General features: G+C 39.0%; 1 long non-coding RNA gene across 1 annotated transcript; it reads right to left on the reverse strand.

Moving 5' to 3' along the window:
- Positions 1-3648: 3648 nt before the first annotated feature.
- LOC141574751 (uncharacterized) lies at positions 3649-57812 on the reverse strand. The gene is made up of 3 exons (XR_012501799.1): positions 57675-57812; positions 5306-5411; positions 3649-5109 (listed from the first exon to the last, which is right to left on the reverse strand). It is a non-coding gene; the product is annotated as an uncharacterized LOC141574751 (long non-coding RNA).
- Between the last annotated feature and the right edge of the window lie 14277 nt (positions 57813-72089).

Here is a 72089-nt window from a genome sequence, read left to right on the forward strand (position 1 = left end):
TCTTTCTCATCAGTTTTCAGGAATTGTATTACAATGTGCCCCTTTGTAGTTTTCTCTGTGTTTCTCCTGTTTGGAGTTCATTAGGCTTCTTGGACCTGTGTGTTTATACTTTTCTCAAGTTGGGAAATTTTCTGAACATCATTTCTTCAAATATTTTCTTTTCCTGGGACCCCAGCTTGCACATTTGTTAGACCTTTTAGATGATCGGGGGTGACTGGGATATTCGATTTGATTCGATTCTGAACAGCATGAATGTTATAAAGTCGATATTCTTTGATTCGATTCTGAACAGCATGAATGTTACAAAGTCGATATTCTCCATTTTGTTGTCTTCCTTTGAAAAGTGTTGAATTTCTGTTCCAGCAGCAGCTAAATTGTGTGTGGATTAGCTTGATTCTTTGGAATCTTGTTATTAAGCTTTATTAGGTCAACAAGCCTCGAGTAACCAGTTTGGCCCTCCTCGCAGGGCATGGCTTTCCTGGGGCATCTCCTAAATGCTCCAGATGTTTAATGATGTCCTTCCACTCTGACGGATCAGATTCAAACTCTTCTCAGCCTGTAGGTGCTCTAGGATCTGCTCACCTTATTGCTTCCAGGCACTTGTCTTTCCCTAGTGGTTATTTTTCTCCAGCCTCATGGAGTTCCACCCTCAATTTTGAGGACTTTTATGCAGATTTTCTGGAGACTTCTCTGCAATTCTCCTTCCCCTCTGGTTCTCTGCCCTGCAAATTCTAGCTCTCTCAGCCTCCCTGGGCTCTGATCTCAGTCCCAGGCTTAGCAAGACTGCTGTGCTGCATGTAGGCTGTGCCTCCCAGACCTGTGGTCCAGAACCCAGCTCTGGACCCCAAACCAGAGGTAACAGATGACACACTTTCCTTGTTTTCCATCTCTTGGGAATCACTATCTTGCACTGGCTCTTATTCATCACAGAACACGTTTGTTTCTTATACTTTGTACCGATCTGTGTTGTTTATGGTGGGAAGGCTATTCCAGTACCAGTCCTTCATATGTGTCTGGAAGCAGAAGTGAGTTGCCTATCAATTTTGATTTTCCTGTTATACTTCCCCCAGAAACATATCATAAAACAGTTTTCTACAGACTCCTGTATGGATTACTCTTTTTTTTTTATCTTAATCCACCTTCTTCTCCCTACCACCTGCCAAAATATTTGGCCTTCAAAGTCTTAATAAATAGCAGAAACTGAAATTATTGTCTAACAGGTGGCAGGAATTTAAAATAGAAGATATGTTTTCTGTGCTCCCCTGTCATGACTCTGCCCTCAGTCATTCTGTATGAATTCTTTCGATCCTCCCCTTACAAGTGAGGTATGGCTCATTTGTCAGACTGTCACACTTCCTCAGGTCTCCATTTTATTGCTCTGCAATTTTCTTTGGCATATGATTCCCAACTTCAATGAAGGCAGTTTCTCTTTTTGCCTTATTATACACTAATGAATCTAGGTTGCTACAACCTATCCAAACACTCATTTTCATTTGAGTGTCACACCTCTGCTGTTTCATTTTCCTGCTTTTTATATGCAGCATGGTTTCTTACCTTCTTGCTTGTTGAGAATCCAAACATACTCATCTGACTACTTCACTGCATCTTCTAAGTAGTCCTGTTCCAGGCATTTACACAGTGAAATGCATATTGTTCTAAATTGCTTTTCTCTTCATTGTTCTTTTTGAGGGTATTGTGTTTACATGGAGAGACATTAATGTTTTCAGAATTATGTGTGTAGATAGATGATATCATTTATTGCTTTTCTTCCAGCATGGTAAAAACTACATGGCATTATATTGGCAAGAGGGCATTGGGTCTTATAGGGTTGGAGATGACTGATTTACTTAGTTAATACAAATTAGTAATTACTTTCCATGTTCAAAGCATTGTCTCATGTGAAATATAAAGGTGAAGTGGATGGCCTCAAGGAGTTCAATTTCATAAAACAGATACCCCAGAGCTCCATGAAAATAGGGCTTACATCTATTTTATTTGCTACAGTATCTCCTGCTCCTAGAACAGCTATCGACACAGAGAAGATGGATACATGCGTCCTGAATTAATGAAGGTAGGTCTTCAAAAAGCCTAATCAAGGGCAATATGTAAAGAATGACCTGATCGTGGTATGAATGGGAAACTGTAGGGGTTTGGGAGAGGAAAATACCAAACCTGCACTGACCATAACAGGCCTCTTACAGGAAGAGACTTTTCATTTAGACCATGATGTGTAAGCCAGATTGACACACAGGAAATTGACAAGGGCATTCCAAAGTGAGGGGACCAGCAAAGGAGTGCAAATGCAGAATGACATGGAATGTTGGAAGAATGATCAGTAACCAAGTTTGTCTGGACCTCAGTAGCCAAGTTCAAGTAGAAGAGTAAGGAGAGAAGAGACTTGAAAGTTGGGGCAGGTCAGATGGTAGAAGGAACTACACCACAGACAGGAGAAAGCAGAGCTCATTTATGACACAATGAAAAGAACACCCAAAGAGGGTTACTTTAGCTTCAGCATGTAAGGAAATTATGATGCCAGGAGACAGGACTTCACTTAGGGGTCCTTCTCCTGATCAAATGTCTACCAAATATGTGAGCAGCAGGAAAACCTCTTTTTTGAAACCAGTAAACCTCAGAAAACCATTATTATTTTTAATATCCTGTACCTGCAATGAAGAGATAAAGAGAAATTAGATGGATTTCAAGTCATATATAGGTTTAGGGAAAAAACAGACTGTGTTTGAAATTAGAGAATAATGTGATGAGATTAAGAGGTCTTCCCGGGAATGTGGGTGTTTTGCCCCTCTTCATTCTTCACAGTGGATAATTTTAATATCATCCTGGGCCCAAGGCACTGGGAGCAATGCAAAGTCACAGTAGTTCAAGCTTCCAGAAAGGTGTCCCCTTTCAATAAGAAACATTTGAAAATAATGATTGACACAAGGAGAATGTCACGTACTGAAGTTCACTGTTTTTAACCTTTCCTGGATGCTTTATCATTTCTTCTCAGTAACTGAGACTCTGACATCCTATGTATACGTCCCTGAGAGCCATGGATTCATTCAACCTCTAAGACAATGGCTAATAATACTTTATTTATTCCAAAGCCCAGGCAGCAAGATGAAGCCCCTCTCTGCGGACTGCAGCTGAGATGACACAAGGAGGCTGGAGTGCGGATTCAAATCGGCACTGGTCAGAAGGGATGAGGAGCCCTGTAATCTTGTGGTATAACATTCGGTTCTCAGTGAACACCGCAGAGTCCATTATGGGCCCCAGAAATCCCCTGGTTACTTCCACTCCCACACCCTATGAAAATAATTACTAGTTCATACCCAAAGATTAAAACAGCCACAGCATGAAACGGCTTCAGTGTTCCTCTTAGCTTACTTATTTGCTTAAGCCTTCTTCCAGAATATCCCATCAGTCAGAATTCCAGGCAGTGCTTAAAATGTGCAAAGTTGCTAAGCTTTCATCTCTGACTATTTTGACTCGGTCCCAGTCTCTTCCTCTAAGTGGGGTGTGATTTTTATTTTCATTCTTTCTCGTGTAAATCATACCTTTCTTCCATTTGATGCCTCCTGGTTTAGCTATGGTAACCAGGAATGAGGCCTCTTCCAAACTGAGTAGAGAAGTGGGGGGAAAAACAAAAAAGGTTATGAATGGTTTTTTTCTTAATCTGAAACTGCACAAATAAAATCTTTGAACTTTGAGCAAGAGGAATAACCAGCGTTCTCCAAATGGATGGGGTGATTCAAATTAACTTTAGTAACTGAGATATTCATTCTATTCATTCTAATTAATTCTAGTAATTAATTTTAATTCTAATTAATTCTAATAGCCTAACTCTAATGGACCTTTAGTCCTTGTGACAAATGGTGATTATAATAGAGGTACAGTAATAATAGCACGGTAAACCAACACAGGAATGGTATCTCCCAATCTTCCTGTGCTGTCCTTTCTTGTCTCTTTTGAAGAGCATAGTAAGTAGAAATGAGTTTATTTGTTGATGTGAAACTGAAGCAGGAGAGTATGGGATCCAGAAGGTTGAACTATGGTGAATTTGTAAAGAAGAACCTCAGTAAAGCATAATGGATCCCAGGAACTCGGTTATTTAGCACGACTTCTTCTGTTAAATTACAAATAACAAAAATACCTCATCTTTATTGAGCACTTACTATGTGCCAAGTAAATGTTTTCATGCATTTTCATTATTTAATACTAATAGTCTTTTTATTACATAGTTCTGTCCAATTTACAGACACAGAGACTAAGCCTGAGAAATGGGAACTTACTTGCCTAAGTGAACTAGTGGGTGATGAGGCTAGGGCTTAAAACTGACTCCTTGTTCTTAAGCTCTTTGTTATTTTACTTTATATATATATACATACATATATATGTGTATATATATATATTATATTACAGTATGATTTTTTCATTTTTTAAAATTTATTTTTTTAAACATTTTTTATTGAGTTATAGTCATTTTACAATGCTGTGTCAAATTCCAGCATAGAGCACAGTTTTTCAGTTATACATGAACATACATATATTCATTGTCACATTTTTTTTGCTGTGAGCTACCACAAGATCTTGTATATATTTCCCCGTGCTATACAGTATAATCTTGTTTATCTATCCTGCATATGCCTGTTACAGTATGATTTTTAATTATATCTTTAACATAGCATTTTAAAAGAATCTTACTGATTTTTTCATCATCTATTGAACAGATAGGACTATATTTAGTAGCATTAGATACAGTTAAATGACCTAAACAAATTGAGGGAGGTTCATTGTCTGGCATAACGTGAAGTCTGGGGTAACTGGCTGCAGAAGTAGGTTCAGTAGTCAGCAGTGTCATCAAGGACCCATGCTCTTTCTGTCCATTCATCACCTTTAATGCAGAGGAGCGTCATCTTAGAAGTGTGATAGTCACTAGGGCTCCAAGCATTAGGTCCATATTCAAGCCAGGAAGGAGGGGAAAGCCTGGATCAGCTGGACCATCTATTGCTTTTATTGGAAAATCAGAAGCTTTCTCAGCAGTCCAAGTAGACTCCTCTTACATTCTGCTGCCCAGATCCGTCACACGGCTACACCTAGCTGCAAAGGAGCCTGCAAAGGCAAGTAATATTGTTAGCAAATCCTGTGGAAGCAGGCAATGGAGAAGGGGATTGGGATTGGGCACTAAGCCAACCAACAGTATCTGCCAAAAGTAAATGTCCAATACGGACAGTCTTAATCAGTTCAAGCTGCTATAACAAAAATACCTTAGAGTAGTGGGCTTAAACAACAAACACTTATTTCTCACAGTTTTGGAGGCTGGGGTGTCCAAGGTTAAGGTGCTGGCAGAGTCAGTTCCTGCTGACAGTCCTCTTCCTGGTTTGCAAATGGATGTCTTCTTGTTATATTCTCACCTAGTGGAAAGAGAAAGATCTTATCTTCTTTTATAAGGACATTAATCCCATCATGAGGGCTCTGCCCCCACAACATAATGTAACCCTAATTACCTTCCAAGAGCCCCTCCTTCGGATATCAGGGATTAAGGTTTCAACATATACATTTTAGGAGGGGGACACGAGCATTCAGTCCACAGCAGAAAAGATTATTTGATCAATATGTTATAGCTTTTATTAACTGGTAATAGAATTCTCATGAAGCATATTTTTAAGAGGCAAAGTCTTGTGGAAAACATAGTTTTCAGAGTGATAACAGTCCTGAGAAATTCCTGCTTGCGAGTGCATGTCTGAGGCACACAGAGAATTAAGTGTGCACAGTCGGTACCTCCATACTCTTGACAAGGATGTAGAGTGGATGAGGAAGCAATTCAGGTTAACATGCAAATTACCAGAAGGTCTATATGACACAAACAATGAAACAGTGGCAAGCAAAATGCAGACTTCAGGGGAAGGAGAAATTATTTTTCCCTAGGGGGAAAGTTTTGCAACAGAAAGGAGTTATTTGCCTATTTGGTAGAGAGTGGAAAGAGAATTTTCAAATAAATGGCTCTCTAATGGTAAAACTTCAAATAGGATGGCAAGTATGTGCAAGAGGTAATGCTCCTAAACTGCTGGTGGGGATGTAGTTTGGTGCAGCCGTTACGGAAAAGAGTATGGAGAGTCCTTGAAAAACTAAAAGTAAACTTACCATATGATCCAGCAATCCCACTCCTGGGCATATATCCAGAGGGAACTCTAATTTGAAAAGATACATGCACCCCAATGTTCATACCAGCACTATGTACAATAGCCAAGACATGGAAGCAACCTAAATGTCCATCGACAGATGACTGGATAAAGAAGATGTGGTATATTTATACAATGAAATACTACTCAGCTATAAAAAACAATAAAACAATGCCATTTGCAGCAACACGGATGGACCTAGAGATCGTCATTCTAAGTGAAGCAAGCCAGAAAGAGAAAGAAAAATACCGTATGGTATCACTTATACAGAATCTAAAAAAGTAAAACAAATGAACTTATTTACAAAAGCATAGAAAATAAACTTGAGGTTACCAAGAGGGGAAGGGGTGGTGGAGGGATAAATTGGGAGTCCCAGATTTGCAGATACTCTATATAAAATAGATAAACAGCAAAATCCTACTGCACAGCCCAGGGAAGTATATTCAATATATTGTAATAGCCTATAATGAAAAGGAATATAAAAAAGGAATATTTATATGTATATAACTGAATCACTGTGCTGTACACCAGGAATTAACACAACATTGTAAACCAACTATACTTCAATATGAAAAAATAAAATTAAAAAAAAGAGGTAAAAATGCACAGTGTAAGTAAAAACACCAAAAACTGCTGGATGAATCAGAATCTGCCTGACAGTGTTTAAGCAGTGTGGCATCGTCCGCCACTGACTGGCGCACCAGATTTCCCGTGTGACAACACGAGTGTGACCATTTTTGATCACCTCTGATGTTTCGATATCCCCATTTGGGCACCTCTGGGGTTTTCCTCTTTCTTAATTGTTTCATCAACTTGAGATTCTAGGGTGCTTGGGGACAGAAAATAATTTGGAGTGTTAAAGAAACACATAACATTTTAATTGTGCTTGGAGACAGAGAGACTCAATGAGGGAGGCTAATTAAGAAACAAATAAATGAGGAGTTCTGCTTTGCCTCACATCATATCACTATGGTTCAGAATGAACTGCTAAGCTTTATTATGAGTCAAAGAAATGGTCAGAGTCACTGCCTTACTGAACAAGACTAAGGGCTGTATGTAACATATAAAGCAAAGAGTGGAAGCAACTAGTATACTACTATAATTACTACCTTTTATTGTACATTTACTTGGGTCTTCATAAAAAACACTAATTACATACAGGGCAGACATCATGTGCTCCAGCATAATCGGTGAATACATTAATACATTATAACATTTTTTATTTAATCTTCACATCCAACAAACAAGATGGATATTCTTATTACCCTCATTTATTAAATGAAGAAATAAGAATAAGAGCACTCAGGTGTCACACACTCAGTTATATATTCCTCTCTTGGTACAACAGCCACTAAGTGACACATCTTGTTTTGAAGCATGACGTATTAGCCACACACACCCCCAGCCCTGTTTGTAACCATCGTGTACACTTTGACATTTCTGTAACCCAAAGAAAAGACAAAAGAACTTTGAATTCAAGGAGAGTCTGGCAGATTCCAGGTCTAGAGAGGGTTGTCTTGGAAACAGCAACTAAATGTAAACATGTTTGACATGGAATATTAAAAAGCACATAGAAACTATGCCATGATTGGATGCACTTAATACAGTTAGCAACACTATATGTGAATGCTTGTTTCCATAGCAGCATAATTAATGATGCTAGATGTGCGGGGCTGGCAAGCTTTTCCTACAAAGGCGATATAGTAACTATGCTCAGCTTTGTGGGTCACAGTTTGTCACAATTACTCAACTCTGCTGTCATAGTGCAAAAGCAGTCACAGACATGAATGAATGAATGTGACTGTTTCCAACAAAACTCTATTTACAAAAATGGGCAATGGTGGACTGGAATTATTGTCCATAGTTTGCACATCTTGGTGTCAGAGGGATAAAATCATTCCATTTCACTGAGGAACTTCTAAAGGAGTGGTACAATTGCAAGCAAGAAAAAACAACAGATATATTTGGAATTAAGCAATACTTGAATCTCATGTTTATGAAGGGAAGAAGGCAACATGATTTTTGTTTATACTTTCAATTGTATTAAATGATGAGTAAGAGGAAATGGACTTACGTTAAATGATAAAATAATTCAGTAATTCATAAGGAAGACTTCCTTAGCTGTTAGGTTAACTAAACATTGGACAATACTTCAGAGGCAATATTAGCACAAAAAATAATGTTTACAAGAGCTGGAATAAGACTCAATATCAATCAATCTACACATACTTAATGCTGCAAGTCCTGTTGGAGAAATACAAAGATTTTAAAAAAAGTAAAACAGAAGAAATGAATATTAGAGAATTAAATATATTTAGTTTATGAGCACTTATGTGATTAGTTATTAAAATTATTTATTTGGTGAAGTGGAAAACAATTCCGTAGTTAAGAGTGCCTAAATTACTTCTATAATTAAAAGTCTGTAAGGCAGCCCTCTTGAGAGATAGCAAAGGAGAAAACAGATCCACCTTAACACATTTAGACTTTTTAATCATCTGAAATAATGGAATGGATCCATATAACCTCTTGAAATTAGTTATAGCTCTAATAATGCCACAGTTTTATAAAGCAAGCACCAAAATGACTACATATAGACATACACACAGACATATGCATACACATAGATAGTGTGTGCACATACACAATTTATATATAAATGTTATATATATGTGTACATTACTTATTCCCTATTCTGTCTAGTATATATATTATACATAACATAATATATACTATATATACTTTGTATATATAGTATACAATGTGTATATGATGTATTTGCTACATATTATATATAGTATACAAAATGTAAATCTACATGTGTATAGTGTACACATAGTATATGCAGAGGATATATACACATATACTGCATTCTACACATATAGAAAACAGGCTAATAAGTGATGTACAGATTACCAACATTTCCACATCATTTATCTCATTGGATCTTCACATCAACAGATGATACCAAAAAAGGCAAAGTAACTTAAAAAAAAGATAATAGAGAATAGATTTTAAGGAGACCAATTTAACTTTGCCTGCACGTAATAATTGGATGGTTTGAAGCTTCCATCCACTTCTTCCCCCACAGATGACACAGAAGGAGGAAAATGGACTCGCATCAAGTTATGCTCCAAATCATATATCTTCTATAAAATGCAGGAAAGCCCTTGAATTGGTAAACATGACTTTTGTAAGCATGCCTAAAACATATTCAATATTTGGTGGCAAGGGATTTCCATTAAGCTTTCATGGGAGTCAATAAATCAACAGAAACCACTTACTGAAACATTTTCATGGGTCCTGTGGAATTCTAAGCAAATATCAGGTTTAAGAATGAAAAGTCAGTTATATTTTCAACATAATCTAACGTTCAAAGAAGTGTAAAAGATGCTTAAGTGTTAATATTTTATGTTTCCCTGCTCTCAGCAGTAATTGCAGCCCATTAAAAAGAATGCTAAGCCATAGCTGTTAGCACTGGCACGGGCCCAAGGAAACACTGAACCTTCACAGAAGGGGGTTAATTGCTACACGAAGAGGTAATTTATTAAGGAACAGTGAAGCCCTGTGTGCTCCCCAACGTGAGGCTGAACGGTACGATCCTACGTGAATATTACATTTGATAATCGAGGCCTTTTCTGTGCTAGACTCCAGAATGAGCTAAGCTAAACTACGGAGCGATGGAGGGGAGACAGGGAGAAAGGAAAAAAAAAACTCCAACGCCATTTTTCTGCCATAAACTTGTCCTTGGTGCCCTTCAGTCTGTCGCCCCCACCACCGGGAAAGTTGGCTGCTTCCTAAATTCTTGGTGGCTGATGAGAAAGGCTCATATGACCATCAAGTGGAGGGGCGGCTTCTACTGTTCTTTATTTGTCCCAACCTGGTGCTTCGGTCCTCTTCTGAGCGTTAAACTTAATTTTCACCATTTGTCACAAGTGGTGTTTTCAGGACTTTATCACACTGAACGAGCCCTTCATTTTGATCACAGTTTAGACCAACATCATGTTAACACGTAACATGAGAAAACAGTGGCCCCCAGCATCCCTTGCTTATGGTCTCCCTTCTGGCAGAGATTCATCTCAATCCTACGGGCTCCTGGTTGTGTCCCAAGCTTATGATTTTTGTCATGAAGCAAGAGTCCAAAAGCAATTGGGAAGACAAGGTGTCTCTGAGGAATCATTTCACCTAAAGTGCTGATGGTATTCTTGGCTGCACTGACAACAAATTCTGAAGCCTTGGAGTATTAGAGAAAAAATTAGTTTTACCTCCTTGTCTCTCTTTTTAACATCTCCAAAGGCAAATTGACATTGAAGAAAAAAATCCTTTGAAAAACAGGGGAAAGGCGAAACAGTGGTTTCTCTAAAATGCATCACTGATGTGTTCCAGCTTTTTCCACTTTGTAGCTTGGTCTTTTAGCCATCCCTGGTCAAACCCTCAATAAATGAGTGTTTATGGAGTACTCATTTTGCTCCTGGCACTGGGCTGAGAGAGATGTTTAGCAGAATACAAAAGGCATAGAGCACATGGCCCTACCCTTACAGAGTGTTCAATATCGTAGGAAAGATTTAAAAAAAAAAAAAGAATTAATGTGGAACAGAGAACAAGTTTATAGTAACTATATTGGGAATGATAGCAGAGAAATACCAGCAGATTCTGATGAGTCTTTATGAGTTAAGTCCTTTGTTGAACTTCTCTCCTGCTTCACTTTTTCTCCTCCTCTGCCACTTTTTCTGTCACTCAATAGCCTCTTCTGTTCTCTCATCTCCAGATGCTCAAAGCCATTATCTAGACCTTTCACTGTCCACTTAACACCATCCAAACTTGAAGGGCTCTGTGATCAAAATTATATCTTACACTTGAGCTATTCCCTCTAAAACACTCTCATTTCTTCAATGCCAATCAGCTAGGTATTCGGGGAAAAAAAATACTAGTTAAACCAGGTTACACTCAAGCATCCTTGGCCTTCGTCTTCTGCTTCTCCTTCAAGTTCGGATAGTCTGGATGTGAAACGTTTTATCCAATTCTGAGGCTACACCCAGACCATGCATTAGATGACTGGGACGCTAAGTCTAAACCAAGGGAGAGAACGAGAGGTTTCTTTCTCAGTTTCAGAGGACTGTCCATCCCACCATCCCCTTTTCATTTACCAGCAAGTTCCAAGACTGTTCTTGACCCTTTTCTATTTAGAGTTTGACGTGCAGACTGCTGTACTTGATATTTCATCAAGGAGAAAGAGAGAATCTCTCCTTTTAAAGAGCAAAAGGAGCAGGGTGCCCCAAGTCAAGTGAACATAAAGCTAGTTCTGCTTTCCAGCGCCCAGAGGGGATGCACCTGTCCATTGCGGCCCCCCTCCCCCAAAGACTGAAGGCAGTTGGGATTCCCATTGCAGAGCAAGAAGGAGGTTGGATCCTCCGGGGTGCAGATACATGCGACTTTCTACGATCTTCGAGATACTTTCTGTTCTCCCCTCTTTCCTCTCTCTGTTTGGAACTCCAAATTCTCACCCTGGCTATAGGCAATTAGTACTAAAGATGGTAATGTATATTTATGTCTAAAAAATGTGTTTTAAAAATGATTTTTAAGTTTTACCATTCAGGGTTTTTTTTTTTCATTCTTTTCACCTCACAGATACTTCCTAAATCAAACCAATATATCACACAATTAGAGCAGCCTCTATTTTGGATAATTTGTCACTTGTTCCTCATCCTAGGTAGATCTGAAAGTCATTAAAGATAACTATTAAGTTCACAAAATGAAATCAAACATACACACACATGAACACAAATCCAGGAAGTTAGTCCTTTCTTTTTTCTTTTCTTTTTAAAGAAAGCTTGCCTGAATTAGACCTTATTTCCTGCAAGTACTCCATTGAGGAGTGTTTTATCTTTTTAATCTTAAAGTTTATCTTGGAATTTATCTAGAAGGAATTCTTTTGGTCATCAAGGTCAACACCCCTTTTCTTTCTCCTTGTTTTCCATTTTCTTTCTAAGGAATTGGAAGAAGATGCAGGCAGATGAGCAGTTAAGTAATCCCAGCTCTGTGCATGTCACTTGGACCAGAGCCAGGCACATGTAAAGGTCTCCACTTGCCAAAAACACACCAGGGACCTCTTAAGCAATCAAGAATTGCTACATGTGTGCAAGAGCTAACATCTTGAACACAATGGAAATCTGTAATTCAGTTATCTCCTGTTTCTCATACATTTGCCCTCTGAGCATCCCAACATGCTGGAGCGTGGAAATCCAAACTAGAAACTGCTGAAGGCTCCCCTTGCATGAGGACGGGCTACGGGGTCACTCCTTCCAGTTCACAAATGAGCATAACGAGGAGGAATGGAGACTTGGCTCTCCCCTCAATGAGCCCTGGGGAGACAGGAAGGAAGGGAAAGGGAAACAATAACAAGAAGAAAAGCTAAACAAAGGATAGACTAAAATCAGAAAGAAGAGTTAGAGTAATGAAAACAAAGTAAAGAGAAGCTTAACCAAGTGTTAATTCCCATTGCTCTTAGAGTTCCCTTGGAGGGGCACTGATAGCATTCTTGGGAACTGGTCCTCAAAAAAAGGGGAAATTTCTCTGCATGAGATTAAAAAGGACTTAATTTTTGCTGTTGGACATAATTTCTACTTAAAAGGAGATTCACTACCTTTCATCTTTCTCATATGCAAGTATTCTACTTCTGAAAATGGGATCCTAAAATACACAAGACATTATTCACTACCTGCATATGGTATGAGAATTGGAAAAAAATAATCCCCCGGCATTTTTACCCACATTTATTGTAGTGGGCCAGGTCATTTTCCATAAAAATGAGTAACTCCCAGCAGGAAAAAAAATGCATAGAATGTGCTGATCTTGAACACAGAATATTTATATAATATATTTTATCACCCATAGACATTACAGAGCTAGGTTTTTCTCCTGGGATGTATTGTCAATATTTCAACGTCTGCATATGCCAAATGGAAACAAAGATTGTTTGAAAAGGTAAATACTGTGCTGTCATTCTTCCCGGCACAATACAAATGCAGTATATTTAACTAGAGTTGCTAAGAAAACTACAGGTTTTTTACAAGAAGTGGCAACTTTATGCAAATGACTTAATCCAATTAAATCCTTTTAAGGGCTACATGTTACTCAGGGTTCTTTTGATTGCAAGTGACAGAAACCTAACTCAAACTTAGAGGGAATTTGTTGGTTGATTCTGAAACATCTCAAGTTATCAAATGAAGGGTTAAATAGCCAGTTTGTCGGAAGGACCAGGAGGCTGTTATCCCTCAAAAACAAATGAACCGAAGTTTCAAAACAGCTAGGACTTCATGTCCCTTAGTTTTCCTTTTCTCTGAATGTTGGCTTCTTTCTCTTTTAGTTCAGATTTTTTCCACGGTGCAGAAAACCACGACCCTTGGTCAGTCCTAGGCTTCATACTCCACAGATTTAACCACAGAAAAAGTTTTAGCCTTTTCCTTATTCCCAGTTTAAAATTCCAGGTGAAGAATTCTGAGTGGCTTGACTGTATCAGGTGCTCATCCTGCAGCCAAAGAGTCACCCTCGTATCAGCTACTAGGATACGCTCTTCCCTTGTGCTTGGCATGCCATCGCCACACGTTTAAATCCACTCAGGTGGAGTGAGTGACCTTCTTCCTTTCAGTTCAGCCCCGAGAGCAGCATCATGGTAAGGAATCCAGGATGCCCAAGGTTGTGTGTGGGAGTCCTGGATGGGCTACCTGTGAGCTGAGACCTTGAGAGAAATCACCTACCTCTTTGAGTTTGAGTTTCCTGCTCTATAAAATGGGAAAAGACACACTTTCTCAAAAAAAAAAAAAAAAAAAAGCAGACTGATGCAACAACATGGGTGAGTCTTCATTTAGTCAGAACTCAAGAAACCACAAGCAAAAGAGAGCATAGTATGTCATTCCATTTTTTTAAATTTTGGAAATTCTGGAAAAGGCAAACCTGTCTTATAGTGATACAGACTCAATCAGTCATTGGAGGTGTGTTGAATGAAAAAAGGACCGAGGGTAAAAAGCACAAACTTCCAGCTAAAAGATGAATGGTGTCTGAGGATCTAGTATACAACACGGTGACTAGAGTTGAAAACATTGTATTGTATAATCAAAATTTGCTGAGAGAGTGAAACTTAAATGTTCTCACACACACACACAAAAAGATAAATATGTGAAGTGATGGAGGTGTTAATTAATTACATGGCTGGGACTGGGAGCAGGCCGGAAGCCTAACAGGAGGGGTCCAAAGCCAGGGTATAAAGTGTGTGGCGCCCTCTGCAGGGCCACCAGGGTCTCCAGTGGCCAACTCAGCCAGGTCTCTCCCATCAGCTTGGTTCCTCTGAGCCACATGTATCCTTTACTTCTCTCTTTTCTCCTAATGAAACCTTACTGATTCTATGACGAATCCCTCTAGGATCAACTGAATCATAAAAGGATGTTAAAGACGGACAGTGGCTTCCTGTGTCACCTCTCCAAGAGACATCTGCATTTGAATTCTCAGAGCAGAAGCAAAAGACCCCAGAGGCACGAAGCTCTAACGGAATCAGGCAGAGGCATGAGGGAGATGCTTCAGGGCTGAAGTCTCGTCCCAGCATCACTCTTGTCATCGGATGTACGCAGTTTCTATGTGCATATCAAATAAATTTGTCTTCTTAAAAAACTTCACTCATCTTCTCCTAGAAACTTTTTTTTTTTTTAATGTTTGGTGAGTGAATATCAAGAGACATATCAGAAGAGAGGCCTTGATTCCTTGTGGAAGCAAGCCGCTGAAACTCCCTCATTTGTTTTTGTCGGAGGACTCAACTGCAGAACTTTGGGTTCTGGGAATTGATCAAGACCAAGGGTTTGAGGGGGAAATGAGGTCAAGGTCACTGCAACGCCACATGGCTGGGGTTCAGCTGTTAGTGTGTGGGTTCGCTTTAATGATGTGGAGCAGACTCATAAAAAAGAACACGCTATATTCTGCAAAATGAATGAAGCCCAGGACTGGGAGACTCTTGGGTGGAGTGTGTTAACCCTCTCCTGAGCCAGAAATGGGACCTCTGAGGTTTCTCGTGGAAATTAACAATATTTGTGGAATCGAAAACAGAGAAGTGGCCAAATCTTCGAAGCTGAATGAGAATGACTCATTTGGGTAAGGTACTTTGCAGGCTGTCCAAACATTACTCAGTCACTGTCAGGACTAGAAATGTCCTTAGGTGGGCTCTGAAGAAAGCACTTTGGTTCCAAATCCTGGTGACCACAGAGAAATGAACTTCTCTGCATCTTTGCTCCCCGTGTTTTAAATAGAAGGAATAAATCTACCTCAGGTATTGTGAGGAAAGAGCTGGCTTTGGAGTGTTTTGAAAACTGTGTGTCATACAGTAAATGCTCAGTAAGTGTTCCTCACTATTATATAAGCATTGTCAACTCTTGATCCCACTTGTTATGCATCAGAATCACACAGACATCCCCAATGATGATGACCGCACAGACGTCTACCTATCGTTGGAATGAATCATCTGCCCACATTTAATTCCTGCAGCAGCAGGTTTACTTTTCCAATTATGTTGCCCAGGCTTGGCAGCCTCCAAGCACAGCCAGCCCTCAGTGAGGGGGACAGCCCACAACACACTCTCTGATGGGAAGAAGGTGGGTCTACCCCTCAGGCCTCTTCCAAATGGAAGATATTGTGGTTTGGGGAATACAAGTTGCAGGTGAGTAATCCGCCATGTGCCCTGCATCTCCGATGGCGAACGAGGCACTGACTCATGCTGAGACAGCCTTTCCTCCGGGGCTTCCCACGCCGCGCAGCAGCACTTTCCCTCCTAATCCAGCTAATTGTCTTTCTCTCCTGAGCACCCGTTATTCATTCCAGGACCAGACAGCTGTGTTTCATCACCAGGTGACCCAATTGTTCTTTTATCTGAGTCAAAGTCCAAAGACCATTCTGGACGGTCAGCCAGAAGTGTGTATATTTTTATGGCAGGATATAAAGTAAGCAAACACAATGATAAATAAAATAGAAACTGGCAAGCTGAAGCAGCAAAAGTACAATAGGGGGCCCCAGGCAGAGTGTTAAAAAATAAAACTTAACCCTTGAGAATACTCATCAAAAACTTACGATACAGGCCTAATTCACTCATTCACTCTGAAAATGACCTGGGTATTTTCAGCAAGGAGTCAAAGGCAGAACTCAGCATCACTGACAGAGTTTCTGAGAATAGTTTTCTCAAACAGTGACAAGTGCTATCTGATCTTCTAGATTTGTGGGAAGAAGAGAAGAATTGATTTCTATCAATTCAAAGTTAGAGAAAAACAGCATTGACGGTTGTGAATAAACAACTAGTTCAATTTTTTTAAATGCAAGGCAGCTGAAAAACCCTGACTTATCCTTTCAACAATGAAAGCATTTTAAAGTTTTTATTGAGAAGTGTCTGTACCCAGCCCTCTCTACATGTAGAGCATGCAATGGGAAACCACCCCCTGTTTCTATGGTTTAAAATCTGGTGAAAATGATATGTAACACACAGATAATCAGACAAATATATGGTCCAGGTTCAGACAGTGCAATGAATAAAACTGAAACAGGGTAAGATGTAGAGATAATGGGATCCAAGGGCGTTGTAGCGAGGGGCTAGGTCAGACAGAATGATCTGGATCCCTCCTTTCTCAAGCACCAGTGTTGAGTTGACTAAAGTCCCTTTGTGCGACACTGATGGAGTCAGATCCAGTGCCTCCTCCTCAGATTTGTAACTCTTTCTGACCTTTGGCCAAAGGTAGAGAAATAAGAAATGGTAATATGTGTAATTGAATCACTATGCTGCACACCAGAAATTAACACAATATTGTAAACCAACTATACTTCAATACAAATAAAAAATTTGAAAAGACCCAACAGCTTCTTCTCCCCTTTCCAAAAAAAAAAAAAAAAAAAAAAAAAAAAAAAAAAAAAAAAGATTAACATATTGGCTTTCCTGAAATCCAGCGCTAACAGACTTTTTGAAGTTTCTTTCAGCCCTGTAACAAACTCCCCTTTATCTATTTATCTTCGGAAGCTGAGATTCACTTGTCCCCAAGCAGCTTGAAAACTAGTCAGAGGGAAACAGTGACAATGCTTGAAAGGGTTTGCTATTCCTCGATTTGCAGAGTCAGTATAAATAGACTGTTTTAAAAGGTGAACTAAAAAAAACCCAAAAGGTGGAAAAATAGAGAAGCTAAAAATAAGTGACTAAAAGAGAAAAGTTCCTGTAATTTTAGGTTTAAAATATGAGGTTGAGTAATCAAGGAAAGTATTTTTACTGCCTTGTCAATATTTTTCCTGGAAGCTCAAGTAAATAGACCTTCTTCAGATCTGCAGTGTGCGTGCCTAATGGTCTTAGGTGTCTCTGACCACAGAATAACTTTATCCCAAAGAAACAGAGCAAACAGGAACTTTGTGGTTTTAGCATTCCCCACAAATAAGCAAATACATGGATGTATATAAAAAAGGTTCAGTGCCATAGGACAGACGATTTGGATCTATTTGAGAAGTGTTTCCCCTCTGGTGGAATCTTTCATATGAATCTTTCCACCCATTGAAAGATAGCTCTGCTTTCCAAGGGTGATCTCCACCATATATTCTACATCATTTGTACTCTCCTCCAGTTTACTGTTGAATGCCCAGCAGCCGTGCAGAAAGCATAAGAGAGGTTGTCCCTCTTCTAAGTTGAGTCCTCGTTCATTTCTCCTGCTGGTGAAAACCCACTGGCTTTTCATCTCCTTTCATCACCTGAATCTGTAGCCAGGAGAAGCAGGGGGTCACAAATGTTGAACAGAGTTTAAAAGGGGGGAAAATTATCCTAAGAGCCTTCGAGCACACATTGCTCCCCAGTTCTAGCTGTCCCTGGGTTTTATGAGGCACTTGCCCAAAGCCCTGCTGTTCAGGCAAGGGGAACAGCACGTGGCTTTGTTGGCAGCCAGGAGCTCTGTCTCTAATTGGGGCAGGCATCCACTGGCTGATTCATTAAGTTACTCTGATCCTAGGGTTTTACCCAAATCTATCACTTGAATAACTGGCACCTCTCAACTCATGGAACCTTGATTATTTGTTGCTGGGTAGAAAGTAGGTGCTGAGAATTGTCAGGGGAAGAAAACAAATAACATATCAGATGCCCATACATCACCTTGAAGGCCATGGATACAGTGTGTGCTTTCCAGTCAGACATGACTAATAGGTCTTCAATCTGGACTTGGCTAGTGTGCAGCCTGCAGGGTTAACAGAGACGAAGGCTCACTCTGTCTTCCAAAAAGGTCTGATGTGAACCAATATCTCCATTTGTCTGATGGCTCCTGGCTGAAAAGATTTGAAAGCTCGCTTGGAGACTGGATTTTTAAAATTGGTAGATTGGTAAAATTCATAATTTTCCCCCAGAAGAAAAAAATAATGTTGCTTTTTGAGATTATTTGGCAACTTCTGACTTCATCAACACGCCAAAACTTCCAGTTAATTCAGTCAAAAAAACCCCAGTCAGACCAGTCATTTTCAGGCAAATAAAAGCAAATACTTCTTCAAATAGCAAGTATTTCCAAGACATTGTGTGGGTTGAAAATATCAAATGCTCTAAGAAAACGTTAGATAAATCTATTGTTAATCAACCTAATATAGTTTTTCATGGAAAAACTAGCAAGCATATCCTAAAAACATCCATAACCAGACTAAAATCAAGAAGGACAGCAACTACATTTTTATACAAAGTGGCCCAAAAAGTCAAAATACAAAGATAAATGGGAATTTCTTGATGTTCTTGAATTTGAAATACTGTGGGCAGGAATAAATGAATAAGTAAATAAATAATCAGCTGAGAATTTTTCTGTCATGTTGATGAGCCTTGTTTTTATTCTTCACAGGACATATTTGAGATGACTGCACTGTAGACCAGTTTGTCCTCACCATTTGACACATCTTTGACATTTCTTCCTCCAGAAAAGCAGTAAACAGTAGGCAGACAAGCAAGAACTTTCTTCCCACAGTGTCTTGAGTCTGGTCCGGTTTATCTTTCTATAACAACGGAAACAGATGTATTCCTGTTGCTTGCAGCTTCCCAGATGCATTATTCTAAAATTCCATCTGCTGTTCAGAGATGTTGCTAGTTTTTAAAGTAGTGAGGGCTTTGCCAAGTTAATTACTTGACTCAAGACATTGCAATTTCTGCATGCAAAGCCCACACTGCAGTAGTTGGGATCCTGTCATAGTGTGCGATGATCATAAACCCTCAGCAAAGGAGACGTCCAAGTGGAACTTGGAGTTCCTGGAAGAACTGTTTGACAAGAGTAAAGCAGGTGTGGTGCTCAGAGTCAGTGATGAATAAAATTGCTTTAATCCTGCCATTGGCTTGAGTCAGAATTGATTTCAAGGCCCTGTGCAATAGTCAATGTCAGACTGTGATCGAGTATCCTTGGTTATGGGAGAAAACAGAGTTTGAACCTGGATATAAAGGAGGCAAAACCTGACAGAGTCACACTTCAATTATTAGAGAAGTCTGGTTTTAAAAGAGCGTATTTCCTTTTCTCTCAATTATAGTATTCTTTCACTAAGCGTGCTTGTTTCTTCCACTAACTTCAGCCTTTATCAAAAAAGTATACATATTTTTCTTTATAATTCTCCATACCAATATACTGAGCAACATAAACTGTAGAACGATGTTCAGTTTGAAGCTGTGTAAAACTCAACACTTACAACAACAGTAAAATATACACTTTTTTTTTCAGTTGCACACAGAGCATTTAGCAAAATTGACTCCATTTTTGGGCCATAAAACTAACATTAACAAATTTAAAATAATAGAAATCATACAAAGTATGTTCTCCAATTGTAAAAGAATTAAACTAGACATTAATAACAGAAAAATACTTGAAAAATTCCCTAAATATTTTGAAATGAAAACACACACTTCTAAATAACCCATGATTCAGATAGGAGGTCTGGAGGAAATTTTAAAACACTTTAACCTGAAAAATAATTAGACTACAATATAACAACATCTGCTGGATGCAGAGAAAGCTATGATTACAATTTGCCTACATCAGGAATGAAAGATGAGATGTCACTCTTTACCCCATAGACAAAACAATAATGAAATACTACAAACAATTCTATGCCCCCAAATTCAACAGTTTAGATGAAACTGACTTATTCCTTAAGAGACACAAACTACAAAAATTTATTTGAGAAGAAATAAGTAACAAGAAACATCTATTACAGAAATTGAGTTTATAGTTAAAAACCTTTACACAAAGAAAATTCCAAGCTTGGATGACTTCACTGGGTAATTCTATCAAACATTTAAGGAAGAAATAATACAAATTCTAAACAGTCTCTACTGGAAAATAGAAGGGGAAGAAACACTCCCCAACTCATTTAATGAGCCTATTATTACCCTAATATCAAAACAAACAAAACACTACCAAAAAATGCTACAAATCAATATTCTTCATTAACATAGATACAACAACTCTCAACAAAAAATTAAATAAAATCCAGCAATATATAAAAAGGTTACTATATCATGATCAAATGGTGTTCATCGTAGGATTACAAACTGATTCAAAATTTAAAAAATTCAACCCATATAATTCACTATATTCACAGACTAAAGAAGAAAAAACTATACGACCATTCAATATATGTAAAAAAGTTTTTGACAAAATTCTACACATTGATGATTTTTAAATCTCAGCAAACTAGGACTGTGAGAGAATGTCCTTCACTTCATAAAGGGCAGCCATTAAAAAACAAAACAAAAAATAAAAGAAAACAAAACCAAAACACTCTGCAGCTAACATCTATATGCTTCTCCCTAAGATCAAGAACAAGGCAAAGATATTCCTTCTCACTGACTCTACACAGCATTACATTAGATGTCCTAATCAGTGCAATAAAATCAATGCAATACAAAGAGATAAGGTGTATACAGATTAGAAAAGAGAAAAATAAAACTGTCTCTACTAAGACAAGATGATTTTCCACATAGAGAATTCTAAAGAATCTACAAAAAGATAATAGAACTAATAAGTGAGTTTACCAAAGTTGCAGGAAACAAGGTCAATACACAAAAATCAGTTGTATTTCTATAAATTAACAGTAAAGAGTAGAAGTTCAAAAAACATACCACTTATAATAGCACTAAAAATACAAAATTCTTAGGTATAAATCTATTTTAAAATGTGCAAGATCTCTCTGTTAAAAAGTACAAATCACTGATCAAGGAAATCAAACAAGATCTAAATAAATGGAGAGATATAACTTGTTCATAAATGGGAAGAGTCAATATCACTAAGATATTACTGCTTCTCAAATCAATCTATAGATTTAACGCAATCTAAGTAAAAATCTCCGCAAGCTTCTTTGTAGATATTGTCAAGCTGATTCTAGAATGTATACAAAAAGTTAAAGAAAGTCAAAGAGCAAAAATATTTTTGAAATATTTTCAAATATTTTCAATTTTTGAAATTGAAAAACAGCAAAGTTCAAGAAATAAAACCATCTCACTTCAAAAGTTACTGTATTCTTACTACAGCCCAAACCCCCATAAACATAGACATAAAAATTCTCAACAAAATATTCACAAATGAAGTCCAGTAATATATAAAAAATGTTGATATCATAATCAAGTGATGTGTATCACAGAAATTCAAAATACACAACCAATAATCAAAATAGTATGTATTAGTAGAAAGACACACACAGGCTAGGATCTCATAAAGTTGAAATCGAGGTTCCATCCGAGCTAGGCTCTCAGCTGGAGACTCTGGGGAAGAATCTGCTTTCAAGCGCATATGGTTGTTGCCAGAAACCAATTCCTTATAGTTGTAGAACTAAGGTTTCCTTTTCTTGCTGCCTTATAGAGACCAGCTGCAATCTTTGTCATGTTCACCTCTCCATCTTCAAGCAAGCGACAGCATATCAAATCCTTCTCATGCTTAGAATCTTTTGGATTTCCTCTTTTGCTACCAGCTAGAGAAAACATTCTACTTTTAAAGGGTTTTGCAAATTAGCATTTTGTTTGGATACTGTAAGGTTAAAGATAAAAGTAACTGCACACAAATACTGTATTCAAGATAGTAAATAAGATGAGGCCCACCTGGATAATTTCCCTGTTGGTAAATCTGAAAGTCAACTGATTAGTAACCTTAATGATATCTATATAATCCTTTATGCCATGTAAATTAACATAATTAAGTACATTCACATAATTAAGTACATTCACAGTGCCACAGATTAAAGCAGGAAATCTTGAGGGAGCCAAGTTGGAATTCCTCCTGCTACATCATCTATATGCAAAAGAATGAACCTCAAGCTGTTATTTGAAAACTTATACAGAAATTAACTAAAAATGGATCACAGACCCAAATGTAGGGCATAAAACTTCTAACATTTCTAGAAGGAAATATAAGAGGAAGTCTTTCTGATCTTCAGTTAGGCAATGAGTTTTTCTGTATGACAACTAAAGTATAATTCATTTTAAAAGAATCAATTATTTGGGCCTTTTCAAAATTGAAAACTTTTATGCTCTGAAGACACATTTAAAAGAATAAAGACATGCCACATTATGGGGAAAATATTTGTACTTTCTATTTCTGACAAAGGATTTATTTTCAGATTATATAAAGAACTCTTGAGACTCAACAACAAGCAAAGAACCCAATTAAAATTGGACAAAAAATGTAAACAGATACTTCATCAAAGAAGATATGTAGATAGCAAATAAGTATTATTAATCATTAGGGAAATGCAAGTTAAATTCATAGTTAGATATGACTGTACCCCATCATAATGGAAAATTTTTTGTAAAAAGCTGACATACTAAATACTGGCAAGAATGTGGAATATTTGAAACTCCCATACATTGCTGGTGGGACTATAAAATTGGTACCATCACATTAGAAAACAGTTTGGTAGTTTCTTATAAAGTTAAACATACAATTGCCACACAGTCCAGGAATTCAATCCAAAATAAATAAAGACTAATGTTGATGTAAAAGCTTACATGTAAATGTTTATAGCAGCTTTGTTCATAATCACCCCAAACTGCAAACAATTCAAGTGTCCTTCAACTGATGAATAAACAAACCGTGGTACATTCATAGCATGGAATACTACTCAGCAGCCAAAAGGAACAAACCATTGATTCAAGCAACCACATGGGTGAATCATAAATGTGCTTTGCCAAGTGAAAGAAGCCAGGTCTCTAAAATTCCACATAAAAGTCAGATCTGAAAAAGTACATGCTGTGTGATTCCATTTATATACATTCTGGACAAGGCAAAACTATAGGGACAGAAAATAAATCAGTAGTTTTCAGAGGCAGAGTGTGGAGAGTTGATTTAAAATAAGCAGCAAAGGTAACTTTGGAAATGATGAAATTGTTCTGTGTCACGACCATGATGGGGAAAATATATTCATCAGAATTCATAGAGCTATACACCATAAAGAATAAACTTTGCTGTATGTAAATCTTTCAAAAAATCAACCAGGATGTTGTTATGAGGACCCAAAATGGAATACAGACTTAACAAATGAACCTAACTCTATTACAAACTAATAGCGTAGCTACACCAAGTGAGTAGAGAAGAATTAACTTGTTATTTTGGAAAACAGTATTTTGGTCAGATATGCTAAAGAATAAAAGAACTGTACAATACACTAGTTAGTAAATTTGCTTTTCTTAGAGGAATAAATTACCAATTCTGTGTTTGTACTAGGGTTGAACAAATAAATAAATATACTGGAAATAATGAGAGCCAAGTTTCCCACTGTTGGAGAAAAAAAGTTATAAATAAGCAAAGGGGAAGGCTAGAATGAATACCATGGTGTTGGACTAGAATCAAAGGTATCACTATCAACTCATTTTTTTTAAATATAAATGCAAATAGAAACAGAAATAAACATAGATGTATGTGCATGCAAGAGTTACTGTATACATACATATACTTCCAATCTCTGTCCATTGAAAGGGTCTAGAAGTAATGACATAGTTGCAACAATGAGCACACCTAGCATCCAAATCTTTCTTTCTAAGTATCATTTTCCAATAAAAGGAACCAGGGGCCTTTGGAGAAGTGGTTGATTCTAGGGCTGAGCAGAGAAAATACAAAATGAAACTTGGTGCCAGAAAGTAAGGAAATGGTCCCACGAGATGGAAGCAGGGATACAAGAGCCAACCTAAACGAACTCCAAATGACCAAATCTGGACCAGTTTTGGCAACAAAAATAACTATTAGATTTATCCCATAAAATATAATAAATAACCTTGTGTCTATACCGATATGTAAATATTGAATAAACAAATAAATGAAGAAGGGACAGCTTTTCCTTACGGAAGAATTCCAACTAATAAGTATAGAAGGAATGAAAATTAACATTAGATCTATTAACTGATGCTAAAATTAGTAGGTGAAAATTTGAAAAGAAGTAGGGTATTTGCACAATCTCAAAGTACTTCTTCAAGATATTTATTTATAAAGGAAAACATGGCAGCTTCACAGTGGAGAAACCCATAATACATCACTTTAACCATGTAATCAAGGTTATCACCAATAATGAGATCTATTTATTTCATATGCTGTTTGATAAAACGCACAGAAAAGGACATATCACTTCTGTGGCATTCTGGTCAAAAATGAACAACCTTCATCTAGTCATAAGAAAACATTAGACAAAGCTAAATTGAAGAAAATTCTACAAAATCACTGAACAGTACTGTTCAGAATGGTCAAGGTCATGAAAGACAAGAAGAAGCTGAGGAACTGCACAGATTATGAGGAAAATTTTAAAAAATGACAACTAAATGTGATGGAGGATTCCAAATTGAATCCTGAAACAAACAATGAAGACATTAGTGGAAAAACTGATGAAATCCTAAATAGTTTACTTAATAGACTGTACCAACGTTAATTTCTTAGTTTGGGTAATTGTTCTATGATTATGCAAAATGTTATTTGTGGGGAGCTGGGTGAGGGGTATAAAAGAGCTCTACATTCTTGCAACTTTCAGGTAAGTCTAAAATTATTTGGAAACAAAACTTTAAAAAACAATAAAAAGGGAAGAATGAGAAATACATACCACTGACTGGTCACTCTAATAGGAAGGATAGAATTCTGATGGGCAGGATTTTGACATCTTTCTGCTCTGGCAACAGAGATACTCTTAGTTTACACTAGTTCTGCTCTCTGAGAGGAAATTTCTTGATTATTGTCCTTCAACCTCTTGCCACCGAACTCTGATAAGTTCTTTTCTTTTTAATTTCTGATTTACTGAGGTATAATTAAAAATAAAATTGTAAGATATTGAAAGTGTGCACTGTCGTGAATTGATATATGTATACATCGTGAAAGGCTTCTCCCCATTTCGTTAACATATTCACCAACTCAGTATTTATCTTTGTGTGTGAGTGTAAGAGAACATTTAAATTCTACTCTTTTAGCAAATTTCAATTAAACCATACAGTGTTATCAACTACAGTCACCATGTTTTAGATAAGATCCTCAGATCTTATTCATTTTATAGTCTAAAGTTTGTACCCTTTGACCAACCTCTCTCTGTTTCCTCCATCCCTCAGCCGCTGGCAACCTCCATTCTACTCTCTATTGAGCTTGACTTTTTTTTAGATTACACATATGAGTGATACCATGCCTTATTTGTCCTTCTCTGTCTGGCTTATTTCACTTGATACAATGCCTTCAAGGTCCATCCAGGTTGTCACAAACAGTAGGATGTTCTTTCTCGTGGCTCAATAATACTCAATTATATATACATATCACATCTCCTTTATCCATTCATGGTTGATGGACACTTTGTTTCCATATCTTGACTACTGTGAATAATGCTACAATGGACATGGGAGTGCAGATATTTTTGATATCCTGTTTTCATTTCCTCTGGATTTATACCCAGAAGTGGGATTGCTGGGTCATATGATAGTTCTATTCTTAATTTTTTGAGGAACTTCCAGTTTTCCATAGGAGCTGTACCAATTTATATTCTCACCAACAGCAACCAAGAGTTTCCTTTTCTTCACAACTCACCAACACTTACCTCTTATCTTTTTAATAGTAACCATTCTAACAGATATGAGATTATGTTGAGCACCTCTTAATCTATTTGTTGACCATCCATATGTCTTCTTTAAAAAAAAAAGTCTATTCAGATCCTCTGCCCATTTTTTAATTGGATTGTTTATTTTTTTGCTATTGACATATGTAAGTTCTTTTTATGTTTTGGACATTAACTCTTTATCAGATATATGATTTGCAAATGGTTTCTCCCATTTGGAAAGTTGCCTTTTCATTTTGTTGTTTATTTCTTTTGCAGAAACTTTTTAGTTTGATGTCATCCCACTTGTTTATTTTTGATTTTGTTGCCTTTGCTTTTCATGTCAAATCCAAAAAATAATTGCCAAGACTGATGTCAAGCAGCCTATTGCTTATGTTTTCTTCTAGGAGTTTTATGGGTTTAGGTCTTACATTTAAGTCTTTAATCCATTTTGAGTAAATTTTTGTGTATGGTATAAGATAGTTATTTGGTTTCATTCTTTTGTATATGTCTGCCTAGTTTTCCCAACACCATTTATTGAAGAGACTGCCCTTTCTCCATTGTATATTCTTGGCTCCCCTGTTATAATTAATTGGCCATATATCTACGGGTTTGTTTTTTTTTTTTCTGGGCTCTCTATTCTGTTCCCTTGATCTATGTGTCCATTTTCAAAACTCTGGTAAGTCTTTATTATTCCACTATCCTTCAAAGCCATATCTAAAATAGAAGATGGGAACTATGTTCTCTTGGCAACTGTACAACATGTATACCCTCCTTCCTGATGGAGCAGTTTTGATGTCCTGTGAATTGGCTAAATCTTAAACAGTTGTTTCTCTGACAATACAATTCCCTTAAAAATGTAATCATGGATTTTAGGTATTTTTGCTTCCAGTTGGTTTCATGTGTCAGAAAACTATCTGAAGTGCTTTTTTAGACATTTTTCTAATTTCTGCTTTATTTCTCTATTTCCTCCTGTGACATGTCTCTTGCTCACTTGAAATGATGGTTACTTGGAGGTCCTCTGAACCACAGGCCTGGTTAGAAAGGGCACACCCTTGGTCTGTTCTTGGCCCATCCTCTGTCTCTCTGATGGGCTTAATTTGTTTTTAGGTTTACCTGTAATAACCATCTCTTCTCTTCTCTTTGAGGTATATAAGGAGTTAGCTTTTCCTAACATGAAAGACTCCAAATTTTGAGATACTATCTATTCTCTTTCCTTCCTCTTTGCAAATTAGCCACCGCCTTTTTTTTTTTTTTTTTTTACTTCTGAGAACCTTGCTAAAGCAGCAAAGAACTGGAAATATACACTAAACCTCTGCTTTCTCTTGGTTCTCTTTAATCTACAGGCTCAGTGGACATAGGCCATATAATTTATTGCAGGAAACAGCATTATCACCTGTTTTGACACAGTATTATTAAGGTCCTAGCTTCCTCGCCTGTCCAGACTACCTACTGCCTGATCACTAAACTAATGCCATGTATATTGGTTTAGTTGGGAAGAGACCCGCTTTTAGTGCCAATGTCTGAGCTCAGTAAAATGCAGCTGGGCAAAAAAATATAGTGTCTTAAAGATCAAAGAGCCTTAACAATACTGTCTTTTATAGGACAAAGACTCCATTTCTTTCACGTATAACAGTCCAAGTCTGAGGCTGCTCCTTCCATCTTTCCATCTTGTTTCTCTACCCTCCCTTAGTGCATTGTTCTTATCAACATGATGGAGGTTGGGGAAAGAGCATGGGAGAGCGCATGAGCCATGGGACTAGGCTACAGCTTGGAAACAGCACATGCCGTTCTGCTCACATTCCACTTGGGGCACTTAATACACGGCCACACTTTGGTGCAACTAGGTGCTTGCAAATTCAATTTTTTGAAGGATGGGCACTTGCCCGGCTACTACTCTAATTCTGTGGAAGAAGGAGAGACTAGATTTGGGTGGATACTTATTCTCCATCACATTTTTCTCCTGGACTATCCACTCCTGCACTTTCCTGGTTTCCCTCTCACCTTCTACACCACTTCTTTATTCTCTTTTGCTGACTTCTGCTCCTCTGCTTACCCCTTAAATATTTGTTAGGGATAAGTGCTCCAGGGGCCAGACCTTGGATCTCTCTTCTTCTCTAGCAACACTTTCTTTCCTGATTATCTCAACCCATGCTATGTTTTTTAGCAACAACAACAACAAAATGCCAATTTCTAAACTCCTTTCTCTAGCACTGTCCCCTCCGCAACATTCAGAATGTGTATGATGGGTATCTTGTAACCAACTACTTGAGATCTCAACTTAGCAACTGAATATTATCATGAACAAAACTGAACTCTTCAATTTACTCCTTAACAAAATGACTTCCTCCATATTGTTTTGTTCATCATGCTAAGTAGCTCCATCATCCAGCCAGTTGCCCAAGCCAAAAACACTTAGGAGATATCCTTGATTTATAAATCCTTTGCTCATTCCCCCCATCCAATTGGTAAGCAAAGTCTTACTGGCGCTGCCTTTAAAATGTATCCTGAGTCTATGGTGGGTTGAATAATGTCGTCCCCCCTACCAAAGATTTCCACATTGTAATCTCCAGAACCGGTGACTGTTACACTGCATGGAAAAAAGAGCCTTGAGGTTGAAATTAAGTTAGGGACATGGAGATGGGGAGATTAGCCTTGATTATCCAAGTAGACCCAATGTAATCACAAGGGTCCTCATAACAGAAGCAAGAGCGTTAGAGTTAGATCAGAGAGAGGGAAAAGGTGATGAAGGTGACAGGGCAGGCAAAGGAAAGAAAATGTAATGTGACTCAGGGCCACAAGCCAAAGTATGAGATCAGCCTCTAGATGCTGGAATATGTGAGAAAATGAATTTTCCCCTAAAACCACCAGAAGGAACACAGGCCTGTCAATACCTTGATTTTAGCCCGGTAAAAGTGATTTTATTCTTCTGACCTACAGAACCGTAAGGTCATAAACTCATGATGCATAAGCCATTAAAGTTGTGGCAGTTTGTTACAGCAGCAATGGGAAACTAATACACTAATTCATTTTTCTCCATTTCCACTCTTTCTACCATAACTGAGGGGCATTGAGGAAGCAGATTCTGAAGCTAGACTACCTGTATTTGAACCCCAGCTCTGCCATTGAATTGCTATGGGCAAGCCACTAAAAGTTCCTGTGCCTCAGCCATCTCGCCTGTAAACTGGAACCGTGACAGGGCTCTAAGAGAATTCAGTGAGTTGCTATTCTTAAGATGCTTGGACCAGCACTTGGCATATTGTAAACACTGTGTAAGTATTTCCTATACACTTATGCAATGCGTTTCCTTACATTATTTCTGTAATCTAAGACTTGAATATTTATAACACAGACCACTTGAACTTTCTTCAGTTTGCCACACTGCTTTCCTTTCTTGCCCCTGCAACCGCTTATTCACAAAGCAGTAAGATTTTACAACATAAAATCATGTAATCCTCCTCCCTATGATCCTCCAAGGGCTTCCAACCACAATCAAAATTAAATTTAAGAGGATATAGCTCAGTGCTAGAGTGCATGCTTAGTATGCACCAGGTCCTGGGTTCAATCCCCGGTACTTCTAGTAAAAAATTAATTAATTAAATTAAGTTAAATTCTCAATTTTAAATATGACCTGAGAGGCCTGATGGGATCTGGTCTGCTCTCTCTGTTTCTCACTCCCTGTACCACAACTGTCTGTCATTCTGTGCCTCAAACACACCAAACTTACTTCTGCTTCAGTGCCTCCAAGTGGGCTATTCCTCTGCTCAGAGTGCCATCTTCCCATGTCTTCGCATGACTGGTTTGTTCTTGAAATTCAGTTAAGTTCTCCTCCTCAGAAAGGCTTTCCCTCATCACTCAAACTAAAATGGCTGCCTCTAATCTCTGTTTACTTATTTATTTCGTATTTCCCTCAGGAAAGGGACCTACTGCCACATCCCCAGTGCTCAGAATGCTATCTGGCACCCTGTAAGTGCTCAATAAATATTTCTTAAATGAATAAAGTGTTGGCTGATGTGTGTGGAGGCCATTTGTTGAGGTATCATATTGGTGACTCCCACGTACATCATGACTTAGATTAGGACAGTTGTAAATCTGCCTAAAGACAAAGTAATTTTCCAGTGATGATTATGTAAGTCTATTTTCTCACATTTTTCCGTGTTCTCTTAACCCGTGCCTCTGAGGACGTTTTCTACCAAATCACTGAAATGGGGACTTTTCATAGCATTGTGGGAGAGGCTGAACTATGTTTAACCTCTAAGCCCCATCCCTTCTAACTCTTAATTCAATTGGATTTTTATCTTAAGTTGTTTTGGGAAAGAGTGAAAACCCGTGTGGTCTACGGCATCGACTTGAGGCGATACTGCCAAACTGCACAGCACCCCAGAGACTGGTTGTTGAAAGACCTGGGAACTTGCCGCTCAGAAGATGCAAAGAGAACTGAGATCCAGTAGAAAAGGAGGGTAGATCTTGTACGGTGCACAGACTAGCTCCCTTGATGTCCTCACACAGCGTTGTCCCATGGAATGTGGGCTGAGTCTGTACGTCCCGGTACCCTGTTCCTCTATGTTTTCCTCCCTCTCTCCTTCTTAGCCTAAGGCTTTGTCCAAATAGAAAGAGGGCTTTTCTCAGTTTGCATCTCAAGGCTTTCCAGCAACACCCCTTAAAATGCACAATACTTCATGCACCTAACCCATACTTTAATACTGATGGGGCCTTCTGGGTGTTTCAGTGTGGCTCTTCCTGGCTAATTTGGATCTGATAACCTCTCTTTGGTCATTTTTAAGATGTAACAAATTGTGACATGAGGGTTCAGGGTTAATGGGAGAAAACAGACCCTGGGAGGGTGATTCACTCTTTTTCTCCTTTAAGACAATAAAATGTAATCCTGGGGTGGCCTTGTCCACACTGCAAATGCATACCTGGTATTTCAACTGACAGCCAGAGAGTGCCTGCTATTACTCAGAAGAAGAGATGGTGTATCTGATAATCGGAGAGAACAAAGACGCCAGTTACTTCATCTCTCTTGCCTGAGGGTCTGGAATTAATTGTGTTTCTTTATACCCCATCTAGTTTTACGAAATCATACTTCTCCATGGCAGTTTACTAATTTACCACCTCATCTAAGATAAGACTTTGCCAACAGTAATAACATTCAGAAAATGTTGTCAGACCTGCTGAGAATGTTTCCTGCCCCTCCCAACCCCGACCCCCGCCACATACACACACTCACCCCTACACAGCTTGCTCAGCTTTTAAAGCCAATAGACCTGGCCTCTGAAGACACAAACACATCAGAATGAATGACCTGGTGCCTCAGAAATTCAGGACAAAATCAAGAATAATTGAATCTATTCAGAGACTTCTTTGGGCATCTGCTTCAGTATCCATTCAGAGTAATTGAATAGAAAGAAGTAATTCAATGTCTTTTTAGAAAAACATTTCCATATATTTACATAATCCACATTTATTGTGTACTTTCTGTGTAAAAACCACTATGTGGCTTACCTACCCTCAAATATGAGGGGAAGGGAGAAAAGCACATAAGTGGCAAAATTTGGAATAAGCATGGAAATAGCAAGCCTGAAGATTCTAAGTAAGAATGTTGGTGGCGTGGTGTTTGGGGGGTAGAAGGGAGGTGGGACTTCTGACATTCATTACGATTGCATAATCAGTTTTATCAAATCCTACTCTATTCCAGCAGGCTCAGTATACATGTGTCTTCTAAATTCCATCACTGGAGTATGGCGTGTACATGGAGACCCCAAGGAGGACAATAGGGCAGAGGTCACCAAAATCATGTGTTCCCCCTAGACTATATTCTCTGGGCCATCAACCAATACACCCCTGATCTTTCAGCATGATATGGTGTGTATGCATGAGATGTGTGTGCGCATGCGCGTGAGCATGTGTACTTATGTGAGTGTGTATGGGGTGGAGTTCAAAGCAAAGCAACATAGTATATGTTTCCCTTTCAGCTCAGATTCCATTTGTAGATACAATTATTTGTTTAACATAGTCACACCATATTATGTTACATTCTATGATTTATTAGCAAAAGCATGCTTTTTAAACTCCACTTTCCCAAGCAATGATGATTTCTTGACATGTTTCATTACTGGGGAATAACACAGGCATTTGTTATATTCTCAGACAATAAAATATTGCCTTGCTCAGATACCTTCATGGAATATTAAACAAAATGAATGTGGTTCCTTTTCCTGTGTTTATCATATCACATTAAAAGTGAAGACATAGTATTTATGTTTTCTTTCCTGATAGACGAGACATTGGAAAAAATGAGTTTAGTTTACCCTTCATCCAACTGGCTTCACTTAGCCATGTCCGAAGCCTCCGACAGTGCTGTTATAACATCATTTCAGTCATCCCGCTTCTCAAAGGTCACTTCTAATATACCTTTCTTTCAAATCATCCAAAATTTCTCCTGTAAACTTGCTCTTGGTCTCAACTCCAGATTCAGTTAGTTTCAGGCAGTGATGGAAATGGCAAAGACTGGGGAGAGATCCAGCAGAAGGACTGAAGAATGAATCTCCTTAGAAATTGATTCTGGACCAGTCTTATAAATCTGCTGTAAATATTTACCACTCACCCTACTAGACCATTCCATGTGCACATAAACACCATATAAAACATACAGAAATATCAAAAAGTGTTACCTAATCTGAGTGAGTGAATACCTCTTCACAGGGTGGAATATGGATGCCCACAACTACACAGATACACACATTCATTTCAGAGAGTTTTTCCTAATCCTATCGACTTTCTGTGTAAAGCAAGCTCACATTAGAGAATAGTAAATTATCCTTGGAGTTCCATCATATGTATTGTATACAAAGTGGGATTTTTCAGGTCTACACGTAAAGTTAAGTTGAATCCTAGTATGTCTGTTTTTCCAGCTCTCACTTATAGAATCAATATTAAACTAAGATGAAATTTGGTAAACATCAAAAATTTTAGCTAAGGAAATATACATACTTTTTGACACGATTGTGGAAATATAGCCTAAACAATCTAAAACAACCCCAAGCTTAAAGTCAAATGGTCCAGGTTCTATGCTTGTTTTTGTTACTACTTTGTTTGAACGTAGGCCAGTAAATCATATTCTCTACATTGGTTTTCCAATATTCACTGGAGAATAGATTTGCTCTATCTACAAAAAAGTAGATAGAGCAAAAAAAAAATCTTTTTTTATAAACTTTTTTTTTAATTGAAGTATAGTTGATTTACAATGTTGTGTTAGTTGCTGGTGTACAGCAGAGTGATTCAGTTATACATATACATATATTCTTTTTTATATTCTTTTTCATTACAGGTTACTATAAGCCACTGAATATATGAAAACATAGGCAGAAAACTCTTTGACATAAATCGCAGCAATATTTTTTTGGATCCATCTCCTAGAGTAATGGAAATAAGAAACAAAAATAAACAAATGGGACCTAGTTAAATTTAAAAGCTTTTGCACAGCAAAGGAAACCATAAGCAAAATGAAAAGACAACCTACGGAATGGGAGAAAATACTTGCAAATGATGCAACCAATTAGGGATTAATTTCCAAAATATACAAGCAGCTCACACAACTCAGTATCAAAAAGTGGGCAGAAGACCTAAATAGATATTTCTCCAAAGAAGACATATAGATGACCAACAGGCACATGAAAAGATGCTCAACATCACTAATTATTCAAGAAAAGCAAATCAAAACTACAATGAGGTATCATCTCACACATTTTGTGTGATGGCCATCATCCAGAAGTCTACAAATAATAAATGCTGGGGAGGGTGTAGAGAAAAAGGAATCCCCCCTACACTGTTGGTGGGAATGTAAATTGATAAACCACTATGGAGAACAGTATGGAGGTTCCTTAAAAAACTAGAAAGACTTACTGTATGATCCTGCTCTATCTACTTTAAAAGGTGGTTGGCAGAATGAAATAATATTACACCATCAGGGCAAGCGTTGTAGGAATACAACCAAGGCAGCCGCATAGGGCTCTGCTCTCGGAAGGACCACGCACTTGGCCTAATGCTTTTCTGTCACTTGAAATTCTTAATAAGTTTATCTTTGGAGTTGTGCTTTGTGAGTGAAGTCTGATGGGAGAATGAAGCATGAGCAGAGCAGGTACGCCAGGTGTCAGCACACGTATGTGCAGACTCTGGTACGGGGGACAGTGGGCAGAAGCATCAACAGTGGCAGTGGTGGCCACGGTCATGGCTGAGTGAGTGAGTAGGGACTCCTCAGAGCCACAGCACCAAGACCCATGGCAAGAAGTCAGCTTGCCCATTTATCCCCATACCCCGTCCCTACAAGCATCTGTACCGAGTGCTGGAACAGGAAATACCTATGCTTAAGCAGTACGTTTTGTTCGCAAATTATTACAGAATAAGACTGTGCACACAGACGTGGCAATAAACCATATTCGTGAGTTTTTCAAACTCTTGAAAGGATTTAGAATCTCTGGTTTTGAAGACTTCCACAGCATTGCAGAGCAAACCTCCACAAACTTAGATCCAGAAATTAAATTTACAGATTGTCACTTTCAACAAAAGAGAACATTTTTCTCACATAAAGCTTCAGATAAACTATTAATAAGGGAGACAATTTTAAAATTATTTTTCCCTTGGAATTGACTATATCATAATATAATGTATAAGCAAATATTCTGAATTGTATATAAATCTTGAAGCCACTTTTGGTTTTTTTATATGACCTCTGCAAGTTACAGGAAATGTTAGAGAAAACAATGAAATGCCACTGTATAAATTTATATCTAAAATTAAATTCAGACTTACATGATGTGTATAAAAAGTTAACCTTTTTTTAAAATGATTCTATAAGAATCATCAGTTCTAGATGATTTATCCCAAGGTTGTCAGTCTGTGAAATACTATTAACAGCTCTGATAACAGTTGCATCAACAGAAAAACATTCTTCTTAAAATCAAATATTCAAGAATTATTTGCAATCTCGCATTTGCCAAGAGAACTGACACTGCTTTCAATTACATCGATTGAAAATGAAATTTCTAAAAGTATAAATTTTTAGGACCTAATAAATTTGCAGCAAACTGTGTCAGAAAAATTTTATGATTAATCAAGCTATCACATGAATAAAGTATTATTGTTTATTTAAAATTATGACACCAAGATATTATTGCAGTTTGCAGTTTATGTCATTACTCAGGTATCACTATCAGCCCTATTATGTTTTATGAGCAACAAGATGTTTTTAAAGAAAAAGCTTTTTACTTTAGTGTTTTTAACGATATTTTTTTTCCTTGCTTTTTGAACAGGGAGCCCTGCATTTTCATTTTGCACTGGACCATGCAAATTATGTAGCCAGCCTTGGATATAATATAGTTCAGATTTTTGCCACAAATTTGCTGAGTCCTACTTAACCAAAGTGGGGCTCATTTTTCTTTAAACATTTTAAGCCTGCTCATTATATGTTATTTATCCAACAAGTCTGCCTCGTGGATATTTGTTTCTTTGTGTGTTATATAAACTCTGAGCGGTGTGTTAGTGTTCGGCCTGTATATATCTCTGACAAGCCTGTTGATCAGGGTTGAAATCTGCCCCTCCAATGGGAATTTACACATTTCCGTCAGACACCCTGGGTTGCTGGTGGGCTGCCGTGTTAATACTTTAGCTTAGGGTTTTGTAGGTCAGTTAGGTAATGTAAAATTGGCCCTCAACCCATTTGACAGTAGGTCTGTGTTAAACACTGTCAAGAAATTTGTTTTTCTACCCAGAGCCCAAACAGAAAAGGGCGAGTTTTCTCATCATTTTCTTTTTGTGAGAAGTTTTTTTCTCCTAGTACACATTTTCTTAAGGGTGTGTTCCTTCAAACATCCCAACTGGCCCCCTTGCCCAGTTCCCAGACTTTGCTCCAGAATTCTCTCCCCACCTGAACTGAATGTTCAAAACCAACATTTAGGTTAAGAAGTGTTCAGCAAACCCAGTGACCCTTCACCTTCTGCTTAAATTTAGTCCCTGGTAATCACAGTTACCCTGCACACTGGAGATAATTTTGAGAACGTTTTATATGCCTTCTTAAAGGGTTTTGTAGGAGACTATCCTATCTGACAGAAGGCCAGGAAAGGAGGTTGGGCCTTCATTTTCCATTATGTAATATGAAAGTGTTGAGTTAAATAAACCCTGAATTACAGTTCACTCTTTCAATCTTCCCCTCAGTGTTTGTTGAGCATTTACTATGTGATGGACACATGGTACAAGGTGCAAAAGATACAGAGATAGATAAGACATGGCTTCTGCCCCTGGAGAGTTCACAGTCTAGTTGGGAATAAAAAGACAGAAACACAATTTAAATTAAATGTGGCAGTACAACCATAGACTTATGTATAGGGTAGCATTCAGTGTGGGTCAGTGAAGGCTTCCAGCAAGAACTAAACACTAAGCCAAGTGCTGAAGGATAAGTAGAGGTTAACCAACTAGGGGTAGCAGGTTGGGGGAGGGGCACTGCTGGAGTGGAGAAGGTGATTCCAAACCAAGGGCGGATCACAGGGACAACTGATATAAAGACACACAACACAAGAGCTGTGAGTTTCAGTTTTATTTGGGGACTTACTGAGGACTATAGCCCGGGAGACAGCCTATCAGATAGCTCAGAGGAACCACTCCAAGGAGGTAAGGATCAGCATATATGTGATTCTGGGGATGGGGTACATGCAACCAAGTGCACGTCTCAGTACATTGCTGCTTCTAGTCATGAGGAATACATATCACAGTTAATGGTTTTAGTACTTTTCTAAGTATGGGAAGATGTAAGGAATTGCGCTCATAAAATTTTCTTCTGAAAATATCTATGTGAAGGCCAGTTCTGCCAGTTTTCCCAGAGCACAGAGTACCTCATTCCTGATCTCAGTCCCGAACTCCTTTCAGGCTGTGTTGAAGGTCATTGAATGCAGTTGCTCATGACTCAACCGTGGGAGGGCCATATAGGGGGTAACCTTCTTTATTTGGCAATAGCAAAAAGACAGAGGTGAAAAAGAACATGGTGGAAAGGAGAGTTGACTGATCCAAGGAAACAGCCTTGTTCTAATCATGTTTTTATAAAGGATACTCACTAGATCTATGAAAATAGGAACTATAATTGTCCTATCGGTTCTCCTGATTTAAATACTTCTTAGCACAACCGGGGGAGATTTATTCTAACTTAAGGTTTTATTTCTTTAACTTTACTACCTTTTTGAAATTTATATAAACTAAAACTATACCCTGGAATAACATGAGCTTTTAACAGTTCAAGCATAAGAGTGTACAGCAAATTACAAATCACTTGCAGATATAAGAACAATGTCGTTCTGGTGGAAATTAATCAAATCCCTTCTCTAGGGTGTCGGCGAGACCCTTGGCCAAGCTGTCAAGAGAAATATTTTTGCTCCATTTCCTGTTTCTGTTGTCTAGATATTGTCTCCAATCCAACTTGCATGTGGCTACGATTCTCATTGAACCAAGCTGGTCTGATTACTTCCCTCATAGAGTGCACAGTCCTCAATTCTCTGCAACTGTTCCAGGTTTCCATCTTAAAATACAGGATTTTTGGCTCCAACCGCCCTAAGATTTGCAACAGAACAGTTACTGCTTTTGCAACTTTTACTCCTGTTCCTAATTTTTTATTGCACAATTCCATACAGTGTTAAACCTACAAGAGATGATGTCCCTCTCAAACTCAAATGGACTCTGTCCTATGACTTTTAAGTAGGAATCTTTCCTAGTACTCAGATAGGTTTCTCTGTGGCTTTAGGTAATTAGAAAGCATTTTCTGAGCTGAGTACTCTCTGTCATTACTCAAATGATCTTCCCTTTAAGTGTTTCGTCCCCTTTTTTCAGCTCATAGACGTTCCACTGAAGAAGAAATTGCTTATCTTTACAGCTGAATTGGCTTGAAATTCTACTGTTTAGCTGTTCTGGGTCCACTGTTGTTGGGCCACAAATTCAGTTTAAAATGGTTAGCAGTGGTATATATAAATGCAAAGGACTGTTATTACATGTAAATTACTACCCACTTTGTATAATTCTTTCCTTTCCCTCTTCAAAAAAATACATACTCATATTAAGGTTTAATATGTACGTTTTTCCTGTAGATTTCTGTGACTAGCTATACGATACTCAAGTTGTCAGGATTCATTTCAACCCAAGTGAAATTTCGTCAGCTTTTCATTTTCCAACAATGCAAATGCCAAATTACTTTGTGTTTAAAGATTACATGAACTGCTGTGCTACAGAATGTGAAACTTTCAACTTTGAGGGGTTTTCTTAATGTCTTTAAAGGGCAGCGTCATGATGTTTGTAGTTTATGTTAAAATATTTCAGCATAGATATTATGATGTTATAAATATGCCATTTAATTGAGGCTTCAGCTCTAAAGCAGTCACTTCCCCAGACCGAAAATCTGCACTCCAGAAAAATCTATTAGTACTATATCAGAAAGTTCACATACGGCTGCTATGAGCACTTCTATTATTCATATCTTGATCCACCCGTGAGACTTTGATGTTTAACAGACATATCAGATTCTCAGAGCCAGTATTCAGAATGATGAATGTTACATTTGGGTGCTTATTAGTGACATTTAAATATATGAGCCACATAGATTGGGTGAAATATTTTATTAAATTAAAGGTATTTAAACTATGTAAACTGGGAATTGGATGAAATATTTTGAACTGGTTCCTTATTCTCTGGTGAACACTGTACAAGAATCTAGCCAGGTTCCAAACCTGAGCCCTCAGGAATGTTGGAAAGAATATATATTTTTTAATAGTTAAAATCATGACTCCATGATATAAAATGAACATGTATCAAAGGTTTTATTCGACTCATTAGTTAATGAGAAAATCAGAAAAGAAGTTGCAATTTGTTCAAAGAAGACCTCAAACACGAGACAAATAATATGAGTCCATGGGTTATACTGGAATGAATTTTCTTAACATGTGTAAAACTGGCTTCTTCTACTATCATAAAGGAAAGCCAATTGAACCTCCTCTAGATAGAATGTATTTGCATGTGCACAGACAAGGATTATTTGCATTACAACCAGTTTTCTACAGGTTCACTTAGATCTACAGAATTATAAAATAGCTCAAAGGCACTGAAAGGCAGAATCCCCATAGAATCAAACAACCAAAACAAGTATGCTCCAAACAACATAGTACTCTACTAAAGATACCTAGTAATCTTTCCGTCTATTTAAGTCTTTCACAATTTTCCTTTCAACAGACCTATCTCCAGCCGCTGGCTTAGAAGGAGTTCTGGTTGCTGCAAAACAGGTAGCAGAAGGCTGCCTCAAGAATGCTGTCTAGTTTTCCTTCAGCGAAATTTCCTTGAAAGACATTGGTCAGAGGAACTAAAACAAGAGAGAACTGGACCACACTGAGCTTACAGAACGGACCGTATTGTGCTTGCTTGCTCATAAAAGTTTGTTTAAAAATGTCTGTGTCTATGATGAAACTTGTCAGACACTTGCTTTCATTTTATCCTTGTAGCAGGGAGTTGGGGGAAGAGGAGCCCATATCAACCTCAGACATCTTGGGTTATTTCCTTAATCTACCAAAAAAAAAAAATCAACCTAGGAGTTGCACATATCCAATTTAACTTAAGTAACTTCACAACAGGCAGAAATTGGTATCAAGGTTAGCCTTTTCTTTTCTTTTTTTTTTTTTTCCTTTCCTTTGAGTGAGGGTTATTAATTCTTCTTACTGAGAGTCAGAATTATCCTCTGTAAAAGATTTTGATGGACCTATAATGGATTTTAGCCTCTGTGAGGGCTCAATCTGGCATTTACACTTTGTTCCCAGTTGTACTGTGGCATGGACCTGACCCACTCAAAGTAAGAGGAGCAAGAAAACACTGGTTTTATTTTTTACACATCCCCACCATGCCCCCTACCCACAGCGCCCAGTCTCCTTCTCCTTGTTACAACCTCCCTCTACCCTGTGTCCTGGTGAGGTGGCATTAGGAAGAGTTGGGAGGCAGGTGTGGACCCCCCGGCTCAGAATCTCTGAGTCAATATTTTGTGCTCTTTTTTGAGTAAGATTATATCACTGGACTATAAGATACTTCGGCAGTAACTACACCAAAATGTAAACACATATGACTGGTGAGAAAGCTACGTTTGTCTTATCCAGTTCGGTTACAGAAGAATTAGAATTTCCATACACCTCCAAATGAACTCTCAAAGGCAGGCCTCAGTGAAAAGGAGGTAAAACAAAGACGACAACATATGGTTTATCTTTTCAGTAATTACATTTTCAAATGTAATCCTATACACTTTTTCCCCTTAAATAAAGTCTTGTTTAAAACCAAATGTTTCTCTGTTAGCACAGAGTAGGCAGATGAGAGTCCACACGCGGATATTGAGATATTCCGTGGTTTCATGGTTTTGAAAAGTTTGAATTAACATGCTGTACTTGTGGCCTCCTGCAGAATAAGGCTGTGCAAAGGGAAAAGTGGTTACGGGCTAGGCTTGTGTCTTCCACATGGACAGACTCTTTCAGGCCACACTCAACTGCAGAATCAGCATTTTTTTTTTTTTTCCAGAGAGGACAGAGCAACTGTGCACTATAACATAACCCACATGTCCACATCAGAATGGCGTATTACTGAACTCCAAGTTCCAAGAAGAAAATCTACCTTCAGATTCTCCCCTAACTAAAAGGCTTCCACTGAGCCCTTTATATCTCTTAATCACTTCGAAGGGAAAAGCATGGATTTTTAGAAGCTTTAAACCAGCTAATAGGGCAAACCATCTTTATGAATCACTTACATGGTTCTTTTCTCTTTTTTTCTTAATTAGCTGGAATGCAGAGCTTCAGTAATAATATATGACATTATAATTAAGTAGAAAGCTTAAAATATTAAAAGCCTTAAAGCCCACACACACACACTCACACATACATTGAAGGGCTCTTGGTCTTACGGGTTCTTACATGTAGAAGGCACACAGTATGCCACCAGACACCTGCATTGCCCATCGCCATCTGCTCCTGCAAAATCTATTTCTATGGACAAGAAAATGAGTCCATGCAATTCTATGCCCCAGACTCCTAATTTCAGACCACAGCTGAAGTTAAGCACTTTGAAAACCTTGAGTTTCTTCGTCTTTTAAAGCCAGTATGAGAACCATTCCAGATTTTATTTTATTTTTTGCTAGGTTCTTGGGATGACTCTGAAGAGAGTACACGTGATTTTTGGAAACTGTAATCCTTTCCAGTCCCTAGAGATGGGGAGGAAGAGTCAACTGGGTGCCAGAAAAGTGAGCTGAAACAAATTATGCAGTGGGTCTAATAGAAAACCCACCATGTGATGAAATATTCTCTCTTTTTTAATTTATGAAAAGTACTCCCTTGTATGTTCCACACCCATCTCCCCTGGGGCTTCCCAGTCCGTTTAACTGCATCACTTAAAAATTAACTTTTTTTTCTCTACAGCCAAGGCTATTAAGAAAATAAGGCAAAGATCAGCATCACTATTCCATTGGTTCAGATGGATTCCCCTCGAACTCCCTTCCAATGTGACTCTAAATATTACCCATCCACCCCAATTTTGAAATGATCTTATCCATTTACCTAGAGGTCAGGGTTGCAGAGCAATAGCTAACGTGAAGCCACCAGCTCACAGAAGAAATCCTTTTAGGAAACCACCCCAAGCTCTACTAAACAGAATCATGTCTAATCCCATTGTCATGGTATGGTTTTAAATAATGTGGGAAAGCCAGCCTACTATGGATCATAGCCAATCCCTTACTCTCTCTGGTTCTGTTTGTCCACATATAAAAATAATTAAATTAGAGGAGGAAAAAAGCAATATGAACTAAGATGTTCATTGGAACATTAAATATAATGGTGAAAAATTAGAAACAACTTCCAAAATGCTAAAATCATAACAATAGTTTACTGGATTCCATTAATAATAAAAACAACCAGAATTTGTGGAGCAAAGAGCTTTATAAAATGTTTGCAAGTACACTGCCTAATTTGTAAGCAGCCTAACAAAAACCAGATCAATTTATGGTTTTTATTTATTTATTTATATATTACAGATGAGGAAACTAAGGCTCAAATAAGTTGAGCAATTTGTATCAAGTTACACAGAGAGTACATGACAGAGCACTTAGTCAGATCCAACATGGACTTTGGATCCAGGCAGGGTGGGCTTTGAATATTAGCTCTGCTATCTTCTATCATTATAGCTTTTGAAGCTTATTCATCAGTATAGGTCTCAGTTTTCTAATGAGCAAAACAGGCTGGTGGGTATGTGATCAAACAGGAGAACATACATGCAGTGCAGTACCTAGCAGGTAGTTGTTATCATCAGTCCTCTTTCTCGTTCCCTTCTCTTTTAATTAATCATCCCGTAGCCTTTCTACAACTAGACCATGTTACCTCTGCCATCACTGGAATTACTTACCAAGTAATTCTACTTTCTCCGTATCTCTCCTGTCTGGGGCAGTATTTTTCCCAATAGGCCATCAACTTTATTAATAACCCTGGCCCAGGGCCACTCACATCCAACAGACAGAGGGAAGAAATAACCTTTCCCCTGGCATCAGGGTTCACTAGTCCTGTTCCTGCGGACTCTGACTTTGGGATTTCTGCTTGCCTCTTTAAATCTATGGCACTTCTTGGTTCCTGAGTTGAGCTCCCTAGTGTCAGAAATCAATGTGGATATATTCATGTTTCTGCCTGTTCAAGGCTTTCTGAGTAATCTGGGCTAAAGGATGAGTGAATAGCAAACAAGAGTTGGAAATTAAAGACAATAAATTACCCAAGAGGGACTTACAGATTTATCTCCCCTGGAGCTATTTGTTCACATTCCAAAGGGTTATAACACCCTGAGGACCTTTCTCTTCTCTCCTCAGAGAAGATGTGTTTATCTTAGAGAGCAAAGATTTCTGTCCTTCTCTCAGGAGGGAATTAAAGACACCTGTACAACTACTTATATATGAGCTCCAAGATTCATGATTTCAGGGATCCTCTTCTGTCCTATAGCCACCCTCTCTCCTCCATAAAAGGAGGTGATGACGGCCTTTATTATATCACCCTGAGGGGGGAAACGGGGCACAAGTAAATAAGCCAGTTCTCCTCTGATCCAGAAACTTTATGTTTACTGTAAGAATAAAAGTAAATAAATATAAATATAAAATATTATTTCCTTGGCTTGATTTCTTATTCATAGAAGCCTGAAATATCTTTCAGCCTCTTTCCTGCTTGGTTGAACCTGGGTTATTTATCATTTACAGAGTAACCTCAAATGAATTCATAGGAAACTTTAATCTGATATCAGTTCCAACCTTAATCAAGAAGAATTAAAAGGAAAAGAGAAATCTGCTTATCCTGAGAACCAGATTTAAGGCCCTAAACTAAATGCTACATTTAGGGAGGATGGGGTTTGAGAGAGACCCATCAAATTCATCAGTTACTATTAAATATAATATCACAACATAGGACTTAACTATTTCAACCTAAGTAAAGAATGCAAAATGGTCTCTCAGGCCATCTATGTATTCTTCTGCCAGCGCAAAGGTTTTTCCAATAAAGTCATGGCCCCAGTGACAAAGAAGTTGGAGAGAACGTGAGAATGATGCTGCTTGCCCTCCTGTACTTGATTCTGCCAAGAAGTTGGAGCAAAAAGTCCTTTTCAACCCAACTGCAATCAAGATCTTCAGGTTTTGGCAGTTTTCTTCTACACGGCTGTTTCTTAGTGATCTTCGTAAGCCAAAACTGCCTTCATTCAGAAGCACATAGGAAGTCAATCTCAGTAGGGTTTGGTCAGAGACTTCTGTAATCCTCTAAAAGTGTCTGGGATCCAGGGCACCACAAGGTTGCCTGAGTCAGTACAAGTGAGCCACAGCAGCAAGAACAGCAGTGAACAGAACTCGAGCCAAGTTGTGACTGATCCCGTCTCCTACCCCGCAGGAGCTCAAGTTCCCAGCACAGCTTTGCCTTCAGACTTTAGATTTCTGGGGCCCTTCAGAGCAGTCCTTGGTTATCCTTTTGTATAAAGTCCAGAGGGTCCTATTACTCAGCTATATTACTGCTTTCCAGATCCGAAGCACAGCCAGCTGCCCTGCTGGTATCTTTTCAGAATCTACTCTCTTGTCCCTCCTCTCTCTGCTCCAATCAGTTCAGCATTTGACAAAAGCAAAAACTTGGAAAGCCTGGTTTCTCTTATCATCTCAAAGGTAGATTTATTTTATGGCTTTGGACAAGTCATTCAACCATTCTGATCTCTGTTCTTTTAAAACATAAGTAGCCGGCATAGATTGTCAGCACACAGCTCCTGTGTTTCCAGGCATAGCTTTCAGCGAGTTATGAAAAACCCTCTGGAAGTGTTAGTTTATCCAAAGCAGGCAAATTTCAACCTTGGAGAGGTTAATCCCTTCATAAAATAGCATAAAAATTCTAAGACACTACGTTTCAGGAGGATGGAATGTGTCTGTAGCTAGACTGTTCTGCCAGTGTCATGAGCCAAAAAAACCTTAATGATTAAAATGCATTTGGATAATACAGTGGCAAAACCAACTTCCTGAATGATGGAAATTATATCTTCCCCCAATGGCTCTACTCTGTTGGCATGATGGCATGAAAACTACTATGGCAAATCTATTTCATGGAGTAATTGACCAATATACCAATATATCAGCCTCACTATTTTTCATTTCTGAGGAGCAATAGAAAAGATCAGCGCCCTGCCATTTTAAGACACTAACAGGACTGAAAATAGCAATGAATCTTATTTACTGGAAGAGGCTTTTGGGTGATAGGAACGATCACTTATGTCCATGAAGTTAAGGGGTTTGGTTGCAGTGAAAAAGGCTGATTATTTCTATCTTATCTGATTCTGTCATAGCTGTAGAGTTGGCTTCTGCTGGGGATCCGGTATCCTGGGAAACCGACCTCTTTGCTCTGCAACTGTTAAATCACAGAAGCCTGTGCAGTCCCACCCAGCTCCCTTTGAAGGAACATCAAGGCAGTTCTGCTCTTTACTGGATGAGAAATTATGTGAACAGCTTACACCCAAATTAATAATGAACATGGTCTCTGTTCTATAATGCACGCATCTACAGAATCTTGCACCCAGCTTTAGTGATTAAGCTGGCTTTGATTGTTAAATTAGACAGCACCAAGCTAATCCCATTTGCTTATATCAATCTAGGAAGAGTGTGTACTGTGTTTGAGCCCAGAGCAAGACTCTTTTATCGGCTGTTTTATAAGAACTAACATTCCCTTCCCACCCAGAATGGCCAGTTAATATGCCAGGGCTAAATGTTTGGAGAATCACTCTACCATATGGAAGTAGCAAATGAAGAACATAAAAAGCAGAAAGAGCTATGCCCTGGTGGATAGTGGTCTCAAATTCACTCATTATTCATATGAATGCAAGAAACGCAGGGAACAGGAGAAGGTCAGTGGGGTCCACGGAGGCCATTCCTTTCCAATACGGCCTTTTATCCTTGGGCAGCATCTACTTGCTCCTGTGCGGCTTACACTGGGCCTGGAATTCTATTTCAGATACTTGCTATTTTCAGAAAGAAAGAAAAAATAGTCCTGGTGTCTGTTCTGTATCTAAATTGTTGAATTTCAAATACTATTCAAGTTGCTGGCAGACAAGGTCCTGAGCAGAAGTGGCTTTTAGGGGAGACTTACTCTGCTTCCCAGGAGGTTTCTCCCCTCTTGGAGAGAGAGTGAAAGAACTACTTTTAACCCTAAGGCTTATTTGTCATTTATCATTTTCTATTGGAGGTGTACGTCTGGAAAATGGTGAGGAATGGGGGCAGTCATAGGATAGATTTGTTTTTAAAAAGAAATCATGCTCCCTGGTTCTCAGGAAGAGAGAAGGGTGAAAAATACATAGGTATTACCTCCTTCCCAGCCATTAAAGCATGTCTTTCTTTTCTTTTTTCTTTCTTCTTCCTTTCCCTTGTTTTGTTTTGTTTTTTCTTTAATAGCCAGAGCCCATGAGAAAACAGGTACCTTATCTGGAAAGTCATTATTTTACCCCAGTCTCCCTTGTTCTAAGGAAATGTCCAGTGTCTTCAGGATAGCTACTGGCCCTAGCTAGCCTATACCTTCAGATGTCTGGGAAGCTACCCGAACTGCCTGACACCAGACTCCTCAAGACCCAGGAACAGCCAAATCAGCAGCTGCTGAAACTGGGGCAGAGAGAAGAATCAAAATTGTACTCACTCTCAAGTAACTTGTAGCCTTGCCAAGATGACACTATCCATGCCTACCAATTAACTAAGAATGCATGACAATATATTGAGAATCTATGAAGAAGCTCTGAATTCACTACATTAAGGCCAAGAGCTGGGCAAATCTAAGCCTAGGTTCTGAAGTTCTGCAACTAACAACCAGGAAATGTGATAGGGTCTCTTCCTTGCTACACTTAAGGATTTTTGTAATACATTAGTCCTTAAAAGGTGGGTCAGAGCCACACATTCTTTGCCTAATAAATAGAATTCCTAATACTCTGGGGTTCACAATTTTCTTTACCTCCTATGATTCCTTGGAAGGGGGTGCTTCCTATCTTGGTATACGCAAGGCAATTATATTATCAGACAAAAGGATCCTTCCTTTTTTAAAATTTCAATCCAGCAAGGAATGAAGTGATGTATTTGGGCTGGAATTCTCTCATTCCTGGGACCGAACATTAATCATCCAATGAGCTGGTCTGTTCTTCCTCAAAGCAAGGTTTAGTCCATCTAAAGCACTGTTCTCACACATGAGAGCTGGACAACTTTTGACCACCATGGGCTGCCTGCAAAACAGGATGGAGTTTTCAAAGAGTGCTATTCATTACCTCACAAATCCTACAGTATGTCTGCCTTGGGTTTATTAGTTCAGTGAAATTTTGATGGATTTTAAAATATATATAAATAACTATAGTGAAAAGCCTGTGTAGCTTTCACCCACACATGAACTGAGGAAATTAACAGGCACAAGTATGATGAATACAAACACACCCAACTGGCTTTGTTTGGAGGGATGATGATTTCACTCTTGGAAGCTCTGCTACTCTTGGATATGCTTTATTTTATTTTATTTTATTTTATTTTTTTGTAATATAACAATTTTGCATTCAAAAAAGTGAGGCAGAATGGCTTCTCCTTGACTTGTGCTTCTATAAATACCAATAAAAGGGAAGCAGCTTAGGTTAGAAATAAAACATATAAACCTCACTGAAGGCAAAGGACAGAGACTTAATGAATTTTCTAACGAATTTTATCCCAATAACCTTGATCACACAAATGTCAAGTATATCTTTTGATGCCATGGTGTCAGAGGGTCAAGAGAGAAAAAGCCACACAGGTAAAAGAAACTTAGAAGTAACAAGAAGTAGAAAAATGAAAAGAGGTAAGAAATAAGCTATGCCGATGTTAAGGAGTTAACAGTTTCCTAAACTCAAGCTCTTTTACCCATGCCTTAGGTTTGAGGGGAGGGATGAGTTGAATGAATTATCTTAACTTCCCAGACTTATGTTCCATTCAGGAAAAAACTTGTTATCTCTAACTTGTTAGCACTGGAAGAACCTTAGAGACTTCCTAGTTCAATCCTCACATTTTACAGATAAAGAAATTATGACTCAGCCCTGAAGCTAACATTGTACATCAAGTACACTTCAATAAAAAAAAAAAAAGAAAAGAAAAGAAAAAGAAATTATGACTCAGAAGTAAAGTGGTTTTCCAAAGATCTCTCAGCTGATCAGAGAAAGATCTAAATTCCAGATCTATTCTCTAACCCATTCTTATTTCCACTAAAATTTCTTTCTTGATTTCTGGTGAACCCTTATAATCTCCTGTCTTTTTGTGTACCCATCCCATTCATCCTCCACCCTCCCCACCACCACCACCCACAACACACACACACACACACTTGCACTTCTGCTATATGCTCATGAAATAAGAGGTCTGCATCAGTTAGGATGGGTTGACAAGAAATACAAGGAATATATTTTGACAACACAAAGCTTGCACATGGAATACAAATGCTATGTAAATGACTGCATGGCACTCCCAGCTATTACATATGCCTGAATGTGACCTTTGGGAAGCTCCTGATGGAATTCACCCAACTTGTCTCTGAATCTACCAAATCATTGCACAGTACAAATCCAGCTGTGTGAGCCCTCCTTGTAGGGGAGCAAGAAGCCGTAAGGCTGGAGGCACTCCCCAGTAGATTCATTTGTTGACGCCATCCTGCTGTTTTGTAAAATTTTGAGGATTCAGTGGATTTCCTCCAAGCCACAAAACAGGTAAACCACTGAGTTCCAACATTTCACCTCCTGGGCACTGTTATCCCCCAACCCCATCCCCACCATATGATCCCATCACCCTACACACACTCCTCCCTTTGTTTCCACCCTTAGTTTAAGAAAAACCCCACCCGCTTACTGCAAAAGGCCAAAGTGAAATGGTAAAAAAAAAAAAAAAAAAAAAATCCCTTCATTCTAAATTAAAAAAAAATTTAAGGGGCTTTTGTGATGTAATGTGCCTCTTCCTATGGACATTGCAGTCACTGACAAGCCATCAGAGGAACTCGAGCTTTAAGATGTTTTCTTAGTGATAAGGATGATTAGACAATTGAAACTGGTTAAGCAGCATAGTGGGGGTCAGGTGGAACAGTTCCATCCTTAGACTATTTAATATTTGAAGAGCAAAAGTTCAGGCCAACAATTATGAAGACATTTATGACTGCTATGCAGAAGGGGAAACTTCAGTTTAAGGCAAAGAAGGACTTTCTAATGAAATATACCATTCCATACTATTATTTCAGTGGAGGTTGAATGGCTATTTCTGTTCAGATATTCCTGGTAGGAATTCTTCTGAGAAATGCTGGACCAGAGACTCTGAATCCCTCCCAAATCTCCACACCTGTGGCTACAGATATCCCTAAGATGGTTGGTTGCAAACAGAAGAACATCATATAAGTTTGGAAAGAAGCAGACTAACTGATCAACACATGCAGTGATTCTGTAGTTCACAGGGTACATTGTAGCTAATACAACCTTCAATGACCTTCTATAATGAGTAGTGAAAAACTATTCTCTAAGAATATTTTACAAGCATCACACCACAAATGCACTTGGCTTTTCAACTGCATGTGCATATTTCAAACGCTTCCTTCCTCAGGTAATATAAATAGCCACTTTTAACAAAAAATTTAGGAAACAACAGTCTTTCCTGTATAGAGGCCGTGAGGTTTAAACGAAGTAGTATGTAAAAACTGCGGAGCAGATCCCCTAGAATATTTGTTTATTTTGTTTACAGTCACAAAATAAATAAATTGATTTTCTCAAGAAGCCGTTTCTTAGTAGATACTGTCTAGATCAATGACATACACTAGGTCAGAAGGATCCCGATCTCAGATTTCCAGAATTGCACCATGTGATCTGCATGGCACTGAGGAACCCACATACTGGACACAGTATCATGCAGATATTGGATGCTCAGGCATGCAGCGTGTTGGTATCAGTGTCTCTTGGTGTGACCCAGTGGGTATAAACTAAAACAAAATCTCCAAAGGCTCCATTTTTCTAAGACAGTAAGACCTCATGAAGGTGGAATAAAAGGGGCAAACAGAAAGAACTGGGGCAAGAGAAACCTCATACAAAGATTTTTGTGTGTGACTAATTTAGTGGGTTACTGCTGCCTTGCAACTCGTGGCATTTTCCAGCTGGCTCAAATGAGTGGAGAATTTAGGGCCAAACATTTGGTGAGTTTCCTAATGAAAGAAATTAAACAATAGCTGCTCTGGCTTTTTCAGTGAAGATGTGTTCGTTGAACTCCAGAAAGAGAAGCAGCTCTCACTCTGTTCCATATTCATGGATGCATAGACCTAGACCAGGTGAAGGCCACCCCAAGGCGTGTTTCCCTTCAGCAGGCCGGAACAAAAAACAGCAACATACACTTAGAGGGACTCTTAAAAATGCTTCTGAAAAGTAAGCAATAGACATTTTTTACCCACAAAAGCAAAGGCACAAATTGCCCAGAGGCAAATGGGTAAATGTCCATTTAGCTCCCATGCAGAATGCAAGACCAAAGAACTGAAAAGCTTAGATGCTTAGGGGACTCTGGACCCAACTCAGACTCACTGGATGATACAACCCAATTTAGGATTAACACCCTTAACTGACAATCTAGCAGAGGTCTCCTTTCCAGGGACTGGTCTTTCAGTGACTGCCTGTGTTTCCTCAGCTAAAGTCAGTACATATGCACACACACACACACAAAAGACTGAAAAGATGAGGTTCCCTTTTTGCCCTGATCTTAGACATCAATCCTTAGGAGCTGTCTGGAATATCCAGTTGGCATATTCTTAGACACCGAAGAGTTAAAATGGTCTCTGACTATGTCCACTTCACAGGTCATGAATTCCACTTTACCCAGAACAAAAAAGCTACCCACAGCACACACAATGATTCTTCTTTCAGCATAAATGATCCAAACTGAAACCACAGAGCAGATGGCAATCTTTTAGGGGCATATCCTATGACTAGGATACTGACAATTCCGCGGAGTCTCAGCATTTTAATGTAATGATGAAATGGGGTGTGTAATGGGCAGAGCTCTAAGATGGCCCTCAAGGTTTCTGTCCCTCAGTGTATATATCCAGTGTAATCCTAAAATTCCTTTCCCTTGAGTCTGGGCAGGACCTGAATAGGGTGGGATCATCACTCCATTGATTAGATTACTTTCTATAAGATTCCATCATAAGACTAAAGAGAGGTTCTCCTGTTGACTTTGAAGAAATACACTGTCATGGTAAGAAGGCCATATGGCTAGGACCTGAGGGTGGCTTCTAGTCACTGACAACAATCTTTGGTTGACAGCAAGCAAGAAAAGGGGACCTTATTTCCTAAAGCCAACAGGGAAAAGAATTCTGCCAACAACATGAATGAGCTTGGAAGGCAACTCTGAGGTCCAGCAAGAACACAACCCAGTTGACCTTGATTTCAGCCCTGTGAGATCTGAAGCAGAGGACTCCGTTAAACCATATGTGGACTCCTGACCCATGGAAACTATGAGATAATAAATGTATGTCATCTGAAGCTGTTCAGTTTGTGGCAGTGCATTATACAGCAATGGAAAACTAATACATTGCCCCAGCTGAGTGGCTCTGTGTCCTCATTTACAAACTGTGCGGCCTCTAGCAGGTGAAATAACTCTCTGAGTCTCCACTTTGTCATCTCGAAAATGTGAATTATAAACATATCAGCTCAATTGCTCTCATGTGTTTGAAGTGAGAATGAAAGAGAGAGATTTTTTACGAAAGATGTTATTTTGAAAATTGTAAAGCAATAATCAAGTAATGGGTCATATTCAGTGAAAATCTTTGAAGTCTGGAAATCCAAAGGTTGTTATGGGCTAAAGACAGGACCTTAAGCTCTGGCTCCACCCTTTCAAACCAGGGTAAGATTATGAGAATCCCAGCTCTCATGACCTATCTCCAAAGCAAATGGCAGACGAGGTTTGGGTTCATCCAGAAAAAGGTGGAACATGGGGAAAGTCCTCCTTTCATGGAAATTGGCCAAGCCCCATCCTACAAATGATCTGCTCATCCACAACAGCATTTATTACCGTGCCAAGTGCTACGTAGGCACTGTGGATAAAGAGGCCAACGAGACCCAAGTCCTCTTCTTAAGCCAGTTAAAGTGCCTAAGAAGACACAGATAACAGATGAACAAATCATAACAGCATGAAAGTGTTGTACTAGATGATAGACAGATCATTGAGTGAGCACAAGGAAGAGTATAGAGAACAAGTACCCTCTCTTCGTGGAGATGTGCAGGGAGGTGCCCCAGAGGAAAGCAGGCTTAAGTTGATTAGTTAAGGGTAATTGGGGTAATTAAATACATGCGATGGACAGGAGGCTGAAGAAGAGGCATTTTAAGGGAAACAGTTGAAGTCAAGACATAGAGGTTTAAGAACATGACCCTTTGGAGGACAAGCACATTAGTGCCCTCTGGCTTTGTAACAGAGAACATGAAGGCATGTGACAGAATTAGAGTTGAGAGTTGGGGAAAGACCAGACCATGAAGGATCTTACATTCTTTGCTGAAGAGTTTGACATCCATTCTGAAGGCAATAAGGAGTCATTGATGGCTTTTAAACAGATTGGCATTTTCAACTGTAGGGCAGACTGGGAGTTCAAAATTTGTAGATGACTATAACTCAATAAAAAAAAAAAAAAAGAAAATGGATTTGAAAGAGTAACAAATCCCCATTGAAGGTAATTTGAGTAATCTAGGTAAGAAAAGATAAAGATTTCAATGCAGATGAAAAGAAGGATGAATTTAAGGAGAACAATCAGGACTCAGCTGGCCAGGGCGCCAGGGCGAATCTTGGAGAAAAAGAGATCATAGTTGAATCCAAGGTTTCTTTACGTGATGAGTAACTGCAAGATTCAAGAGTCGCCCTCAGCCTTCTAGAAGGGAGAGAATTCAGGTAAGGACTTCAGAGCTTCTCAAGGCTTGTCAGGAAGTAGGAGGGGAAATTATTAATACAGGCCACTTAATTTATGTCCTAGATCCACTGATGCAAAATTTTATCCAGAAATTTTTCCTCACTAGGGAAGGAGGTTAGGGCAACACAAGTCCTTTCTGAAACTAGAACAAGGCAGTGTTCTTATGTGTTCCCTGAAACCATGAATGACTGGGCATACAGATATTCAAAAAGTGCATCGTAGGTCATTTCTCAATGGGTGTGTCCTCATCCTGGTACAAGTAACTGTAAGCATTTAGAAGGCAGAGTCAGGAGCTGGTTGACTGATTGGTTTAGTGGCTTAGGAATTTAAGGTAATCATAGTTTAGTTCAATACATAGTTTAGTTCATATGCACTCTTTTAAAAGGAAATATAAAGTGTCTCTGATAACAAAAGAAATTTTAGTCTTCAAAAGTTACTCCTGCAAAGAGGTGAGAGTGGTGAGGGCTCAGAAATCTTGTCAACATTTTTTTTTAACTCAGTTTTTAGAACCACGTCATTCAAAATGATGTTTTCAATTATTCCTGCACTTAAATTGAATTTTGCCTGGAAATAAATACACTCTACTACTTTTAGTGCAAACACCCTGTAAAACGTTCTGAGAATGTGGAATCGATTTTTAGATTGTGCACAAGACCTTGTATTCACCAAAGCACAGGACTTCTTTTAAAACATGTCTCAAGTTGATCACCTGCTGGGGAGCATTGTTGCACGACTATTGATCTTGCTCCGATCCACCAGTGGTCAACCAAATCCACCTTTCTTAGGATTCATTGCTGTGGTCTTGTAGGTATCTGGCTCATGCTCATTTTTTGACTGAATATGTTGTCTCTCTCCTGTCTGGTAGTTGTGCCCAACTTCATTTTTCTCTAAGTGCCCAAAAACATGATATGGTCTTATCACCATGGCAAATCAACTAGTCCTTGCCTATTATTATTCAAACAATAAACAAACAGACTGAATAAGAGCTCCCAGAATGGAGATGTTTTTTATTGTAACTTTCTTTGTCATCTAGAAATTGGTGACTGCCTTCTTTTTTCGTTCTCTTTTCCATTATAGCAGAAGGAGGGGATAAAGTGGCAGAAATCTTCTTGGATTTGGAATAACAGAGTTCAAGTTTCGACTAGAGAAGATGGACTCAGCTTGGTGAGAGACAGAGAAAAAGACAGGAGGAGGACAGCCAGGAGTGGGGGTGAGAGGGGTTATGGGAATGGGAGATGAGGAAGCCCTGTAGCACCCACCTACCAGTGGTGAAACCCAGAGAATGAGGATGAATACTAGAGAATGAGCAGCTAGTTTAGTAACTGGGAGGGTCGGACCCAAGATAGAGTCAGATTTGAGGAAATGGTTAACCACAGTAAGAGTTACTGTGGTTATGGAGCAATATCTGTTGCAGCTCACCCTTTCACGTGGTTCCCAGCCTGTTTTGACCAGTGGAAGTGGGTAGAGTTAACCCCAGGAACAGCACAAGGAGCTCATCTCTACTCGGTGCAACTCTAGGAACTATGCAACCAGGAGTAACTTGATTTTATTTCTGCATGGCAGGTGAGGAAACACAGGCTGTGGTCTCTTACAGAAGACTGTGACTTTTCTCACTTTTCTATAATCTTGTTTCCATGAAACTTAGCCAGCCAACAGGTCCTTGCTCCCCAAACCACTAACCAATTTTATTTTCAGTTTGGGATTCTACATCAGTTATTCCATTCCCTAATTCACCACCAGAGCTCTGTCTAGGAGATTTATTTATGCAACAAGCAGTTGAATGAATCTGGGGTTGAGGTGCTGGCAGGGGGAGGTCAGAAAGAAAAATGCAATTAATTAACTGATGCTCCATCTTTAAGACACATAGATGGCTTGACTGTTCCCTACTTGGACTTACTATAATTTATGATCATTCCTTCTCCCTCTTCCCAAAAATCCAAAAACACAAGAACTTGCCATATGTCTTCATATGTTTTCTAGGACTCAGTAATTTCTCTTTTCAAATATTTCTTTTGGGGTGGTTTTTTACAACTCTGGAAGCTGAACGTAATGTGGCTTCAGATGGTTTGGGCCTTCCTCTGTGAAACTTTTCTCCAGTGCTAGGCAAGGGAGGCCATGCTGGAAAGCTCAGCTTACATAACCTCACTTGACAAATATGATACATGCCAAAAACTTGACATTTACAATAGAAACTTTTTATGGAACAGCTTTATGTTTCAAACACAATACAGCATTCAAGGAGCATGTGATCATCCAACCACCTCCCCAAGTCCCAGGGGTTCAGTTAAAAATATATGGGGGAAGAAACAAAGCGCCTCTGAATGATGGTATCAAATCCTCGGCTCTCCCTTTGATTCTTCCCTCTTCCCTCCCGTGTTCTCCAGGGTGGCCAGACTAATGCCCTTGGACATTCACTTCACCACCACTCCCAGGGGCTGGGAAAGCCCCTGCTTTGATCTGAGAAGGAGTGCACTGAAAGAGGTCTCCAGAGCATCGTATTGTGACACAGAAGGGTCATTATCTCAGATGAGATAATGAATGAGGAAATGCTCTGTAACCATAAAACCCTAAGTGTTAATGATTATTTTATTATTGTTAGTAATTTATTTATTAGTATTGTAACTACTAATAATGAATCACCGAGCTCCCTGCTTAAGAGTTCCAGTTTAAGCTACAATGCCTCAGAAACGTATGGTCTGAAAAGCGATGAGAAAAAACCAGGAGAAAGGTGCCCCAGTCTCTGGGAAGAGTTGTCACGTTTACAAGAACCCACCAGGACCCTTGCTGACTCTCAGAGTAATTTTTCACTGTTGGAATGATTCTCCTTTATCAGTGATAACACACCCATGTATTCCTAGTGTGAAGGATTTTTGCTGCTGACATCTCTAGTGATTCCACTGTGAAACGATCGCCTCTCCACACCTGAGACACTTAAAGACCTGGCCACCTCCCCACCTCCCCCAACGCTCCTGAGCTTTTCTCAGACCTCTCCCCTGAAGTTCTCCAGCTATCTCACAAATTGGAATCACCACCCACCCCAAAAACCCCAAAACCCAGAATATGATTCAAGCAAAAATCTGAGTAAGCAAACATATTTGGCACTAAGAGATATGGAAAGTTGACTCTGAAGCCAGAGATGGTTACTTGACTCTGCGCATAATTCTACACAGACAGTTACATGCCGTGAACTTGGGGGGCTCAGATGAGCGTAATGGGAAGCACTTTCGACTTTTTACTTTTGAGTGTTTTTCAATAAATAAGTCCATTTAAGCTCCAACAGAACAGCCTGCCAAGCTACTTTTTCAACCTGGACTTTAAAAAGAAAGAAATAACAAAGAATAATTTATAATGATCAAAGATAAAGTAAAATATTAGTCTGGAAGAAATACAATTTCAGGTTTAGAAGCTGGTTTTATGAGGGAGATAATCCTCCCCCATTTTTTCCAGGCCTATAAATGTGATTTTTATTTTATTTTTACCCCAGCCCTCGGGTTCCTACAAAGATTGAACATGGGGAAGATTATTTCATTTATTTTCCAGGGGGGAGGTACTTGGCAATAACATTTTGCAGGCCCACCTTGTGCTGTTTGGAGTATAACTTGGAAACGCCTTGCTAGCTGTTGCTTGTCAGTGGATCTAATCTACTTTTACAGTCTAATGAAGACCCAGCCCTTTTGTATCTGGGGACAATCTGTGATTTTGGTCAGTGTCTGCCATTGTGGTTTATGCTCATTATCAGCAATTAGCACAAAGAACAGATAAGATCTTGGCTGTTTCAGCCTTCGGGGAAGACCAATGTCTTGCTTTGTTTTGCTTTTTTTTAAATGCCAATTAGAATATAAAACTTTATACCAAACCACTCATATGAAAGTCACAAGCAATTTTGAAATAGGTCCAATATAAACAATAACCTCAGTTTATGATATTCTGCTCAAATCTGTCCAGTAAGCTACTATTCCAGAATGGGAAAAGAGAGGCTGCCCTGGTGTTCAGCTCCCTCTGGGCATCTTCCTGCAGCATGAGAGCATACTCAGGAGAAACTTTAAAAAAAAAAGTTTTTTTATTTCACTTGGTAACAGCTTATTGAGTTCCATGGTAAACATCTATGATCATACAACTTAGATGATCTAGCTTTTCACTAGAAGAATGTAAGTGAGAAAAAAAATGGCACTGCTTATCAACCTCTAAAATATTTGAGGATGAAAAATTGGAAAGAAGCACACAGAAAGGGAGCTAATCTTCTATCCTAAATTAGATTGCCAACCGTAGTGAGATGCAAGCAGAATATTTCTCAACCCGTGGGACAGAAAGGTGCTTATCGGTGCCCAGAATATTTCCACAACATCCATCAAGAAATGAGCCATTACCAGAAACGCAAACCAAAAAGTCACCTTTTTCATTCAATTTTCCAATAATGTAGTGTTCAGGGAATCTCAGGACAACAGAGATTTATTTAATAGGGCAACAAGGCTAATGCACAATATGGATTATTCCAAGTAATGGTCTTGGTAACGCAGGTGGGTTAGATTTTTATTTAAGGTAAGATGAGTGCTAGGTTTGAGACCAAGCTCTGGCACTAAGTCGCCATGTGACTTTGGACAAGTCTTTGAGCAGGTTTCCTTATCTGTCAAAAGAGGATAATTATGGTATCAATCTCATGGTCTTATTGTTAGGACTAAATGACTTAATAGATATAAAGCAGTGTCCAGAACATAGTAGTCTCTCAAAAAATGCCATCATTATTAATAAATTGCTATAATTATTAGCAATCTTCCCAGACCTTTCTCCTGCTGTATTCTGATTTTCTGTACCCATTATTAGTTCTAGCTGTCATTTAAAGGGGACAATGTATGCATTTCTGAGAAAGAAGTCATGTCAGGAACAGACAAGCAAATAAAGAAACCCCAACCAAGGATCAGAGAACCCTGTCACTTACATTAGAGATAAAGTTCCATTTTTCTGGAGCGCTAAAGGGAGCTGGAGAAACTCGAGCAAGATGTTTTCATTTCTGGCCTTCTTTCCTGTCTGTGAACAAATTCCAATGCTATGTTTCCCAATAGGGAAAGCAACTTAGTAAACCAGAGCATCGCAGAGAAAGTTGCTAGAGACCTGCAACTTCTCTCCCCCAACCACCACGTAGACCTAGCTAGCAATTCTAAGCTGGCTTCTCATCTGATCACTAAATGTGGTAGCAATTAATACACATCTAAAAATGATGGGTATGTAGTCAGCCTCTGTGTATGTTCTGCTTCCTTAGAAGGGCCTTTCTAAGAACAGAAATAAATGGAGTCTTTTTTGCTTGATAGAGAAGCGTGCTGCCAACAGATTTTGAGACCAATGCGTCCAACTTAGAATGGTTAACCAAACTATCAAGGGAGGATTCCAAGAGGAATACCAGAAGCACGTTCCAAGCATGGGCTTTTGAGACAAACAGATCTGGTTTTAAATCTTCCATCATGTTTCCGTGTATGATCTTGGGCGAACTAGTCAACTCACCCTGCCTTATTTCCCCATCTGAGTTGCCTATTCATGCAAGTTTGCAAGGGACAGTCCTGGGGCATACCGGTTATCCTTGGGTGATTATTAAATGCTGCCCTATTGCTCCAAAAGGGTCTTGTTTGAACAATAAATTAATGGCTACCTCCTTCTTCTGTAAAATTGAAATAATAGTCACCTCCCAGGGTGGTTGTGAGGGTTAGCCATAATATATTTTAATTGCTACCAGAGTGCTTTGCACATAGAACTATTCAATATAAACTAGTTCCCTCTTCATCTATTTCCTTCAGATCCACTCTGTCCACTACAGTAGACATTGGCTAATGTCTTGAAACTTGAAATGTGGTGAGTTCAGCTCGAGATGTACTATAAATATAAAATACACCAGATTTTGAAGATTTAGCACCTAAGAAAAAAAAAAAGAAGATAAAATGTCTCATTAATAATTTGTATATTAATTCCATGTCCAAATGATATACTAGGTTAAATAAAATAAATTATTAAAATTAATGACACCAGTCTCTTTTGACTATTTTTGCATAGCTACTTAAAAAAAAGAAAACCAAATTACATTTGTAGCTTGCATTCTATTTCTGTTGGGCAGCACTGCTCCAGATGGTCCATATACGTGTGGACCTCACACATCTCATCCCACTAACACCAACCCACCTTATTCCCCCGGGTGGAAGGAAGAACTCTTCCTTCTCAACTGAAGGTGAGAATCGGGTGTGCTTTCATCATATTTATCAACATGTTCTTACATTTATTCTGGGCTTTTGAAGGTGAAAGAACAATATATAGGGGGCAAAATAAAACCGAGTTTGAGCATGCCTCTCAGCAACAGTTTCTCCTCGGGGATAGAAACAGTGACCTTGAGTACATTAGGAAAGCTGGAGAGCCAGGCCAACTTTGGAAAATGTCCATGCTGGCAAGAAAAAGAAGCTTAGTTCGCCAGAAAAGATATCGCAATCTCTCCCTGGGTTACGTTTGCTAATTCTAGCGGATGCTTGTGAAACACCTCTGGTCCCAAATCCAAAGAACGTAAAAGAACCAGGAATGTGAGCATACCAGGAGGTGCTGCCTCCTTGAAAAGAAGCATTTCCTACCATGAGGAATCACCAACTTTCTGCCCCCCAAAATTTCTTCTGAAAGCATTCAAAGAGCCTCTAGTTTGATTCTTGACGCTCCTGACATATGGGTGGATGAGTTGCAGAACAGCAGAGTATTGAGCAAATTCTCTCCAAAACAATAGTTGAAATCACTCAGCGCCCATGCCCCACTGATGCAACTAGTTGAAAAACACCAACGTTGAGCTTTAAAAACATTAGCAAATTGGATGTTTAAAACATTTTAATCAAATAATCTTCACAGAATCTTTTCAGATATTTTTTTAAATGGCTTTGCCTGGACTCACATGTCAACTCTGTCCTAGAGGCAAGGAGAAATGATTCAAACTGTCTTCTTAGCACAACCGAAGAAGTACCGTCAGCGTATGGAATTTCTCACATTTCAACCATCTGCTTTAGTGCTGCGCAGACAGAAACGCTGACGTCAGTCCTCAGAGGAGCACCATCTTTCTTGATGGCCCCATAGTTTGGAAGAAGGGTAATGACAGACAATATGAGAAGTATGAGCTGGATGGAGTTAATATTTAATGGGTTCCAGGAGATGCTTTGTGTCTGAGCCCCACCAGCTCTCATCAGCTAACTCCCCCACCCATCACCCCACAATCAAATAATTCCCCTCTCTTTGATAACACGCCAGCACAGGGAGAGGCAATGGTTTGGAACAAGAGCGTCTGAAGTGGAAGAAAACACAGCGGGCCTCTCACTTTCCCTTTCTAACCACAACAATTGGAGGAGACTTGGGCCTGAAAAGTCTAACTGCTACTAAATGGTACCCAGATGGAAGTCACAGCTGCTCTCTGGTACCAGCTGTACCTATGCCCACCCATCTTCGGAACACACCTGCAGCTGAGGAGAGAGAAAAATTGGGCTGACGGAGCAGTTCAAGGGCCTCTCTTTTCTACTGCACACTTTCCCTTTTATCTTTTCCCCTTCAGTTTCAGAGTTTCTTGTTCTCACCTTCATGCTGTGGCAGTGCTGACAAAAGAAAACTGCAGCTCTGGAAAACCCACGGTGAGTAATAGCCCCAGGCTCTGAATACCTAATGCCTATTGTATGTGTGTGTGGGAGGGAGAGTCAGACGGAGGGGAAGAATTTGGTCACATTGCCTGGGTAGGTCTAGGACCTTGTGGTGACGACCCCAGTGCGTCCAGAGACTATCTGACTTCTGATACCTGTCTTCTAATGAGATCCAAACATCCAATAGGCACGGCCTTTAGGAATGCATTGTTCAAACAGACTCGATTCCTGCCCAGAGCCTTTTCAAGCCACTGACCACTTTGAACCTAATTAGAAAAAGCAGAGGACACTGGAGACATTTAATAAAAGGAATCGGGTTGTGCTTCATCTTCATGACCTGGGATTTATAAGGGAATTTCTCTGGCTTTGTAGCAACATAAAATAAATAGACATTAGATGATGACAGGGAAAACAAAATTGCTGCCAAAGCTAAAAAGAGCTTGGCAAAAGAAGAAAGAACTACTACATAGTCAGTCATTATTTACTGTACAAACCTTTCCATAAAGCACAGAAGAGAGATACATAGAAATAATAGGCCCTTGCTAAAAGATGAAAAGCGTTTTCTAGAGCTACATTTTTCCCTTGACGAAGGCACTGACGTGTCCCAGTGCTTACACAATCTTATTGTTCTGTTCAGCCATTCAGAAAGCTGAATGAGCAGCCCTGCTCTGGAAATTTAAAGGCTGACATAAATAGTCCATACATTTCCAAGGAAAAGAATAAAACTATAATGGATGGAAGTAACTAATTAATTCATTAATCCTTGCAGACTGCCATGGTCCACTGCGTATGGTCTAGCCACTTAATCATTCTTTTGTTTATAATGCTGAAATATAAATAAGTTCAGTCACCTAACTTACCAGCTCCAGAGAAAAAGATCCAACCGTTCATTATGTCATCTAAAAGAAGGAAGGCTTTGCTTCTTGTTGGTGGTGGTGTCTTTGAGATGTTGGCAAAACAACGCGACCGGAAAGAGTCATCTTAAAGAAAGGGTTTGATTCTACATTATATTCCCCATCCCCGCCCCTGGAAGCCAAAATCATGTGCCTTCTTTAACTAAGGTTGAGTCCACCCAATCCAACAATAGGAAATTATTTTTAAATGTTAATGAAAAATGTTTTTTAAAAATGGTAGTATGTTCTTAGCTGTAAAGCACTGTAACTATAAACTTGGTCTAGATTAGAACAAGAGAGTCACCACGGAAAGACTCGAAGAACCAAGGTACATTATTTATTAATGCTAATTAATAGTGTACGGTGCTACTAGATTGCATTTCAATAGCTAATATAGGTATATATTACCTACAGGTAATATACATATACCCATAATATACAGAGGTAGACCCACTTAGCCTTTCCTGTGTGTGTGTGTGTGTGTGCACGTGCACGTGCACGTGCTAGGGAAGGAGATTGGTGACCTGGGGTAGACGGTGGGAAAAATTGTGTTCCTATGGCATCTAAGAAACCTGGGGTAAGAAAGTGAAAAACGTATCTGGGGAATGCGCAACAAAGGGGTCATTCTAACAAAGGAAAGAACATTGACCTCATAAGCTGTACTGATATATTTTATAGTGCTCAAAGCAGAGCAAAACCTCACTTAATGATGGTGGTCAGAAAGTGGTAAGTTCTGGTCAGTCCCACCCTTTTGAGCAGTGGGGCTATGTAAAGACCAGTCACTGAGGTCCCACCCTGACTCTATATCTTTCGGATCTCAGGGTCTTGGGCAGGACAGCTGTCCTTCCTAAGCCACCACTTCCTCAACGGGAAAATTGGGAGACTAGCAACTCCTGACTCAGAATGTTGTAATTTCAAAGATCGAATACAAAAATTCCGGGAAGGTGTTCTGAAAGGTGTAGAGCCCTGTATGAAGATGTAGTTTAATTTCCTACAATAAAGAAGCATCACATATATAAGCAATAGATGAATGTCTCAAAGAACATGGAAAAAATACTCAACACTACAACAATCTTGAATATAATTTAGTCATTCTCTGAGGGCTTAGAAAGTATTTTTGGAAGCAGCAATGTCTTCCTCTGTCACGAATAGGCATCAAGTCCAGAAATATCCAACTGAATTATATGGCAAAAATTAAATTCTGATGATTTCTTATATGTGGTTGTTTGAAATATTGATTATTATTATCAGTAGCTATTATATCCCATTACACCTTTCAACTTCTTCATATACGTTATATAAGGGATATTCATCATCTATTAAAAAGAATGATTTAGAACTGCAACCGTTGCCTGCAAGAATTTCCATAAGATAATATTGATTAAGCCATATAAGAGGGAGACAAAGGGACATGAATTTGGGGGATAACCAGAGATGCCATCAATCAGAGAAAGATGCCCGTTACTCAGGACACTTTATTTCTGTCTGCTGGGATGTTTTGTAATACATTGCTGTCTGCTAGAAAATTATTGCGATAAATATAAAAACCTTCATTCTCTGCTGTGTGATTGGAACCCTATTAGCTGTGGGGCCCTTGTGCAGTGCACAAACTTCCCAACCATGTATGGTGGCCCTGGGGTGTTTAGTTTTACCTTTTGCACCTTTGTTTTGTGTTATTACACTTACTGCAATTTATGAACTACCATTTGCAACATGAAAAACACCAAATACGGAACATTAAAAATATGTATCAGTAGGCTCCTGAAATAAATTTTAATAGCAATGATAAATCTAAACTTCTTAGAGTAGATTTCTAAATGTCTGAATATAGACATAGATGGAGAGGCTATGATCTCCAGCTTGGTTTTCCAAATAGTTACTCTGTGCTTGAGCCCTGGTTGCTTAATGCTTTTGCTCCCTCCTTACATTATTTATACATTTTATAATTATATTTTTATTAAAGTACTTAATATTTAGTGACAGATAAAATGATTAGTCTATAATCTTCTACTTATATATAATACATCTACCAAAGTTTGTAGAAGAGCTTCATAAGTGTTCTGTTATTAAAACATTTAAAATTTATAAGCATTTTATGACCACTCTGTCAAATTATAAATAGATTTTGAGGCTCTGATTCAGCCAAGATAACTTTCTGTATTCCTGCTTGTGTTGCCTAGTGTCACTTTCAATGTTGCGAGTAAGTATTAAAAGGGTATTAGAATTGGAAACCATGGAGATGTCCAGGAATAGGGGATTGGTTAAGTTAATTATGTATGTTCATTTACTAGACTACTTATAAAGCCATTAAAGTGGTGAGGCAAATGTATATAATGTTCAGGGGGGAAAATGAAGATAAAAAGGCCATGCACATAGTATGCTAGATAGATGCTGATAAAGAATGAATGGATAGCTATCCAAATGTATCTGTAGAATAAACCTAGAATGATGTATTTTTCATTTTCATATTCACCCATTTTTATATTTGCTGAACTTCTTATAATAATCACAAATTGTCTTTGTTGGGAATTTTGTTGGTTAGTTTGTGTTGGGGAAAATGTTTGTCTCCCACAAACAAGTGTTTAAGAGGAGGGACCTTTGGACAAAAAGGAGGAATAGTCAGTATTTAACTTAACAAACAAGTTGAGTCATTAGCAGAGCTTTTTAGCGTATGAGTCTTGCTTTCAGTAAGCACCCAGGTTGACTTCTTTATGTATTTTCTATGAGTTTAGTTCTTTAACCATTTTCCCCAGGATAATGGAAAGGAAAGAAAATTGGGTCATGGCTTATTGGTTTAGAATGGATGGAAAGGACCCCAAGGAAGTAGACAAAGGAACAGCGAAGGGCATACTCATTCTCTCTAGGTGACGGCAGCCCAGCTTAAATATGGTTCTCTGTGTTATCTCTTTATTTACACTGTTTGTATATGGACATCAAAGCCTAGCATGTTCCCAACTGTTCTCAATCATGGGAAATACAAAGCTGGAAAGCTCCAACACTGCCCAGAAGGAGTTTACAATTCATTCTGTGTCTACACAGTCCTGAGGCTTCCAAATACCAATTGACACCACCAAGAGAATTAGCAGAGGACCAACTGTTTTCAAAATAACCACTTACTACGCTAAAATCCATGAATGTTTTCTTTCAAAGCATTATTCTACTTCATACAAGGAGACAGCCACCAAGACGAGTGAAAATAAGCCACCTGGTTTACAGACATCTAAGTTGAAAATCTTCGCAGGGCATTGGAAGGAAAGATCTTTATTCTCAGTTTGTAAATGAACAAGAAACGTAGTGTGTTTATGTGGGGGTGTCTCTGCAGACCTGGTGGTGAGTAGTCACAACCTTAGTGTCAGGGGAGAAGGCGAAATGGAAAACACAGTGAGGAATAGAGACAGCTTTGGGATGCTAACAGGGAGAGCTGTTGAATGTGTAAGCTGTCATCTGCACACACGGAAGCATCACGCGGTTACGAACAAAGGGTAATTGCAGGATGGTTTATTAATTGAAAGTAACCGTTCTCTTCTCAGTGAAATGGCTTGATGTTGAAAAACCAAACACATGATAAAAGGACATGCACAGTCAGCAGAGAAACCTCAGCTTTTAAAAATCTGCCAGGAAGGAGAAAGTTTAGAATGGATTTGTTTTCTGGCTCCTCACAAGTAAACCACCAAGGGACTCCCAAGGATCTGAATAATGAACCAGTATCTCCCTCCCGCTTCCCTCTTCACCATCCCTGACCCCTAGCCCATCTCCCTCTCTGCCTCTTCCTACCTCTTGACCTCTGTCTACTCATATGTTCACGGTGAGTAACTATCCGAGGAACTGCTATATTTTGGATTCTGTTTCTCAAGTGGCAACTAATACCGGAAGGGAAAAAAAAAAAAGGAATTCCACACATCCCATACTCAAGAACTAGAGGCTAACTATAAGACAAAATAAAAATTAGATTTCTAGTTTATGAGTTATTTTTCTCATTGTTAAATAAATACGATTAGCAGTCAACAATCGTGTCCCTGAGAATGACTATGTGGGTATATTGCAGATTGGGTTTCCTTACCTATTTTATTCCTAGGTTCAACATCCGGTGGCTAATTTACATGTTTCATAATGTGGCTGAATTGAAGGGACCTAACTGGCTGGCCCGACCAAGTCATTTGTGAATAATTTTAAATTTGCTGCTGGGCACAACTGTAAGATCGGTGGGCTAGGGCGTTCTCCAGCGAAGACACATTGCTTTGAGCCTCCCAGAAAGGAGTCCGAAGTATCCTTTCATGATGCAATAGTTAGAACCACAAAAGTATCATTTCACTGGGAGGATTTGTCTTTGAACCAAGACAGTGCTGAACTCAGGCAAAAGTCACACATACACACAACACACTCTATGGGACTCAGCGCCTCCAAGTTTTCTCTCTTCTCCTAGACTCACATAGTACATACCAGGATGTGAGTATAGGTCAATGAGGTACCTTCTTAAGATAATATTTGTTGGTAAATGATGTCTAAATGTGTAAGAAAAGACTTTAATCACCGTTCCTATTTATAAACGTTCTAAGCACTAAGGAAAGGCTTTGGAAAGTGACACTGTTAAAAATCTACACGATGCTTTCCTCTCTTGAATGAACCAGTTCCCTTTGCAAAAAAAAAGAGAAGTGTCAGCCCAGAAGGAGGCAAAAGTAAGTGCTCTGGAAATGAAGCCCTGCCAAGATGTCATCTGTTCTTCTTGATGTTGGAAAAACTTCAACCATATTACATGTATTTTCCAAACAAGTGTTTGAGGGTTCTGGAAAATTCTTCCTGGGCTACAATACAGAACAACTGAAAGACATGATTTGGTGTCTACTGCCCGTTTGTCAGTCCAATGTTGATTCCAATTTTTTAGCTTTGGAAATCTATAATCACATCACTGGACTTCCCCTGTGACATTCCTGACTACAGTGAGAAATGAGAAGGTAGCTGTTCACTTCTTTGCTTGATACTGCTATTTTAGTTACTTCCATTTTCTTCCCAGGGCTAGCAGAGGGGAAAATAAATCTTTTCAGGACAGTTCTAGATCTGGCTTCATCAGTTTAAGATCATGGCTTAAAAAGGATGTAAGGGACTTAGGAAAGAGAAGCAAAAAGGGAAGATGGAGCCAAGGTAGAAGATGGAATGGAATGGAGACCATCCACAAAACTGAGTGTTCTGGGGAAAGTCCACCAGCCAGGTAACACATCACAGCTGAGCTCAATTTGCCCTCGGTGCATTATCACAGAGGTACACACGGTGTGTGTCATTTTAATGCAGAAATGAAAATGATTAAAAAGACTATTTTATAAACCTCAAAAGCAAATTATCCTCCGCCTATAACTTAACCATACATGGCATTCACTTTTTCTCTTACATAAATAAACTTAAAACAAAAGAGAGAAATCTCTCCCAGAATGCACAAACTCTAAATCATCTGTTGTCGGAAACAAGGTTGAACAGCATGAAAAAACCATTCCAACAGCTGTTTCTGTACAGCAGCCATTACGGAGGGACTCTCATGGTGTCACTTAGCCAGCTGTCTTATGGAGGGAGAGGGAACAAACGGATTGATGTAAGGCTCCTGGGAGGTGGGAGGAGTCGTGGTTTATTTGAGAAGAGAGGGAAGAAGGGTCAGGGAGGTATGGCTCTAACCCGTGAACAGTGGTTGAATTGTTTGGAATGTTGATTCAGGATCCGGCAAAGGCCCCATTATCCCTATTCTCTAGGTCGATTGTACACCTGACAAATGGTAATGGCAACATTAGCTGACCTGAGAGAGTTCTCTAGGCCTCTAATGTGTGCCAATACTAAGTCTGATAGCCTCTCTCTCTCTCTCTCTCTCCTATTTTGATAGCTGCCTGCTGTTTAAGCAAAGCACTGGATTTCCTGGCAGCTGAAGCCCAGGTGGCCTCAGTATCAATCTAACCAAGTTGACGTGCAATTGATCTTCCAGGGTTGGGACTAGGGGAGCCGGTGTCAACAGAGCATTCCACCTTCAGTAAAGATAATTCTTTCATCATCAGGGGTGAGGGGAGGGAGGAGTAAGAAGAGCTGACACAGGTGTCCAAGTTGCCCACTTGTATTTGCTTTTGAAACTCCAATTGGGATGACATCACCCTATTCAAAAGACTGTGTTTGTTGATGTTTGTTTATGTGGGTTGTCAGTATATAACCATGCACAACTGCAGCTGGGATTGGCCCTCTATCTTAAAAAGATGGAAAAATTGAACCACAAAAGAAACCATTTGGGCAAAGAAATGTTCATGGAAGCAAACAAAGAAAATGCAACCTGGATGGAAATTTCCATAGTTTGAAAAACAATCTGGACAGTGTGGGTGGACTAGTGGTTCAGAAAAATACATACAGTTGACTCTTCACTGTCCCACCAATAAAAGAAACAAATCCACAATTAATTTTCTATTTAGGTTTACAAATCAGTATGTGAATTTTTTTAGAAGTAGACGTATTTTAACTATGTCTGGCTTAGGATTCTCTTAGCTTTGTCACTTCATTCATCTTTGGGGGCAATATGTAAATTCAAAACAGAAGCTGGAGTGACTTTTGTGTTTTTCTGAACCTAGTGTTGTCAGTGAAAAAAAAAAAAACAACAACTCTGTAGAGAGAAAATGAGTCGCACTCACGAGTTACATTTGGTGGCATGAATAGGGGCATTTCTTTCTTGAATCTCGCTGAGTTGGAACAGCTGGAAATGAGTCATGACGCAGAGCAGCAGTGCAGGAACAACTAATCCTTTATCTATAAAAGTTGTCCTGAGATTAAGCTAGATTTTAAAATCACTATGAAAACTGATTGGAAAGTGAAAATTTTAGATAAGTAACTGATTCTTCAGTTTCTGCAACACTCGGATGAGTTGATGTTGGAGAAACCCAGACTTTTTCACTTCAAGAACATTCTGAAATGTTCTATACAGATGGGGGGGGGGGGAGACATTTTAGAAACCAACTCAATACCCTAAAGAGCATCTTCCCATTTGGAAAAGTGCAAAATTAGAGTTAGCAAATGTGTAGATTTTGCAGAATCTCAGAAGGGCTGGGCACTAGCAATGGAATATCTACAGAAACACAGTGTCCCAGGCTTGCTCTAGGAGTCCACATGGCCTGAAGCTGAACATGCAGGTTCTTTGAGCTATGACCCAATTTCACCTCTAAGAGTCAATGGAAATAATAAAGAACACTACAAGTGTGACAAGAGTCTTGCTAACATTACTGGGGAGATCGATGTTTGAGCATGTTGAAGAGTAAAATGGGAACACTATTTGAAATCTTGTTCCTACACATTTAAAGAGGTGAAACAAACCAGTAAGCTTCAGTTCCAACCCACACCAGATGAACCTTTCCAGAAACATTTCCTAGATCTATTTTTTTTCAAATTTTTATTTTCTTCCTTGAAGCTAAAACCAAATGATTGAAAATGGTACTGTTTACAAAAACTGTGTGATGCGTTGTAGGTGCTCAAACTGGTATCTCTTGCTATTATTACTACTGTTAATGTCTTATCGCCTGTATCAGACTCGGCTCCTTAATGGGAGACTCTGAATCTAATGTCTGAATCATCTCTGTAACCCATACCTGGCCTGAAATTGAGCATTGCTCGTAATTAATGCTATAAGGGGGTGGTGGGTAAAGGGAAACATTTCAAAGGAACGGTGCTGGGATGGTGGGATGTGAGAGATTCCTAGAACCTGGGTGGGAACCAGAATTTTACAGCAAAGACCCTTACTCCATCTTCACCAAAAAGAGACAGAGTCCAGGATGATTCACAGGGACAGCCTCCCCACCTGCTTTCAACATTTCCTAGATCTCAATAGGAAAACATTTTGGGTTAGGGGAACTAAGTCACCTTGTCTCTTTACTTCAATCAATGGCATTGCATCCTCTATACACCAAGTTGTATGAGGTTTTCCATCCCAACTTAGAGAGCACTAGAAGCCACAATATTTGGGGGTCATAAGCTCACTGAAGACAGGATAATTTTCACAGGGCAACTCTTGTGTGCTGTAAGACTGAGGGAGGACATGGCTTCATAGCCCTTTGCCTAATTCCATTATCTTGTCTTAGTGGAAAACACACTCACTAAGAAAGTCCTAAGAAAGTTTGTCAGTATAAAAGAATCCATACAGTAAATCAAGCCTGATGCAGCACTGAGTATCTGCCTCTGATCACTGCTTTACAGAGGACTTAAACCAGAGCTATGAGTCTTCTGGGTCAGTTCTGCTCAAAGGCCCGTGCTATTCATATGTATATAATAAAATGAACTAATGTCTCACTTTTTTCCACCATGAAAGTACAAAATATATAATCTAAGTAAACATTTCAGATAACTTGTTTACCACTATAGTCCAGAATCCAGCTCAGTGCTTGACCTGAAGTAAGCATTCAAAATAAATAATTCAAGTTTGTCCTTTTAACAGCATTGAGTTGTTTTGAATCCTAACCATTCCTATCACATACATTTCAATCTCAAGGAACAGGGCATTCTAAATGTAATTCCATGTTTTGTCAACAAATGACCCGTGCAAGGAAAGCCTCCATCATTCAATCAGGCTATTGTGGTGGTGCCTTTAAAGATTGTTGAGGAGTGCAAGGCAATTTTCTGCTACACTGGATGGTCTGTTCATAGTATCCTTTTATAAGCAGTTCAGTAAGCCTGCTTCCCTCAAGGTTTGGCCTCTCCCCACTCACCATTCCTCTATTTCATAAACATTTATTGAGCATCTACTTTGTATTACGCCAGGCATGAAGGTCCTAAAACTCTTATAGGCTTTATCCCCTTAGAGAAAAATGCTTGCACTTTATGATAACAATTTTCAAAACTGCTCAGAAACTCTTTTAACTTATGTGTGACTCTGTGCCTCTGTTCTAAATGACTGAGGTTTCTAGATTTCCAAATTCTAGGTTCATAAGGCATCACTGGAGTTAATCGTCTTGCTTTAAACTTTTTCTCCAGGCTGGTGTGTTGCTCTCCACCACGTTCTATGTCTTTGATTCTAAGGACCCCTAAGTCAGGAGGCTGCAAAATTCTCCCTTCCACTGTGGTGCCTAGTCCAGTGCTGATCCTGAAAGTATATTTGCAAATTATTTGGGGTTGGTGGAAAGTTATTCAGAGTGGGATTTGACTTTTTTTTTTAAAGCCTCAGGCTGCCCATTCATATAACTCAAAGAATACAAGCCTAGCTCTTTCCAGATTGTTGCTCTGATATCACTCTCAGTGATACGTTCACAAATTCATTCTCAAAGCAATGCCGGCTCGCTGTCACGCTCACACCCAGGTCCTGCTGTGCCCGGACAGGAGGTGCACGCAACATTATGGCGGGGCCAGGCAAACGTGAAACCAGCCCATTGTCCATTAACTGGCTCTACAAACACCAATGAAACAGGAAATAACAAAGCAGGATCCTTGAATTAGTACTGCGGCAAAAATACTCAAGAGTTTTTCCACAGTCTATAAATTGCTCCAGCTGTGTTTTCACGGTTTATGAAATCGAGAGAGGCAAACTCTAGAGACAAATTAAAAGCTTGGATCTCGGTCAGAGATGATTTTATAGTCAAGGTGCTCAGCTATACGGAAGAGCCTATAGATACACACAGAGCTGTAAGCCAAGCTCTACTGAAAATACAAACAGTTTACTTTATGCGTTGTCCACCCAGAGGGATAAGGGCTGGTATGTATCAAAACACAGATCAGCTCAAAGAATAAGGTCTGTTTTACTGCTGTGTTTTACCAGGAGAGAAAGAGGGTATAATATTTTATTATGAAACAACTAATAGATGGAACAGAAGACCACATAGAGATGGGCTCACTTTGGAAGGAAATGAATAGTGGGTGAGGAGTGCCACCTTTTGGCTATCAGATGCTTTGACATTCTCTCCCTAAAAGAATGATTTTTGGCTTAGTGAATATTGAGCTTTGCAATCTAATTCACAAATATTTCTAAAAGTTATTTTCTAGGTACCTCTGTGTCTCATCCTGCTTGGAATGAGCCTTTTCAGACTTCTTCAGGCTCTCTTCATTCAGATACTGCCCAAACGGTTGGTGTTAGCTATTTATTGCTCCCTGTTGCTTCCCAGAGTAGCAAAGATGTAGCCAGAAAACCAAGAGAGTATTGAAAGGCAGGGAACATTTCTAAATTGTAATGCGCTCCTGGCTGGGATGGCATAGAAAGAACAAATACAGAATCTGATTGAGCTAACATAGTCCTTAGAGTCTAATAGCCCTGAACTTCACCCAAGCTATGACATCTTGGGAGAGATTTACGATACCTGGTTGGATACGCATGGAGTTTTTCAGAGAAATGAATTAAACACGCACAAAACACAAATACCGTGCGGGCACTGATGCGTGTCACAGAGGCTCCCCACCTCAAGAAAATCTACAAACAGTCACATGGGTGCCCATTGACTGTGGCAATATGAAAAGATGATGGAGACTAAGAATTGACCAAGAGCATGAGTCACCAAGCCATAGTGAGGTAGGGAGAACTGCTGGCTTCACGTTCTCCAAGGACAATGAGAGCTTCAAAAGATCACAGTGAACAAGATTTCTTACTCCCACCCTAAACAAGGCAGAGGTCATGAAAAGAGCCAATCGTGAAAAAAGTCTACCCTCTAGAAGCATTTCCTGGAAGTCTCAGAGATCTCACCTACCATTAATGGATTCTTAGAAGGACACAACAGCAGTTTGAGGTTCCACTGCCCGGGAGAGGACATAGGCAGACTCCGAATGATCAGAGTGATGGAATCCATCTCAGTAGCAGCTCTGCATCATTCATCTTGTCCTCAATGCCTTTCT

The sequence above is a fragment of the Camelus bactrianus genome, chromosome 23 (genome assembly GCF_048773025.1).
Source record: "Camelus bactrianus isolate YW-2024 breed Bactrian camel chromosome 23, ASM4877302v1, whole genome shotgun sequence".
Classification (NCBI taxonomy): Eukaryota; Metazoa; Chordata; class Mammalia; order Artiodactyla; family Camelidae; genus Camelus; species Camelus bactrianus.